Source organism: Ricinus communis, chromosome 4 (assembly GCF_019578655.1).
Source record: "Ricinus communis isolate WT05 ecotype wild-type chromosome 4, ASM1957865v1, whole genome shotgun sequence".
Taxonomy (NCBI): Eukaryota; Viridiplantae; Streptophyta; class Magnoliopsida; order Malpighiales; family Euphorbiaceae; genus Ricinus; species Ricinus communis.
In genome coordinates this window covers 15,014,279-15,086,367 of record NC_063259.1, presented here as the reverse complement: position 1 = coordinate 15,086,367, position 72,089 = coordinate 15,014,279, and the positions used below count along the sequence as shown (strand labels likewise).

At 28.4% G+C, this 72,089-nt stretch overlaps 2 protein-coding genes across 6 annotated transcripts; one reads left to right on the top strand and one right to left on the bottom strand.

The window, feature by feature from the left end:
* Positions 1-22,940: 22,940 nt before the first annotated feature.
* Positions 22,941-30,560, bottom strand: LOC8289509 (copper-transporting ATPase RAN1). The gene is made up of 9 exons (XM_002523616.4): positions 30,045-30,560; positions 28,273-28,887; positions 27,388-27,817; positions 26,403-26,728; positions 25,541-25,599; positions 25,089-25,431; positions 24,540-24,740; positions 24,183-24,440; positions 22,941-23,669 (listed from the first exon to the last, which is right to left on the bottom strand). The coding sequence occupies exons 1-9, from the start codon at positions 30,381-30,383 to the stop codon at positions 23,193-23,195; spliced, it is 3,048 nt and encodes a 1,015-aa protein (XP_002523662.4). The 5' UTR covers positions 30,384-30,560; the 3' UTR covers positions 22,941-23,192.
* A 17,821-nt stretch (positions 30,561-48,381) lies between these two features.
* LOC8259337 (thioredoxin O2, mitochondrial) lies at positions 48,382-54,820 on the top strand. Of its 5 annotated transcripts, XR_007215609.1 has the most exons (8): positions 48,382-48,729; positions 48,845-48,910; positions 49,011-49,061; positions 49,154-49,233; positions 51,896-51,940; positions 52,273-52,625; positions 53,747-53,841; positions 54,602-54,820. XR_007215609.1 is itself a non-coding variant. In XM_015728500.3 (7 exons), exons 1-7 carry the CDS (start codon positions 48,507-48,509, stop codon positions 54,609-54,611), a joined length of 570 nt encoding a protein of 189 aa, XP_015583986.1. In that variant the 5' UTR covers positions 48,388-48,506; the 3' UTR covers positions 54,612-54,820. The 5 variants fall into 5 exon arrangements, 1 of the variants encoding a protein (XP_015583986.1); XR_007215610.1 differs by lacking the exon at positions 54,602-54,820 and having other exon boundaries at positions 53,747-53,842; XR_007215611.1 differs by lacking the exon at positions 54,602-54,820 and having other exon boundaries at positions 52,976-53,842.
* Positions 54,821-72,089: the final 17,269 nt, after the last annotated feature.

The window sequence follows — 72,089 nt, the reverse complement described above, 5'->3', positions numbered from 1 at the left end:
AAATTAATCATATTTTTGTCTTTTGTGCATTGTTAAATTGACTTTTGAGCAAGCAGAATTGAGGAAAAATGCAAAATTGATTGTGATCAAGCCCTAGAGTCAATCGGCTCTGTGCAGTGCCAATTCAGCTCTGTGCAATGCCGATTCAGCTCTATGTAGTGCCGGTTCGGCTTTGTTCTAAGCTGATTCGGCTTTATGCTAAGCCGACCAGCTCTACATCAATTTTGCCCTACTTTGAGATTTTATACATTTTTTAAAAAAATTTTGTGCACTGTAACTTTATTTTATGTATTTTTCTTTTGGGTTTTAGTTGTATGAGAGTTGTAATAGCTAGTCTCTGTGATTAGTTAGTGCGTTCTTATTTTGTTGAAAAGTCTTGTAATGTCGTAATCGCTAGAGACACTTGGGTGCATTCCCAAAACTGCCGCCTACAATATTGTTAGTTGTTTTCTTTAACTTATTTATTTTTATGGTGGTTGACTATTTGTTATTTTTTTTAGTTTATATTTTTAAACTGTTTCGGTTGATTTCTTATATATATTATTGATTTTTTTATTCAGTTGTGAGCGTTCAAAGTTAAAGAAGAAGATTGTTTCACTGCAAAAATTAATTTTCATTTATTTGATGATATTATTGAAAATATAAAAGAGAAGTTGGATGAGAAACAATTATTGTGATTTCGAAATAGTTGTTGTTTATCATTTTCTTGATATGCCTTCTTTTAAGTTGCAATCTCAACTTATATATTATGTTCTTCTTAGGGAGGCTGAGCAAACAAGTATATTTAAAATGTGGTTTGATATTTGTGGTTATAGGTTGAGACTTAGTCTTAAGGAGTTTACTTTGGTGACAAGTCTGAAATGTCAAAGTGGAATAAGCTTGGGTTTGGTAGAGATTTTGATAGTTTGGTTTAATAAGTATTTGAAAGATGTTAAAAGGATTAACAAGAAAACGATTAGAGAAGCTATTTTGTCTAAGAGATGGTTGTGTGATGATGATGATGCTTTGAAGCTCGCTTGTCTGTATTTTCTACATCTTTTTCTTTTATCATCATCGAAAGCTAATTTGATTCCTTTAATTGATTCTGATGAGTTTGATTCTGAAAAATTTAATAATTTTTCTTGGAGTTTAGAGGTTTTTAATGTTACTTTTGATTCATTGAGGGGTGAATTTTATAGGAAAAGTGCAAAGATTGAGTAGAAAATAAAACAACGGTATTATTATAGACTAAGTGGTTTTATGTATGCCTTTCAATGTTGGTTTTATAAGTACTACCCTTCGGTTGTTAACTCCATTATTCTTTTGTCTAGTAATGATAGCATTCCTCGAATTTTGAAGTCGAATGTAACTGATGTTCCAAGTTATAAATCTTTGAAAGATGACTTGTTTTGTGGTAGAAAAAAGAAGGTTATTATTGTTCTTTTATTTTTTTATTAAGTTGGAACTTATTTATGTTTTAGTTCTTTTTTTTTATTTTAGTTGAAGTTGAAAAATATTCTTCCGAATGCTAAAGAGTAATGTTGTGTAACCCATAAGAGCACGGATGGTCAATTGTAGTGTAAAGAGTTATCGTTCCCTCAAGGATACTTCTTTTCGCACTATTATGGATACGAAAATAATAAAATCGGATTTAATTGTTAACTACTCCTATCGGAAATAGGATTGACTATGGATTCGAGCTATAACACATGGTTTCATAAAAGCGTATGATTTTTCCGATCTAAATAAAGTAGGTTTTACATGAAGAAAACTTGGCTCAACATGTTCTCTTCGATGCAGATAGGAGAAGACCCCGACTCGATATTCTTAAAAAATAGAGAAATCAGAACCAAGTCAAGATGATACGAATTAACTCTTTTTTCTTGCGTTAAAGATCTTACCATTTCCAAAGGAACTCGAGTTATATCTCTTTTCCATTTCCATTCAAGAGTTTTTATGTGTTTTTGTATATTGAGTACTAATATTTCTACTTATAATCTTAGCTAACAAATCAAATAAAAGTGATTAAGCAAATAAAATATAAATCTAAACAATTCTAACTATAAGAAAATCGAATAATTAAAACTTAGAGCTTAGGCTTAGTTTCATTATTCCAATCTAATCATGAATACCTAGATTATTAAATACCATGACTTTAGTTAAGGGTAATTGTTCTAAAATACTTAAAGACTCTCTCAAGCTCAATTAAGCATTTTAAGATTAAAGTTTAACCTACTCTCATATTAAGAAGTTAGTCAAAACTCATTAAGCTTCTTAATAATTATTTTACCACCGAATAGCTCGCCTACTCTCGTGGTCAAGTGATTTAAGTCCTATGAGTCAAAAACTAGTAAATTTTCCTAACTCTCGTTGGTTAATGTACCCATAAACATACAATCAAGCTGGCCAAGAATGAAAATATAAAACAAGCACAACTCATACAATTAATTGAAAATCAAATTAATAAAAGAAACATGTTCAATCACATTATGGAATAGTTAACCACGCATAGTTCTGGCAATAAACATAAACATAATTAAAAAATTAAAGATAAAAAAGATGAAACTCTTGAATCTTGCACAATCTCTCCTACAATCTTCGTTTAGAATTTATTTTCTCGTTCAGCCAGCCTCTTTAGAATGATTCTTTATGTCCCTTTACATAGGAAATGCTTGAGTAAAATCTATTTGCTTTTGAATTCCAAAGTCCATTTTGAATAGGAAATTTTTCATCTTTCAATACGGTCATGTCATGCTCGTGTCACGTAACTTATTTTCTGGCATATAACCTTAACATGGCCTTAGCATAGTCGTGCTTATGAAATCTCTTCTTCCAACGGATGATACAGACACCAGCACGCTCATGTCACGGCCATGCCGCTTTAATCCATGATGCTTTAGAATTCTTAAACAATAATACTTATGAAAAGGGAAGCACTAATTAGTACTTAAATAAAACACCTAGTTAGACTAAAATTGAACCACAAACAATCAAATCTTAATTGAAACACTAAATTAAAATATTCCTAATTAAACTAAAATTCTAACCAACTAATAATATTTATTTAGTCAAAATTCATTAAAAGTCAACTCAAATACACATAATAATTACATACATCATGTAAATCTTGTAACACCTTGAATTTTTATTTTATTTAAATAATATTTTCTATGGGTACTTTAGTAATCGAATATTATTTTCGAACTACTATATAATTGTGGTCATTATATTTTCTTAAGCTCAATTAATTTATTATATTGCATTTGTTTATATCTCTATTTAAATTTTTACTTCGATTTAAATTGATTTAATCAATAAATGTATATTATTATTTTAGAGCAATTTTAAAAATTATAGATATATTTTAGAATCCAAGTATTGAAAATTAAAGGGCTATTTTCCTCAATTATGCAATTAAAGATATGAAATTACCTTTATTAACCCTTACGAGATTTAATTGTTAAATTATATATATAAACATATACAATAAAATTATTAATTTATCGATCTACAAGACGATGCCCTTGCATCACATTTTTAGCACTATTGAAAATTTTCCGGCGAAGAATCTTGTTACCTCGAGACACATGCCGACAGACGATTCTCGAACGTCTGCGAGGCTGCACTGTGTTATTTCTTAGCTCGATATAGTAATTCTTGAACCCAAACTTATTTAGTTAACTATTTATTATTATTTCAAGTATTTAATTAGTAACTAGAAAATTATTAATTAATTAAAGAATTTGAATTCATGGGTCAGTTTATTTTAATTAAAGAATTTTATTAGTCGATTTATCAATTTCAGGTGTAATTATTATTTAGTTGCTAATTGTGGTTAATTCTGGTTTGATAATTTAGCTATCAAGTTGATGTGTTATTTTTAGAGACTTTAGTTGGATCGACTAAATAATATTGAGGATTACATTAATATTTATTTATCCTGGCGATGCTCATGTAATTGATATTTTAATTAAAGCTTAAGGTCAATAATGAATTATACTTGTATAATAATTAAGATTGGTGATTCAATAGAAGATAATTCAAAATTTCTTAGAGATGATATAGGGTTAGATGGATTATTTTATATAAATAAATATTAATTAATGTTTATAGATTCCTGGATTCTCTTTCCCATCTTGCAACTGTACTAGATGCATGAGCAACGCATAAGAGGACATCATATCTATGAGTTAAAATCATATAGTCAATTAGTTTTTCATCATGTATTTATTTACTTTATTATAATTATGGTTATTTATTTTATTTTTTCCATTTACTCCCACTTTTTTATTATTATCATTATTATGATTACAGGTATTATTATTATTATTATTATTATTATTATTATTATTATTAATTATTGTTGATGTTGTTGTTATTATTATTATTATTATTATTATTATTATTATTATTATTATTATTATTATTATTATTATTATTATTATTTTATTGATATTTTTCTACTATACCCTTACAATTTATGATGTTAAATTTAGAAATATTATTTAGTGATAATTATTATGGTTGTTGTTCTTCCATAAATGTTATGGAATGAGGACAACTGTAGAACATGCCACCTGATGGGATACATTAGGTCCGCATGCGCACCGGTGAAAACTAGAGACAGATATAAAAGCTTATATATATGATGTGCCCTAGTCAAACATATATGGGATTCAGAAATAGCCGAAGAAAAAGTCCATGGTCGAGCTTAGATCTTTAAGCGCAGGCTGAGTTAGAATTAAGTGACCAAACTGGATTTAAGGACTATGGTCGACCTTCGCTCTCTAGGTGAAAGTATTATTTGAAATAAGAGAGTCTAGAGGCTAGTAGATTTGGAGTTTAGAGTTCTATTATTGTTCTCATTCTATTTTTCTAATTAATTGAATTTTTATAGTAATGACATTACGTGTGTATACAGTGTGTATTCTTATATATGCATGTATAAATAAATATTTATATTATCGTGTATGAATGTTTGTTAGTTCATTTTTTATTATATGATTTTAACTCACTCTCGAGCAGTCTCAAATTATATTTTTTTCAAGTGACATATAGGATTTCTAGCTACTCTTTGTTGTCAGCACTTCTTCCTTCATCACAGGACTTTAATGTAAAAAGAATCTTGTTTTATACTTTTTTCATATTTGAAATCTCGATATTTTGCAGCTAGCAAAAAATATTCAGCTGTCACGACCCCACCCGTGGGCCCGTGACCGGCACTAGGGAATGGGTAGGCGTAAGGCCACCGAAACCCGTAGTAAGCCTGACACTCACTGACTTAAACAAATTTCATCTCAATTAATGTTATTAAAGCCACAAATTATCTTAACAGCTACATTCTACATAAATACTTCGGTCTGCCAGAAAAACTAGGCGAGACCTGAAACTCAGAAAATTTACAACTGATACATCTACTATTACTACTGCGGAGAATCTAAGATTTACCAATTTACATACCAAGTCAAATACATCACCCGATGATGAAGGAGTCGGGTTACTGAATAAGAGTCGCGAGAGGACTAAGGTCGAATCTGAAAAATAAAAATGAGATCCGGTCCTAGAATGAGTTAAAATCAAATAATCTAAGGACTATTGCAACCTTCACATGATATATTAATTATTCAAAACAATATACCAATTTCTGAATATAATTGCAATCATAATATAAAATCATACACCATAATAATAAAATGATAAAAGGAGAGAGTGTAAATAAATAAAGATATTTTTACTTTCACGGGACGTGTGGCTAAGTAGAACCCTAACCCCAAATTCTAACAGCCATTTTGGCTCTCTTAATCCAATAAGACTGGCGCCCCGAGAGCAATGCTCGACCAGGGACCTTACCTCCAGTCTGGTCACTTAAGTATCCAAATAAGAAATCTAGTAGCCATTCGGCTCTCTTAATCCAATAAGACTGGCGCCCCGAGAGCAATACTCGACCAGGGACCTTACCTCCGGCAATTTACACAAATCAGCCCAGAGAGCCATGCTCGACCAGGGCAAACCCATAAAAAAAATCTGATTACATGTCCATGATCATTACCGGTGCGCACGCGGTCCTGATGTAACCCATCAGGCGGCATGTTCTACAAGCCACATTTCCCAAATCGCAATCACCACATTTAATAAATATCATTGTCTAATGAAATCATTCAACACATATCGAAATAAAGATTAAAAATTTAGGATAAGTCAACGTGCAATTCGTGTCGACAGAATAATAATATCTGTATTATTATAACGTTACTAATAATAATATTTATATTATTTTCAATAATTAATAATCAAGTAAAATTATTTATGTTGTGATACTAATAACCATATTATGCATAAACTTCCAAACTATCATATTAAAATCAGACTTAGCAATAGTGCAATGATTAAATGACTTTAACTCACAGAATTAGGCGACCTCCTAGCTCTGCTCCGGTGCCTCGATTGGAGCGAGCCGAACAGACAGATCATCTAGTCACGGAAAACAATTTATCAAAACGATGGAACAATTACAATAGACCCTAGGTCTAGACTCCTAGGACTGACTGTCTAAGAATCTCGACTCAGGAACTACCGAAAATTCGGCAGAATCTCCCCTACAACACGAACATTACCCCCCGTAAAAACGGGTCCAGGACCTGCTAGAAAAACACTCCAAATATCCAACAATTTAAACAACGGGAGTCGGGTCCCCAAACTTCACTATTTCCCGACTTCGCCACACAGCACAAAACACAAGGCAGGCGACTGACAGACAATTATTTTTGACTCACAATATCATCAAATACTCAATATAATCCAATAGACACAATTAAACCAAGAATTCCAAAATTAATGGGCCAAAGATAATTACCGAGACGCTTGATCGCTCGGTCGACTCGCCTCCGGCCGCCGGAGTCCGATCGACGATCCAAACACACCATCGGACTCATAACGACGCGCTGATGACGATCCCTGCTTTCGATTTTCCAATATGACACCCGATCATCCGGAGAGATTTACGGACGATCTCGGCCATCAATTTGCAAACGAAGCCCGATCGCCACAAAACTGGTGCCAATGCGAAGTTTGAGATAAGGAGAGTCGGGATATGTCCTCCGATCATCCATCCTCCGCCGGAGCACGCCGGAAAAGCCCAAAAATGCGGTTGCCACTCTAAGTTTCACTTTGCCGGATCTTGCAACTCCGGCCACCCCAGGCGTCGCCACTGCTGCCAGAAGAGAGCCTTCGCCGAGAGGAGCCGATCGCCACCCAACTCGGCCGCCAACAGCCTTGGCTCTTCTGCTCCCGCCATTGGCCATTGCCGCCGCCCGCTCCGCGGCTCCGCGCCACGCGCCTGCCCCCTCTTTCTCTCTCTTCCTCTCTTCTTCCCCAATTTTCTTTCCTTTCAATATCGACATTAGGCCCCCGAACTTTTCCTTATTACAATTTGGTCCCTCAACTTTCTTAATTACTTACAATTTCATCCTGCAGAATTTCAATTTAACCCCCAAACTTTCCTTTAGCCTTTCAATTAAGCCCTTAACTAATTAATTTGGGCCAAATCCAAATTATTGAAAATACACAATTAAATTAAATAATCAATTTCCAACTCAAAATTTAATACTACTAATCAATTATAATACCAATTTTCTCAAAATTCTTTTATAAAAACATCCCTTACAATTTCTATCATAATTTTCCAATATATAATTTTACTTATATAAATATGCATTTGGAAAAATTTTGAATAACCAAAATATAATCATTTCTCAAATAATTTACTTGAATAATTTCTTAAAATTTCAAACTAATTGGATATAGAAAATAATTCATTTATTAAATATATAAAAATTCGGGGTATTACATCAGCAAATAACATTAATTATGTATGTGGTAAGATAATTTGAGACGTTAATATTTTGGCATGACTGAATATTCGGCATTTAATATTTATTTATATATCTGTGATGGGTAAGTATTATGAATTTTATTATTGATAGTATGCAAGTCTAAGGTTTCAATTGAGATTAGACTTACTACGGATTTCAATGGTTTTATGTCTATCCATTCTCTAGCGTTAGTTACGGGCCCACAGGTTGGGTCGTGACAAAGTTGGTATTAGAGCCTAGATTTAGATTGTATTCGACCTATATTAGTTTCTTAATGATGCAGAGTTAGAAATTGAATCCGTCTTTGCTTGTTGTCATTGACTCTAGTAATAGTATCTTTCGTTAGAGAGGTTATTATATATTGTTCCTTAACTATTTGTGTGTTTATTTTAGTATTGAAAAAATAATTGGAGTAGTTGCGATAGCATAACCAAAGATCCGAGATGAGTTCTCTACTCAGTGGTAGTGCACTTTTTCACACAATGTTAGGAGGCAGGATAGACCATTTGTCACTCCTCCATGCGATTGGTGCATGCCCTTAGAAGGCGCTGGGAGAGTTTCCTTAGATGCTTTAATTATTGTTTGATGGTACATATTATATTTTAGGATTATTGAAAAGTGTAGTTGAGGTCATGCAATAATTGATCTTTTTACTGTAGCATGTACTGTTTTAATGAGTGAAGCCAAACCTAGTACTTAGAATGTCGAGCAGATGTCAGAGTATGTAAGGTCGAGTTTTGTGGTCATAAGAAGAATAAGAGTAATGGTTAGTATGTATCTTCCGAGCACTTGAAACCTAGAGAAGCTTAAGCAAACACTTCTATTTATATAAGTAAAAGTGTTTTAAAATATAATATTGTGCCCAGCCCCACAAAGAAACTCATGAAGGCATTTTACTATTAGACTTGCACATCAAATGTCTAATCTAGTATACTGTAGGCAACATAAGGCATTTTTAGGACATGCATCATATATCATACATTTTATGTTAGTATGTTTTATATTAGAATCAAGCATTGAAACTCTTTGGCGATGAGTTGTATCATCACTCTAGTGTACAATATTGTAGAATTTTATAACAAGAAAATGATTAACGATTTTATGATATTATAAAAATATTTCAAGATAATAACAATTATTATTAATAATTATTATAAATAAATAATTCTTTTAAGCAAATGATTAACAATTTTATGATATATAAAAGTGTCTCAAGATAATAACAATTATTATTAATAATTATTATAAATAAATAAATAATTCTTTTAAGCAAATTGTGTTAGCTTAAGGTTCTCTTGATGACATGGTCAGTTATGGAAATAGATTTGTTATTTAATATGCGCCACTTTGGACTGTAGAGAAAAGAAGGTGACTTTCAAGATTTCAGGCGATGTGAAGTCCTGTTTTAGGGTGACATGATTTCCAGCACCATCTAACCTTGTGTCAACTATGGTAGCTAGACGGATGATACATGAAAGTCATGAATATTTAGTACATGTAAGGGGCATGTTAATGGAGAAAGACAATATGGGTTCTAATTTAAATTCAACTCTTTCTATTGAGAAGAAATTAGTTTCTCTTTTGATTGGTCAGAAGAAATTGAATACCGATTACTGGTCTTAGACTTTATGTTGATCTAAAATTTGTTAATGTAATGTATTATTTAAGAGCTTTAAAAGAGAAGGTTTGTATTGATGACAAAGCTAGTGATGTAAGTTTATTTATTTTGTTGTTGATTTATAATAGAGTTTCAGTAAATTATTTTTTCTTAATGTTTGTTATTATTTATTTTATTTAGCAGCATAGTGATGATAGTCTTGGTGGCCTTGCTTTTAGTATTGATAAGGAAAGTTTTAAGGATGATGATATAGATTTTATTATTAAGGAGGTTTAATTTTTTTTTAACTTTTATTTGTATTTTATATATTTGTTATTTAATGAAAGTCTATTTTTTTTATTTGGATTGTTTCAAAAAATAAGAAGTCTGAGGTATTTAAAGATATTAAAGAAGAGGTGCAAGAGAAAGGGATTGTAGGTGAGAAAGATGATGAAGAAGAGGAAGCAAAAGAGGATAATTGTGATTTTATAATTGAAATTTTTATTAAGAAAGATGATAATGAGAATGACAATACTGCTAGTAATGTTGCTGAGAATTATAGTAATATTGGTGATGTTGAAGGTGGTTTTGGTGGTAGTATCATTGGTATTAGTAATAGTGATGCTAGTATAGGTAGTAATAGTGGTGTTTGTGATTCTACAACTGATGTTGAAAAGAATGTAAAAATTTTAGAAGATATTATTATTGATAAAATTTTTGATATAATTATTTTATTTTCTTATATATTATTTTTTTTATTTTGAATGTGCTTCTTATTTTATTTTTGTTCTTTTATTTTTTATAAGGTTGACATGAGTTGTGAAGTGAGCTCTGGATCTAGGATCTTTAGTGGAATTAGGATTCTTTGTTGAAGTAGGACTCCTTGTGCTACATGGGTTCTCATCATCTTCTTTTGATGAAATTGATCGTGCTGTTTTGGAAGAAATAATTGCTAATCCTATGAAGTTTATTGCGATATGGTGACTGTTTATTTATATTTCATTTTTATGTTTATCTTTAGTTGATTTTTTGGTTAATTTGGGGTATACTTTTTATTACTTCTTTGTTTTTACAAGTTGTTGAATATGGTCCTATTGTTGATACTATAAGGGAAGAGAAGGATAAGTATTTAATCTTTATTTTTTATACTTTTCTATTTCATGCTTTTTGTGATTGTATTATCTTGTATTCTTTTAGTAAAAAGATATGTGATGCTAAAGATTATGTAACTACATCTCTTTTGAGACATAATGTTGGAGGTGTTAAAGTTGATGTTCTTAGTAATGTTGTTGGCTCTAGTAGTGGTGATGCTAGTATTTGTAGTAGTAGCAATATTCGTAATGGATATATATATATATTATCTTTTATTTTGAATGTGTTTTTAATTTATATTTTTTATTTTTTTATTTTTATAAGGATGATATGAATTGAGAAGTCTGTTATGGATCTTCTTTTGATGAAATTAATCCTGCAGTTTTAGAAGAATCAATTGTTAATGTTATGAAGTCTGTTGGGATATGTTGATTTGTTATTTTTTTTCTTTAGTTTATTTTTTGTTAATCTGTTGTATAATGTTTGATTACTTGTTTATTTTTGCAAGTTGTTATTTTTGGTACTGTATATTTACATTCTAGTGTCGATACACCGGTTGATTCTAGGAGGGTGATTAAACCTAGTTTTATATTCAATTTACCATTTTTTACTGAGTTTGGTTCTTCTAAAGGTAGAGCTGAAAAAACAGAAAATCTAAGAGATTGATGTGTGGTCTATGTCCTTTTACCGATGATTTTAGTATTTCTCATGATTTTAAGAAGCAAGTTGCTTTTGATTTATTGTTGGATGCTAGAATGAAAAAGAAGAATAAGTAATTAATTTTTTATTTTTTAGTATATTATTTTAATACTTTTTGTGATTGTATTTTCTTTTTCTTAGATAAAAGATATATAATGATAAAGATGATGGGACTAAATCTCTTTTTATACTTGGTGTTGAAATTATTGGTCGTAAAACTGGTTTCACAGACTTCAATATTGTGGTCATACTCCTTCATCATTTGTGAGTTTTTATTTTGTCTTCTTCTTTTTTTAATTTGAAATAAATTTTAAAATCGGTTATTACATTTTTTATTTTTAAAAATATATTTATAATATAGTAGATATATACTTGATTTTTATTGCATATTAAATTAATGTTAGTATTAACTTATCTTTTTTTATTTTGTTATTTTTCTTGTTTATTTGTAGTATTTGGATGTGATATTTTATTATTGGCAGAAAAAATATAAAATACTTCATGGTCATTTTCCAAGATGTACAACATCAGATGATTTTTTTTATAAGGGCATAGAGAATTTTTATTTTAATTATATGAAAAGAAAGAAAGATTTATCTGTTGTTTCAGTTTTTCATCATGTTGCGAATTATATTTTTGGACTTTCTATGTTATATTCTACTCATTGGGTAGATATTGATTTTGTCATATTTCCTATCCATGTTTGTAAGGTGAGGCATAGAATTTTGAGTCATTTGAGTTTTATAGATCACTGCAGCCATGTTTGTAACTCTTTAAGGACTAGATTTTCTGTCAAATATGCATTGAGTGTGTTGGAATCATATAGTGTTTTGTTATCTCATTTTCTTATTGTTGTTGGTGTTTATGATGAGCATAAGAATATTGATTTTAATTCCAGTTCTTATGCCAACAAGAATTTGACTGATCCATTTCTGTGTTGAAATTTTTGATGGATTGCCTACTCAGGATAATAGGTGAGTTGTTGTGAAACATTGTTAAGATTATTTTATATTATTGATTTTTGTTTGATATATTTCTTTTGAAGCAATTACGGTTTGTTTTGTTGCTTGTTTTGTTGAATACTTTATCCGTAGTAAGGATTTGGCTCTTGATTTTCATATGAAATTGTATAGGATAATGTTATTTCATTATTTAGCTATGCTAAGTTGAAGGAAGAATTTGATATTGCAAGTGAAGATGAAGCTCCTCCAAAATTAAAGATAATGAAAAAGTAAAAAAAATTAATAATTTGGATATTTAGGACGTTGTTTTTTCTTGTTTTATATTTTTGAACATTAATGTAGAAAGTTATTATTTTTTGTAGGTACAATTTTATTTCAAATTTATTTTTATTAGTATTTTTGTTTGTTGTTGTTTTACTCTTTTAAATATACTTAATATATACAAAATATATATTTTAAATATGCCTAATGATCAATTATTTTGTAATACATTTTAGATATTGATCAGAATATATATTTGTAATATTGTGAGCATTTTATTATTTAAATTTATTTTTGATTATAAACTTAATTTGTTTTTTATGAGTTTTTTGTATTATATATAAGGAAATGTTAGTAGAATTGAATTTAAATTCATATTGCACTTTTTAGATTTATTTTTAAATAAGTTCAAGTAGTATTTTTGTTTGAAATTGATAATCATGCAATATATTAAATATAATTTATTAAAATTGAATTTTATATTAAATTACTAGATATTTTGTTGTGTCCATAAGGCACAATATTCGATAATACATAGTTATTTAATTTCTAATATCATATACCTAAAATATACCATATATCAATGAAAAAGCTATTGAAATTATAGTAAAACTAATATACAAAATTATTAGTATTTTAAGTTTTGCTTTGGCAAAATTTCTAATATTTTTTTGTTATATTATTGTTGTCCACATCGATCATAATTATTTTGATTTCTACTTTTTCATTATGCCTTGATTCTTTCTTTTTTGATCTTTTGAACTTCAATCTTTCTCTATGGTGGTAGCACTATTAGTTCTTTCACTTTTGTTGGTATTGTTCCACATCATTTGATTGTCAAATGGATATACTGTCCATATCAACCACATTTAATTTGATTTCTACTTTCCCATTTTACCTTGGTTCTTTCTTTTTTGGGTCTTTCAGACTTTAATCTTCCTTGTGGTGGTAGCATTTAGGGCTAAGCACGGATCGGTTCAATTCGGTTATTTATAAATCACCAGTACCATACCAAACCTCGGTTATTTTAAAATTGAAGGTACCAGTACCGTACCAAACATAAAAAGATCCAATACCGTATTGTACCAATTTTACGGTTCAATACAGTTCGGTTCGGTGTTATTTTCGGTTCTAAAAAATTTAAAAAATATACCTTTAATCTCATCCTTAATCAAATACATTTAGAGAAAATATGACTACCAACCTAAAAAAAGTAGCATGAAAATCTGAATTAAAATTGCAATCACATTCTTGAACAACCTGTTTCACAATTCAGTCACTTGCAAATACAATAATTCATTCAATATTCAAATATAAACCATTAAAATATATATTACTGCTAGCATAAAAATATTTTACAGATGACAATCATTAAAATAAATAAATTTATAATGTAGCACTAAAATAAATGTCCAAAATTAGCAAAAGAATGTTATTACCTCCTCTCAAAATTAGCACTCCACATTTAATCTTAGCATAAGGGACTCACCAATCTCAAGATCTTGAATAATTTCTACAATAAAAGTAAAAGATTACGTCAATAAGACTTAACAGCATCAACAATAAACAAATATATGTAAGAAGTAAAGAAATGTTACCTGACTCTATGCTTTCAATATCCTCTATTAATTCTTCTAGTTTGATAGGTTTATTTGAACTTCTAAGCCAATCATGAAAACAAATGAGCACCTCCGCTGTTATAGGAAGTAAAAAACTTCTATATTGTTAAAAGATGTTTTGACAATTTTTTTCTCAAGTTTTGTTTGATCCTTTTCAAAAAAAAATTAAATTTATAAATATAATTTAATATATTTTTTATATTTTAATATTAATTTATAATATTTTAAAAGTTAATAAATTAATTATTTCTAAATATTTAATTTTTTAAGTTTTATTAGTATAATAATATAAAAATTATTTTTATAATATTTATTTCTTAATTTTAATATTTATATAAATTAATAATTTTAGTATAATTAATATTATTATTCTTAAAATAAAAATATTATATAATTAAAAATTAATTTATTAATAAATATAGTGTAAATAATATTATATTTATATAATAATATCTTTTATAAATCTTACTAATTTATATAACTTTTTATTAAATTAAGTAATTTTTTAATTAACTTGTCAAAATTTCTAGATAGTAAATAAATTTTAAATCTAGTATTATAGTATGTATACTAGATTACTAGTATCAATATACTATGTGACATATTAATATATAACTTATATTTTTTATAGAGTATAAAGTATATTATAATATTATAGTTATTTTTAATATGTATTATTTTTGTATTTCGATAGCAATTGCTTGAATTATATAAATGATAAATATAAAATAATTTTTTATAGAGTATATGTATTACTTTTTTAATATATGTATTATTTATATAATATAAATAATTATTTATAAATATATGTAAAAAATTTAGTTCTACGGTTTGATCCGGATCAGTACAAGATGGATCGGTTATGGTACGGTTACGGTACGGTTTTTACTAAAGAACAAATATCATACCATAATAGTAAAAAAACTCGGATCGGTTCAATTCGGTTATAAAAACTTTCGGTTTTTTTCGGTTCTGGTACTTTTCGGTACGGTTATTCGATTCAGGCGGGAATCACCGAGATCTATGCTCAGCCCTAGTAGCATTGTTAGTTCTTTCACTTCTGTTGGTATTATTTCACATCATTTGATTGTCAACTGGATATATTATTGCATCATATACTTTTATTAATGTCTTTTTTATAAGTATTCTAAACAAAAACATATGGCTCTTGATGCATTTCTTTGAATATTGGCATAGCAAGTGAGCATGGTATTTAGTCAATCTGAAATCTCTTACATATGCATGTTTTTCCTTTTATGTCTATTGTATATCTTTTCTCATATTCATACATTGTATACAATTTATCAGTTGATTTTGATACCTGTAAGCATATTGCATATCTTGTAAAATGTATTGTTATTTTATTATTTGATTTGATTTAATTGTAAGATATACATAAAAGATACCTAAAATATACTAAACATATACTATAGATTTATTTAAATTTTTGAATTTATTTTTGAATTTATAATTCTCACCTTCATTTTCAATGACTCAATGTAGGTTTAATTGAGTATTTCTACTGCTTTGTTTGCCAGCCTTATGAAAGTACATTTTACAAAATTTCTATGTCTAGCTTTATTTTTGTATTAAAGCACATAGGTACTCCAACAAAGTGGTTACTATAATTGTGTGCCTATTGTTCATGATACTCTTGTCCATTTATGGTAGCCTACCTTTTTGAGGTATGGTCTAATGCGTTTGTCTACTTTATCGATCTCAGACATGGGATATTCAAAGTTATCCATTGTGTAGTCTTTGATGTTGCAATGAAAGATTTCTTAATATTCTTTGTACTTTTCTTGAAGTTTATCTTAAGATTGTTGTAAAAATGGAATATGCATATAGCATGGCTAACTTCTGGATAAATCTTTTGATTGTTGTTTGGATGTTATTGTGTCTATCCGAAACAAAATACATTTCATTTCTTAACCTAAATGTCACGACCCCACCCGTGGGCCCGTGACCGGCACTAGGGAATGGGTAGGCTTAAGGCCACCGAAACCCGTAGTAAGCCTGACACTCACTGATTTAAACAAATCTCATCTCAAATTAATATTATTAAAGCCACAATTTAGCTTAATGTGACTACATTTTACATAAATACTTGATGCCGGGAAAAACTAGGGCGAGACATGAAACTCGGAAAATTTACAACCGATACATCTACTATTACTACCGCGAGAATCTAAGATTTACCAATTTACATACCAAATCAAATACATCACCCGATGATGAAGGAGTCGGGATACGCCCTCCGATCGTCCATCCTCTGCCGGATCTCGGAAAAACTCAAAAACTGGCCGCCACCATTTTCTCTCTCCATCGGATCTTCCGTCTCCCGGCCACCACAAAGGCCGCCATCACGCTAAAAGAAAGCTCTCACCGAGAGGAGCCGATCGCCACCCGACTCGGCCGCCAACAACGCCGAAAACGGCCAAACACGCCTGAAGCCGCCGCCTTCCGCCGCCGCCAGCCGCTGCTTGCCCGCCACCGCGCCGGCCCGCCACCGACGCCCCTCCTTTCTCTCTCTTCCGACGCGACACTCTCTTCCTCTCTCTCTTCCTCTCTTCTTCCCAGATTTTCTATATCGACATTTGACCCCTGAACTTTTCCTTATTACAATTTAGTCCCTCAACTTCTTAATTACTTACAATTCCATCTATCAAAATTCCAATTTAACCTCCAAACTTCTTTTTAGCCTTTCAATTAAGCCCTTAACTATCTAATTTGGGCCAAATCCGAATTATTGAAAATACACAATTATAAAAATACCCCTGACCGACATATTTATTTATAAAAATACCAAACTTAGAAATTTCCATTAAACCCCATATTAATGAAATTATACTTTTAATCCTCATCCAAAAATAAATTTTTAATTTAGTCCTAACACACAATTAAATTAAGTAATCAATTTCCAACTTAAAATTTAATACTACTAATCAATTATAATACCAATTTTCCCAAAATTCTTTTATAAAAACATCCTTTATAATTTCTTCCAAAATTTTTCAATATATAATTTTACTTATATAAATATGCATTTGGAAAAATTTTGAATAACCAAAATATAATCATTTCTCAAATAATTTACTTAATTAACTCCTTAAAAATCAAACTAATTGGGTATAGAAAATAACTCATTTATTAAATATATAAAAATTCGGGGTATTACAATCTCCCCCCCTTAAAAAAAATTCGTCCTCGAATTTTAAAAGAAAAGGGGCTTCACTTACGACTGAAACTAATTAGGAACCTCTCATCTCCACTCGGCTTCTCGGGAACTTTCCTCAGCAGAAACTAAACTAAACCACAAGACTCATCGATAAAAGCTTTTAGCAAAACTAGCAATCCTGATTTACGGCTCGTCGGAAACCAAATCTTTACTTACATCCACACACTGAGGATCCAACACGAGCAAAAGATCGAAAATATACTTCCTCAACTCAGACCTACGAACAACTGGATTTAACCTCAGAGAACATTACTAATACTTGGCGACAAGTCCAACTTACATTCCACCTCACCAACCTGCCGACAAAACCAAGGGTTTCCACACAAGAAGGGCCAATTCTGATCCTGCCAAAAATCCACTCACCAAGTTTCCTTCCTAATGACGTGCCCCTTGCACGTACAGAAAAATCCTTAACATCTACATCACATCATCCTCGATATAACATCCATCTGATCGCATCAACCGACACAACCCATGACATCCTGACACAAGATTCCTCCTTGACTGAAATCCAAAAGCCTCCCTTATAATCTAACATGGGGCCTACAGCTCCACATACTCACTCTCTCAACAACTCAACTCGTCATCCAGAGAATTCTCAAGCTAACACTATTTACTTTGAAAAATTTACTTATTTATTTACTTTATAATCATCACTGATAAAAGCTTTATTATCTTGGAAAAATACTTTTATAAAATCGTAAAACCTTTAGCCATTTCTTTATATAAAATTTTACAATATCGCGCGCCAGGGTGATGATGCCCCTATCACCAAGGGTTGCAATGCACGATGTATGATGCATGTCCTAAAATGAATTTATGCATGCCTAACAGTGAAATGCCATAATGCATTCTTACAAGACTGGGCGCAACATTGTATTTTAAAACACTTGTTCTACTTAGAAAAATAGATAATGTTCGCTTAAGTTTCTCTGGATTCTGAGCGTCCGAAAATACTCCTGCCACCTTTCTTAAGCTTCTTACAATCACCAACTCAACCATAACAGCCGACATCCGCTCGACTTCTCAGACACTACCTTAGGCGCTACTCAATAAGACGATGCCTGATGCGATGACGAGGCAGTCCATGACACGACTGCAACCACGCTCTACACTAAAACTGACTGCGGTGCCCACCATCGAAACAACAATCAAAGCTTCTAAAGGCGGACTGCACTAATCACTTAAAGAAACAGCACGAGTCTATCGCGCTTCAGATCTTCCCATCGCTACAAAGCACATTCTCAGCACGGCACCAAAGACAAGCTTACAAGAAAGGAAAGACTGACTCTCTAACAGTGAAGGCTGAGACACTAGAGTCAATGAAAACAACAAGACAAACATGATCCTAACTCCGCAGTACCAAGAAAAAAAAATCTTAACTTAGGTCGAAGGAAATCTAAACCTAAGCTCTGATACCAACTTTGTCACGACCCCACCCATGGGCCCGTGACCGGCACTAGGGAATGGGTAGGCTTAAGGCCACCGAAACCCGTAGTAAGCCTGACACTCACTGATTTAAACAAATCTCATCTCAAATTAATATTATTAAAGCCACAATTTATCTTAACAGCTACATTTTACATAAATACTTCGGTCTGCCAGAAAAACTAGGCGAGACCTGAAACTCAGAAAATTTACAACTGATACATCTACTATTACTACTGCGGAGAATCTAAGATTTACCAATTTACATACCAAATCAAATACATCACCCGATGATGAAGGAGTCGGGTTACTGAATAAGAGTCGCGAGAGGACTAACAGTCACGAATCTGAAAAACAGTAAAAATGAGACTGTCAGTCTCGAGAGTGAGTTAAAATCAAATAATCTGGGGACTATTGCATTCTTCTCATAAAACATAGATTATTCAAATCAGTATATCAAACCATGCACGTAAATATCAATCATACTATAATCATACCCTATTACTTTCTTCACAGAAACTATTAATCATTCGAATCAATATATCAACCATGCACGTAAATACAATCCATATTATAATCATACCATAATAAATAAATAAATGAATAAATAAAAATATATTTTTACTTTTACGGGACGAGTGGCTCAGTAGAACCCTAACCCCAAATTCTAACAGTCATTTGGCTCTCTTAATCCAATAAGACTGGCGCCCCGAGAGCAATGCTCGACCAGGGACCTTACCTCCGGCAATTTACACAAATCAACCCAGAGAGCCATGCTCGACCAGGGCAAACCCATAAAAATCTGATTACATGTCCATGATCATTACCGGTGCGCACGCGGTCCTGATGTAACCCATCAGGCGGCATGTTCTACGAAAGCCACATTTCCTAATTCTCAATCATCACAAATAATAAATATCATTATCTAATGAACTCACCCAACACATATCGAAATAAAGATTAACGATTTAGGGTAAAACAACGTGCAATTCGTGAGGGGGAAAAATAATAACGCTTGTATTATTATAACATTACTAATAATAATATTTATCTTATTTCAAATATTATTAATCAAGTGAAATCATTTATTTTGTGATACTAATAATCATGTTAAGCATGAATTCTAAAATAGCGTATTAAAATCAGACCTAGCAATAGTGCAAAGATTAAATGACTTTAACTCACAGAATTGGGCGACCTCCTAGCTCTGCTCTGGTGCCTCGGTTGGAGCGAGCCGAACAAACAGACAATCTAGTCACGGAAAACAATTTATCAAAACGCTGAAACAATCGATCATTAATCCTAGGTCTAGACTCCTAGGACTGACTGTCTAAGAATCTCGACTCGGGAGAATTCTATCGAAAATCCGGCAGAACCTCCCCTACAACACGAACATTACCCCCCGTAAAAACGGGTCCATGACCTGCCAGAAGAACACTTCAAATATCCAACAATTTAAACAACGGGAGTCGGGTCCCCAAACTTCACTATTTCCCGACTCCGCCACACAGCACAAAATACGAGGCAAGCAAACTGACAGACAATTATTTCTGACTCACAAATATCATCAAATACTCAATATAACCCAATAGACACAAATTTAAAATCAAAGGATTTCCAAGATCAACGGCCAGAGAAAATTACCGAGACGCTCGGTCGACTTCGGTCCGATCGACGATCTGGACACACCATCGGACTCACAACGACGCGCTGATGACGATCCCCGCTTCCGATTTTCCGATTTGACACCCGATCATCCGGAGAGATTTGCAGACGATCACGGCCGTCGATTTGCAAACGAAGCCCGATCGCCACGAAACCAGTGCCATTTCGAAGCTTGAGCTGAGGAGAGTCGGGATACGTCCTCCGATCGTCCATCCTCTGCCGGATCTCGCCGGAAAAACTCAAAACTGGCTGCCACCTTTTCTCTCTCCATCGGATCTTCCGTCTCCCGGCCACCACAAAGGCCGGCCGCTAAAAGAAAGCTCGCCGTAGAGAGCCGATCGCCACCGACTCCGCCAACAAGCCAAACGGGGCCGCCCGCTCTTCCGCCATTGCTGGCTGCTGTCGGCCGGCTCCCCGGCCGCCATCGACGCCTCTCTCTCTCCGACGCCACTCTCTCTCTCTCTCTCTTCCTCTCTTCTTCCCAGATTTTCTATATCGACATTTGACCCCTGAACTTTTCCTTATTACAATTTAGTCCCTTAACTTCTTAATTACTTACAATTCCATCCATCAAAATTCCAATTTAACCCCCAAACTTCTTTTTAGCCTTTCAATTAAGCCCTTAACTATCTAATTTGGGCCAAATCCGAATTATTGAAAATACACAATTATAAAAATATCCCTGACCGACATATTTATTTACAAAAATACCAAACTCAGAAATTTCCATTAAAACCCCATATTAATGAAATTATACTTTTAATCCTCATCCAAAAATAAATTTTCAATTTAGTCTTAACACACAATTAAATTAAGTAATCAATTTCCAACTTAAAATTTAATACTACTAATCAATTATAATACCAATTTTTCCAAAATTCTTTTATAAAAACATCCTTTATAATTTCTTCCAAAATTTTTCAATATATAATTTTACTTATATAAATATGCATTTGGGAAAATTTTGAATAACCAAAATATAATCATTTCTCAAATAATTTACTTAATTAACTCCTTAAAAATCAAACTAATTGGGTATAGAAAATAACTCATTTATTAAATATATAAAAATTCGGGGTATTACACTAAATATCTCCCTTATTTTTTAAAAATCCACTCTCAAAATGCATTATTTTCAGAATCTGCTAAGTCAGAATAGGAGAGCACTCATCTTGGGGTGCGCTTACTACTTAGATGCTTTCAGCAGTTATCCGCTCTGCACTTGGCTACCAGCATTTACCGTGGGCACAATAACTCGTACACCAGAGGTGCGTAGGCTGGACGGATGCGAGGCTACTCAATCAGCCAATGGTTGCGCCTTTTCTCTTTCTACGTCCCCGAGACCAGCCTAGAATTCTTGAAGGATGCAGGATTACTTCCTTCCTTGCTGGGGTGGATTTGAGTTTAAAGATTTTTCTTTTTGGGGATTGAAGGCAGAAAGGAAAGTTAGATCTCTTGAAAGGATAGCCCGACCGACCCCCATTAGACTGACCTAGAACTGGAGGAGCAGCAAGAGAAACGAAGCAGCTATTCCCGAAAGAGTGCTTCTCTCAATTGTGCAAAATGCTAAAGGAAATATTTTACCATTAGCATCTTGTATGCTTGCCAAGAGAAGTATTTCTCTATATGCAGAATTGAGAAATGTTTCATATACTATTATTACTGATATATAGCAACTCCATTTCTTTAATTGAGCTTCAAATGACATGTAAACATATAGGAATATCACAATTTCTTTCGTTTGTAGCTCTATAATTGAACCTGAATTTGATTTTTTTATAAGATACAAGTAGTTCAGCAACATCCCATAAGATTTTTCTGATTTTCTCCTTATCATTTTCCAATACTTTTTCTTTTAATTTTCAAACTTTTAAGTAGTTTACATATAAACTGTAATCATCTTTCATGTCCCTTATTATATGTGCAGATGTATACATTATTTGGATGCCAAGATATTTTGTTCATATACAATCTCCGATTATTGTAAAAGTTGCTTGTCTTTGATCATTAAGTACAAATGTTATTCAATTTTTAGATAATAGAAATATTTATTTTGACTTTTCTTAAAGCTCTAAATATCCATTTGCAATTGCCATCTAAGCATTATAGATAATACTATTTTTCACAAAATTTATTCACATTGTATAGAAAATGATTGTTTAGAATATTAAAAGCTAATTACCGTTTTCATAATTTATTTATCTATGTATATCTGACTTTATCCTGTAATTGATAGCACATCCTCTTATTGACTTTTTGTTTTGCTCATTAAATTTGCATATACAATTGCATTTGAAATGCTTTTTGTTTATTCTACAAAAAGAAAAAAAGAATTCTCACATGTGTATTATACAAAAAAAGAAAAAAAAAAAGTCTCACACTTCGGACATGAAGAATCAAGGACTCGGGTCGATAATATAACAATCCCACTTTTTGAGTTTGAAACTCCCAAAATTGTAATCAACGACTTAACTTCAAATAGCAGCACTCCAAGGATATTAAAATTCTGAATCCAGGGTTACAATCCAATTCAGAGAAAGAAGCAAATGCCCTTTTTAATTAACGTGGAAAAGCACAACACTGAGAATATTATACAGAAAGTGCCATTTACAATGAATGGAGTGAGACAATTACACACATCCCCATTCATATAAGCCGCAAGAGAAACAAATCAAAATATACAAAACTGGGATTTTCCCCATTCCCATTTCCTACAGAACTCTGAACCCAAGAGTTCTTATTTCTTTGCTTTTTCTTTTCCAATTTTTACCTTTTCTCTTTCTACTCTACAGTTATTTCTAATATAGTGGTAAGTCTAGGTTTTCTATATGTTCTAAGAAGCAAAGATGAACATACAACACTCACAGATGAAAGAGCCATGCAAGCCCCGGCTGCCCATGGTGGTAGCTTGATCCCTAGTGAAGGATAGAAAACCCCAGCAGCAATAGGTATTGCTACCACATTGTACGCCATCGCAAAGATGTAATTCCACCGAATACGAGAGAGAGTTTTCCTCGAGAGATCAATGGCTGTGATTACATCCTCTAGGTTATTTCTCATCAGCACGTAGTCGGCAGCTTCTATAGCGATGTCTGTCCCCGCCCCAATCGCCATACCAACATCAGCAGCTGCTAGTGCAGGGGAGTCATTGATACCATCACCTACCATTGCAACTACACTTCCATCCTTTTGGAAAGTGCCGACCACATCAGCTTTCCCTGCTGGCATTACTTCAGCCCTCACATCTTGTATCCCAACCTGCACAGCAAGAAGCATATTAAGTTTTTCTTCGCTGAATCCTTCTGAACAATAAATTTGATGACATTATAAGCAAGAAACAAAGCTTGGTCACCCAAGTCTAAATAATTAAGTATACATATGGAGCCATACTGCATTACAGTTGCAAAACAAAGCTAGTAATAAATATTTTCGATGCTAAAAGAGGCCCATTAAAATGAGCCAAAAAAACAAGTAATAAATCCATCAATAAACAGTTAATTAGAACAAGATTCCAGCAAAAAGGACTAAAAAGAGAAACCAACCATAATATCATGTGGATTACTCCTGTTACAAGACATAACTCCAAAATTTTATTTCATACCAGGGACATTGAAATAAAAGTCGATGGTAAAAATCAATACTGATGCAATAATTTCATACTCGAAAGAATTGCTATCAATACAAAAGGTAAGGAGTTTTGAGTTAAAATTCTTTTCTGTGTGGAGTGAAAGTTTGTTAATAGCAAACAAATTCTGAGACACATGTACAAACCTCTTTAGCAACAGCATGAGCTGTTCTCCAATTGTCTCCTGTTACCATGACTGGTTTGACACCCATTTTTTGAAGGCCTTCTACAACTACGGCAGCTTCTCTCTTCAAAGGATCTGCAACCCCCAGGACACCAATCAAGCTGTCATCAAATGCAACAAGTATACCTGTTTTTGCACTTTCTTCAATTTCCACAACAAAACTTTCTACAACCGTGGGAATGGCAATTCCACTTTCATTCATCAGCTTCCGGTTACCAACCTGTATAGGAAAGCTTCTCCTATAAGTAATTTCAGCAGTAAATAAACAAATCTCTTAGCATTCAAACCTATCAAAGGTAAAGGTTACAGAAAAGCTCACCAAAACTTGCTTTCCATTTATAAAGCATCTAACACCTCTTCCTGGAAGAGCAGAGAACTCGAAGACATCAAGAAGCCACCCAGAGTTTATTGACTCCATGCTGTTGTCTTGGCCATGCTCGGTTGCAGAAGGTTCATCAAAGAAATGAAAATGGCGAGCATATTCCACTATAGCTTTTGCCAATGGATGTTCACTGCTAGCCTAAAAAATGAGGGGAGGATCATACATTAAAATTCTATTATGAAATAAAATTTGAAAAGGAGAAATAGTAAATGATGCAAGCCCTCAAGCAACCAATTATTCACATAGAGCCATGAGACTGTATCATGGCTTTTTCTTCTTGGTTTCTTGTCATTTCAGTTTTCAAAGTAGCAACTTTCCTCATAGCATCTCATGCGTTTTTGTATTGGTGCGGCATAAAAATGGATGTACAAGAATCTAGGCAATCACCAACAAACCAAGCCCTCATCTGGTTGGGTGAACATGCTCAGCCATCATGCAATTGAAAATTTTACTGTGTACAGAAACAGATAATATAAAAGGAATCACCTCTGCAGAAGCAACCCATCTGAGAAATTCTCCACGCTCCATTCCAGTGAAAACTTTTGCAGTAGTAACCGTGGCTTTTCCCTGGGTTAGAGTTCCTGTCTTATCAAATATAACATACTTTATATTGTGAGCCTTTTCCAAAGCATCTCCTCCTTTTATCAGTACACCATTGTTAGCCCCAACCCCAGTTGCAACCATGACAGCAGTTGGAGTTGCTAAGCCAAGAGCACATGGACATGCAATTACCACCACAGAAATTGAAAACATGAGAGCAAAAACAAAGTGATTGCCATTTTTTGGAAGCCATTCATCTGGGTAAGCTCCCATAGTTCCACCAATATACCTATAACAAATTATGAAAAAACATTTACCAAAAGAAAGAAATATAAACATTAAAAACTCAAATGCATTGCACATGTTAATTTGACTAAAACAAGCAATTGTAAACTCACCAACCCAATAATGTTAACAAAGCCATAGCAACAACTGTAGGAACAAAAATACTTGCAACCTGTAAGTCAAAGATAAGAAGAAATCACGGGTATAAGTTTGTGTACATAACCTCAGCCAACGGTTATTCAAATCTGAGGAAAATGGGGGAAAATAGTGAATGCACAAGTGGGCATTTATGCAGAACAAAGCATAGTCACGATGACTTCAGTTATTTGTATGTTTCAACAATGGAAGTCAAAATGCCCTGCTGATTTTTCTCATCCCAGACAAAAGGGTACTTAAAGATCCACAACAGCACAGCCAAATAAAAGCTAGCATGCAAATCAGAAGACCCTCGAGCATAGGGCTCTGCTCCCTCTTATTGATGATGCATCAAGTAATATGTCATCCTGCTGAAAGTTATTGCCAAAACAAAAAAGAGAGATAATGGCAGCATAACTTTAAGAGTAGTAACATGTGAGCCAATAGAGTATGACAGACTTTAGCAGTTTCTATTCCTCAGCCCAACTAATCCCAGAAGGGGTGATATAATAGTAAAGGAATAAGATCGAGAGAACTTAGATACGAGCTTTGCAGACAAAGCTAAGAAAGATTGATCATGCACTGTAAATTTCAGATGAAAATACGATTGATAAATCAACAAGCATAAGCAATTACAGCAGATATATTTGCCGCAGTCAGGTAATTTTTTTTATTGGCATAGTTTACTTTGTTATAAGAAAACTCATTTAGATTGCTTAGAATTTCTACGCAACAGAAATCCATTCTTACAACACGCAAACAATAAGAGAAACAAATTGCAACAATCACTGGACCAAACCACAGCACAATATAACACAAGCCCACATAAAAAGCACTTACAAAATCCGCAAATTTCTGGATAGGGGCTTTGGACATTTGTGCTGTCTCAACCAAACTAATTATCTGGCTCAAAACTGCGTCAGATCCTACTTTGGTAGCTTGTATTTGAAGAGCACCATGCAAATTCACTGTACCTCCAATAACCAATGAATTAGCCTCCTTTAAAACAGGTGCAGATTCACCAGTAACCATACTTTCATTAACATAACTTGAACCCCATACAACCACACCATCAGCAGGAACTTTGGCACCAGGAAGGACTTTTAATGTGTCACCAGGCTGAATTAGTAAGGCATCTATTTCTCTTTCTGCAGTGCACTTTCCACCTGGAAAACCAGTATTAAAAATTACTTAAGAAAAACAAAGATAAAGATTTCAATAGTTTAGAGGTAGGATATAGTATTTTACAATTTTAATATTTACAGGTACATTTATAACTTTCAGCTTTGCTGGAATACTGGTTTGCATTTCATGTCTTTAGTTGAGCCTTATTCTTTATTATTTTTGGTTTAGAATAAGTATTTTTGCTTATTTTATTTAGAGTTCAGACCTTTAAGGATTAGAATTAGTATTACAAGTCTAAAGTCTTTAGGTTTAAGGATTAGTTACTCCTATAAATACCTAAGTTTGTAATAGTTTATTTTGGAGTATTCAGATTTCAGTCTAATAAACAGATTCACTATTTAGAATTGTGTGATTCATATCTGCCTCAGGTGTGATGCTGAAGGAATCCTTGGGTGTGATTCTAAGTACTTTAAGCATGAATCTTAAGAGATTATCTTTTCTTTTTCTTTTTCTTTTTTTTTTAATTCAAATCTGAAATCTTAAACATTTTCAGATTTTAGCCAATCAAAACCTTTATCTTCCACAAATTACACCATAGGATACGTTACTTAATCTGTTTTGGATCAAAATGCCCTTCATAGGATAATGTAAATTTAGAGAACCAGTCAAAATTATATCAGAGTGGGAAGAGGGAAAATACCCTTATCTTTGACAACCAGCAGTGCCGTAGCTGGTGCAAGTTCTACTAACTTCTTTATGGCATCAGATGTTTTCCCTTTTGCAAGACACTCCAAATACTTCCCTAACAGTACAAATGTTATCAGCATGGAACTTGTTTCAAAGTATGTTGGAGACCAGAATCCAGTTGCTGCACCATATAATAGTGCACAAACCGAGTAAAAATATGAGGCTGAAGTCCCAAGTGCAACTAAAACATCCATGTTGGTTGAACCATTTCGAAGAGCTCTGCCCGCTGCTACATAGAAACGCTTTCCAATTACAAATTGAACCACACTCACTAATGCCCACTTCAACCAATCACCCATAAGGAAGGGACCACATCGCCAAAGAAGTAAGGAATACAGAAGAGGAATGCGAGGGCATATAACTCGTATGAAAAAGACAGGAATCTGGATCCAATTTAACAAACGCCAATAAAGAAAAAGAATAATAAAGAAACAAATGGAGAGGTACATATCGTATGCTAAAAATGAACAGCACAGTTTCATAAAAAGAATCTCATATTATGATTTGATATGCAATGCCTTCTCAGATTTCCATAGGCACAAGCCAATAACTTTCTATGAATTTTCAGAATGAGTATCAGTTGAGATATAATTTAAAATAGATCAGCAACGGTAAAGAAACATATACACGTGAATCAGCACAAGAGAAAAAGTTTCACATACATAAGAAAGATTTTATTAAATCATTCTAAGATATTATTATTTAAAGGAAAAAAGGCAGAGATAAAAATGCAATAAGGTAAATATAAGTAAGAAAATAAAGGTATAGGAAAATTATTAGAAAAGAAAGGAAGGAGAGATGGATTTTTTTTGAAATCATTTATCAGTAAATTACTCACACTGAGAAACAGACTGGAAATGAAAAGCCGAAACATAGTTGAGGATTCTTCAACATCCTTAGAAGTCATTCTTGCATAAGGGTTCATAACACGTAGTTTAAACTTCCCATTGCTTGCTCCCTCAATCCCATCAACCAACAACCTAGAACCAATCACTTCAGTATCAAATTCAACTTCTAGCTCACTGGACATCCTGTTGTATCGAAATTGGCGGACCCCCTTTAACGTGCTAAGTATTCCTTCTAAAAGCTGTGCATCCATCTCGCTGAATATCCCAACAACTCTTAGTATGATTTTATCCTGCTGATTGCTTTGTACAAGTGAACCTTCAAAGCCAGCATCTTCAATTGCATTTACTATATCATCTTTACTGATTACAGTAGGGTCATATTCAACTTCTCCTAAAGAAGTAGCCAAGGCCACTACTGCCCTTTTTACACCAGGAAGATCTCTCAAAATACCTTCAACTGAGTTTACACAAGCAGCACATGTCATCCCACCTATTGTGAACTGCCCTAAAAGAGTTTTACTAGGCTTTGCTTCTAATGTACTCGGTTCAGCCAGAATCTCTGCTTCAAAGCCGGCGTCTTCAATTGCATTCTTGATGTCATCGTCCTGCAATAACACACGTATCAAATACATCGATTCATGTCACTAAAAGCAGTAGACCATGCAAAGTATCAGCCCCATGCAGGTAATAGATGCTAAACAGAGAAGAAAAACATGCAAAAGATCTCTTCATATCCATACAAATCTTTTAGAAAACCATATACCTAGCGAACTTTCATACACATTTCTCAAACAATGCCAAAAACCCTGAAATACACTTATACAGAGAACAAAAAATCAAACTTAGTTGACAAATGAAACTTCATTTAACCAAACCACAAATACATTCAAGAAGCCCAGCCCATGTGGACGGTGAAAATATAATTGGAAATGACAACCTAAAGCAACTTACAGAGGAACACCATATACAGAAATATTTAATCAAATAGAATCTAGAGCAGGTAGCTGATGCAGCTGTACCATCTCCAATGCTGATGTTAATGCCAGTCTTTTACATAGTGTGTGTGTGTGTGTGCACACTTTACTGTCACCATTGAGGTAAATAAATTCTCCAGTATATCACATGATCAATGATCCATTAATAGATGTGACAAACAAAAACAAATGAACTGGATATACTAAGCAACAGAACTCTGTTTCCAATGTTAGTACTAGTAAATAAGTTGGTTAGATAAAAGGAAACTAAAACAACTAATCAACAAAGAACAGACCAGAGTTAAGAAGTGCACTGCATGATGAAAAGAATAACTGCCCTAAGTTCACAAGAATACATAATTAACGAGTCTTTTATTTTTCTGCACTTAGATAAGGTCCCATTTACCTAAAATTAGTGACTAACAAAAAACTAAGCTTCAGTAATGATCACCAGACAACTCAATAGAACTCACAACAATTTTCATAAGAATAACTGCCCTAAGTTCACAAGAAATACATAATTAATGAGTCTTTTATTATTCTGCACTTGGGTAAGGTCCCATTTACCTAAAATTAGTGACTAACAAAAAACTAAGCTTCAGTAATGATTACCAGACAACTCAATAGTACTCTCAACAATTTTCATAAATCAACACCAATCTGCGAACCAAATTCCTAATAAACACACCAAGAATTTAATGCATTAAAACAATATTAACCCAAGTGTACAAATGATCACTAGATAACCCCAGAAGGAAAAACAAAACAAAAAAGATTAAAAATTTTACCTTGACCAAAGAAGGATCAAAGACAACATCTGCCTTATTTTGCAACAAAGCAACAGAAGCTCGTAAAACACCATTAACGCAACCGAGAGCAGATTCAACAGAATTGGAACAAGCAGCACAGGTCATTCCACCCACTCTCACCTGAATTCTCCTCATACCTTGTTCAACTTGTCCTTCTTCTTCTTCTTCACCAATAACAATTCTATGATCATCATAATGATCATAAGAATCAAGAAGCCTGACATCCTCCAAGTACCCATCATCATTGTCATCATCGATCGAGGGCCGTGATTGCCGGGCGACCTGGGTCAGCTGTAAGTCTCTTATGCTCGGTGACATTTCCTAGATGTGCAACCGAGCAGGAATAAGAAGAAGAAGAAGGCAAAATCTGAGAAGTCTGTAAAGGGTAAAAACTATAATGAAATATAATTTATGAAATACATGAATTATTAATAGGTACAGAGATTTCAGGGAGAGAGACAGAGAGAGAGAGAGAAGCTATAATCTAAGGGTGAGAGAGAGAGAGAGAACAAATATGGATTTATTTTTTAAAAATTAGAAATTAAAAATGGCTGTGGAAATTACGAAAAGGACCTGATGTACTTGCATAGTTGGTGATTTTGTACTACTCTTTACGATCGGATCTATAAACTATTGGGTCGGTTAAGTCTGTGGGCGGACTCTTTTGATTTTAAAAAAAAAACATTTATTTTATTTAGACATGTAATTGATTATGTCATTATGGGGAAAAGAAGGCATGTTTGTTCCAACTTCTTTTTCTCCTTTTTTTTTTTTAGTTAGTTATAATGGTTTTCTTTTCCTTTTTGGAAATGGCTGCTTTTTCTTTTTCATTTGAAGGTTTTTTTTTGTTTTTTTTATTAACAGTATGTAGTTATAATTTGTAGCAATTCTTTTATGTTTAATTATAAAATATATTATTTTTAAAATAATTTTTTAATTTAGTTATATCTTTTCATTATATAATGTCATGCACAATATGCTATTCTTTTTATAATTTGATAAATGTGACTAGTATTCGGAATATTAATCTTATATGGCAATTTAAATTTAAATGACCAATAAATGAACCGGTAAGGACATCGTTCGTTACTTTAACTAGTTAGATCACCGATCTAATCGGTTAAATGAAACTTAATTATATTTTATATATTTAAAATGATATTATAATAGAGTAAATATCAAATTTTAATAAAATTTTAATATTAAAATCTGAATAATTAAATAACAAATTTTAAGTACATAATATCAATAGGATAATGACATTGTTTTTAGCTATCAATGCTGCAAGTAAAATAATTTTAAAAATTAAAATATATAAGCTATAAAAAAATAAATTATAAATATAATACGTTTTTCTTTTAAATGTAAGTTATAATGGACAAACATAACATCGTTCAATTTCTTAATTTATTTTTTTATTTTTTTATAAATAGATACGAACCGAACAATTATATTGATTTTTTTCGATTCAATCTAGTTTAAATGCAAAACCTTATTATTCTACGCAATTATATATAACCATTAGTTTCTGATTGAATCGACAAGTCTAATTCAATTTTAATAATATTCACTTAAACACGTAGAATTATACACGTTAAAAACGCATTGTTGTAGCTCAAATGTTGTGTTTTGTTAATTAAAGGAAATTAACTTAAAAAACTCATTGTCTTCTTTATTTCTTAACCCTAATTCCCAATTTGAGGATTTGACAGTCAAAATAAACAAAATCTTAAAATAAACTCATTTATTGTTATCACTACCATAAACCCAACTCTCACTTATCTTCTTAATTTCTTAACCTATTTGTTTGATCAGCAACTAAAGAAAAACAAAATTATTGTATGTAAAGTAAAATTGCATTCAACTTCTTAAAATCAAAGAAAATATATATATTTAAAGTTTATTAAATTAGTTATGATATATCATTATATGTATAGTTCTATGTTAGCATTTTCTTGGATTTCCTCCACTACATATTAAATAGTAGATCTAAGGCACTAAGATAAGCCTATTTATTAAATGTATTTTCAGAACTATCTTATATAAAAGCATGGATAGAATCCTCTATTACAGGTTAGAAGAAAGCAATCACAGAATGAGGTTTAAGAAAAAGAATAAGATATCAACTGAAATTAAATAAAAATAATTTTTTTAATTGAATTGATGCTTTTGGATTTTGCTTAAAATTTGTACTCTTGATTTGCTTTTTGGTTTTTATATTAAAAAACAGTTTTAACTGAACCTTTTTTTGAAAATTTTTTATTTATTCTTTCACATTTTTAAAAAAAAATTATTTTAAAATTTTCATTTTTTTATATTTTTATTTAATTTTTGTTCTTATTGTTTTTGTTTTACTGAGAAACTAGTGGTTAATTGACTGACATTTGATTTAATCACTGTTTTTGGGTTAATTAAATTTTTCAGTTTTCAATTACTCGATTTGTTGGTGAAGATGTTTTGAACAAAATCCGACTATTGAGTTTTTTAGAAACCGATTATCATTCATTAAAATAGAAAAATGCCATTAAGTATATATAGAACTCTCAACTATGAAGGTCAACTAGCTAAATAAAGCAAAATTCTAACTAAATGGGAACACTAATAACAGAATTGAGTAAAAGTAACTAATTCTATCCTGGTTGGCATTTTTTACCAACAACTTTAACTACAAATAACTAACTATATAACTATTATAGCTCCCCTCGAGAATGCACCTTATGACTTAATAAGTTTCTAACCATAATTTATTGGAGTAGAGATAGGTTTAAAATTAGTAAAAACAATCTCTTTAACAAATCCGTAGCATATTTCCTCTGGTAAAGAGTAATATATCTTTCTAGATCTAGCAATTTCAAGACCAAGAAAAATTTAAAGGATTTTAAATCTTTAATCTTAAAATTGTAGTACAAAACTTGTTTAACACGTGTAATAAGCTCCAAACTATGACTCGACATAATCACATCATCCACATAGATGAGGAAGGCAATAAGAGAATCACCTTGTTGCTTAATAAATAAAGAAGGATATGAAAATCTTGATTGAAACCTTGAGAGATCAATGCCTCAACTAACTTTGCGTTCTACTATCAAAGAATACTAGAAAAACATAGTCAATAGCTCTTTTATCAAATTTAGTTCTAAGAGGAACAAGAACAGAAGTATAGTACAAACATCCAAAGGCCTTAAGATCAAAGTATTTGGGGTGAGTACCAAAAAGAATATAGTACCAGAGCATCTAGAATTTTCTCTTTTATTTTTTTAGCTTAGAATAAGAAATATAAATAATTTATAAGTGCTAAGTACCTACCAACTAAGTGGTTAGTTCTAGTCATTTTGGTATTTTTTGGACCGAAACTCACTTATATTAATGGACTCTACATTTCACTCATTTACTTAACTCTCACCTTAATCAATTAATTCAAATTCTTAAATATGGTACCAGAGCAGGTCTAGCCCGATTTTTAATTACTCGACTTCTCATTTAGATGTCCACTCCTAATGGCTCGTTCCAGTTTGCTGCTGGGTTTCAATTTAATTTTAAATTTCAATAGGAGATTTCAATTTCAAGTGACAACTAGACGTCAAAGTCAAATCTTAGTTATATTTGAAGTGAAGTGTTGGAGATCTCATACCACTAAAGATATAAATATAAATATAAATAATTTATACGTGCTAAAGTTCAACCAATCAGGTGACTAGTTCTAGTTATTTTGGTATTCATTGTACCAAAGCTTACTTATATTAATGGACTCTACACTTTATCCATTTACTTAACTCTCACATTAATCAATTAATTCGAATTTTTAACTCACTCTACACTTCACTCATCCATCCAATCTATTTTCTTTTGTGGTTACATTTTGGTTGACTCAATTATATTACGCATTCTTAATATTTTATTATAAGTTTTATTATAAGATAATTTAGAAAGTCATTATAATTTAACATAGTCTATTTATGCTTTGTTTATGAAGAGGGATACTAAGAAAGAACAGAGTTCTTTTAAAGCAAAATAAGGTACTAAAGTTAGAATGAAATGTTCTCTTATTTGGAAAGAAGATAAGGTAAAGTCTATATTTGATCTTGCTTGATTGGAAGGTAAACTAAAAGAATATTAATATTTAAATTATAAAATTATCTTTCAAATAAAGAATATGTATAAAAAAAATATAAAAAAAGATATCATAATTGAAATAGAAAACCTTATCTTTCCAAGGGTTGAGAAATGAGGAGTCTTGAGGGTTTTACAAACTCTCTCAAAATCATATTTCTTTTAGTTGAAATCTTTTTCCAAATATAGTTTGTAAATTTTATAAGAATTGACCATACCCTAATAACCATCATCCCCTTATTAGGTTTGAGGTTTATTTTATAATTAATTTTAATTTTTAGCTTTTCTTTAAGAAGAATACATAATTTGGAAAAACTTATAATCTTAGAAATTATTCAAAAACTTTTTTTTTATCAAACTTCATGCAATGAAGCTAGTTATATCAAGATCATGAATGTGATAAAATAAAATTTTAAATAAACTTTTATTTGTATAAGATTTATAAAATTTAAATTTAAATATGCAAATTATATTCTATAATATTTATGAAACTTATATAATACCAAACAAGCCCCATTATTAAAAATCAGAGTCTATTATCAAAAAAACAATTATAATTTTAAGGGTAGGTTTTAACTGAAATATTTTAAGAAAAAAAAGTTTTAACAACAAATATTAATATCGAAAATTCTTATTTAAATTTAGTATATATATATATATATATATATATATATATATATATATATATATATATATATATATATATATATATATATATATATATATTATTTAAAATTAATAAATATATATAAATTATCTATCGATTTCATCGTTATCAAATATATAAATAAATGTAATTTGCTATATTGATATGTCCCTATTATGATCTCAGAAATTGATTCCATGTAATAAAAAAATTCCATGTTTGAAAGAAAAAGATACTATCTTCTCAAGAGTTTTTTTAATTTTTTTGTAGCATCAACCATACATATCTAAATGCTAAACGACAGTGCAATGAGAATATTTTCAACTTCATTTAATATATAATAAATGTCACTATCATACTCTAAATCACATAAAACTCATGATTCTCCTTTTACTTATGTACAAAAATTATTAGAAAAATTATTTATTTTTATTTTTTTATAAATCAAAAGAGATTATATTCAATTGAATTTAATTTAAACTAAAATATACATGTATATCGTATTAAAAATAAAAATTATTTTTATAAAAATAATTATTAAATTCCACTTAGTTAATTAAATATAATCAAATTTTTTTATATTAGTTGATATTTTAATTTTACGAAAATATAGAGAAATAATTTATTAGATTTTTTATGAATCTAAGTAAATATAATTATATTTTCTGATAAAAAATAAATGATTTAACTATATCTATATTTTAAATTTGAGTTTTTTTCTCATTTATGGTAAATAAAATTAATTGATTAAATTATAAGATATTTAACTAAGAAGTTAAAATATATATATATATATATATATATATATATATATATATATATATATATATATATATATATATATATATATATATGATCAGGCACGTGGCTCTCGTGCTATTAAGATATTCAGAATGGCTGTGGCCACCGGATGGTCAGGTCAGAGCGAACAAAGGGTGTTAGATGTTAGAAACTTGAAAGTTGGATAAGTTTGGTCACCTATCTGAAATATATCTAAGGGTATTTTTGGAATTACAGCATAAATAAATAAAATAAAATAAGGATTTTGTTTGATTTTCTTGTTAGGTTGACGTGTTTATTAGTCATTCTCCGTAGTTGACACGCTAGCCGTCGCCAGCGGCTCTCCTCTGTTATGACCAACTTATATATTTTGGCCTACAAAATAAACTTTTTCTTTTTCTTTAAATTGGCAGGCTTTACTATTGCAAAAGGATTTCCTTCCTAATTTTACACATTTATATATAAATTTTAGGGGCTTATAATTATATAATCTCTTAATTCTTTTTGAATTTTTAACCCAAAAATTATTTTATTGGGTAGTTTTTCTATATATCTAGGTGCATACAGTTACAACATGATGAGTGTTATATATAAATATAAGTATTTTATATTTTTTTTATTATTTTAATTGATAAAATATGTCACAAATTAATGAAATTAACGCATAAATAAAAATATATATTAAAAATAAAGATAGATAAAAGTAAATAGTATTAACTTTTATAATATATTGCACAATTTTACGTACTAAACAAAAACATAAGTACTAAATAGTATTTTGCATCTAAATTTATTAAAATGGTTAATTTAATAATTGTAGCGCATTCATTTCGTGTCCACTGTTTCTAATCCAATCACTATTTTACTCATTATTAATCTAGTCTCCTTCAAAACTAATTATGTTAATTCTTAGAGTTCAAAGAGAATAGTTAGAGAAAATATATATTCATAATTCAATATATATATATATATATATATATATATATATTAATTTTTAAGGTTTAAATTTTTTTATATGTGTATTTAATTTTTGACACATAGAATTATTATCTTTACATGTATATTTATTTTTGACACATATATAATTTTATAATTTTTTTATTAATTTAGATTAATAAGTTACATTTCCGACTAAACACTCATTCAAATTCTAAAAAATAACATATTAATAATAACTTAGTTTCTAACTAGATAATAATTAATTTTCTAATTATATAATAATAATTATTAAAAAATACTATATTAATTATATTTTAATATATTAATTAATAAATTATTTTTAATTAGATAATAATTATAATTACAAAAATAATATTTTTAGATATTATATTCACTAATAAAATAATTTTAATTATATAATAATTTCTAATTCTAAAAATTGCAATATCAATTATATTGATAGTATTAATTTATACAATATTAGACTTAATAAATAAATATTTTAAAATTATTTTTATATTATTATACTAATAAAAATTTTAAAAATTAAAAATATTTAAAAATAATTAATTTGCTATTATTTTTAAAATATTATAAGTTAATATTAAAACTAAAAAAATTATTAAATTATATCTATGAACTTAATTTTATAATTAAAATAATAGTAATAACCGTGCCGACTAATTTTTTTCTAATTCTAATCAACTGCAATGAGTTTTGGATGATCTGACAAATTTAGAGAACTCTATACTTTGTCATTTATAGGATAAGATTTTATAATAAATGATCTCTATTTAAAATTTAATAGCCAAGACTATTAATCACGTTAATAAATTTAAATGCATATTATACACAATTCAACTCCCAAAATACTAAAGCATCACGATAAAACAACATAATTTTTTCGTGTCAAAAATTAAATTACATGGTTAATTTTTATAGTTTTTCTTAGTATTTAATCAAGTTTACTTATCATGTTCAACAGAAATTCTAATAAAAATATCTTTAGTATAAAATTATAAAATAAAAAAAATAAAAAATACTACATTTGAATGTCAAGATAATTAATAAAAATTTAAAATATAGAAGATAAAAAACAATTGCCTCATTAATTAATTATCTGATGTATATATAAATCAGCCGCGCAGTAAAAGAATTGAGCTTTTTTACAATCTTGAGAAACTAGATGCACCACATACTAATATATAGGACCAATATAGCATATTATATTATCCATTATTGGCTAACTAATTAGTAGTTTGAGGCGTGGACCAAAAAGGATATAGCCCAATCGAGAAAGACTTCTACTCAATATTTTAGATTGAGTGCTTTCATGAAAAATTATATAAAATCCATGAATTTAAATAAAATATATAGACTTAAATTAAATTCATTATTTAGATGAAAATAATATAGATAAAATTTATACAATTTTAGATTTTTTATTAAATTTTTTTATTTTAACATATATAGACATATACAATTCAAATTTATTTATATTTTTATATTTTTTATTAATTTATTAAATTAATAAATTAAATTTTAATTAAATATTAATTTTAATTTTTAAAAAATAGCATATTGATAATAAATTAGTTTTCTAATTAGATATGATTATTTTTCTAATTAGATAATAATTATTTTAAAAGATAATATAGTAATATATTTTAATATTATATTAACTAATAAATTAGTTTTCTAATTAGATAATAATTCTAATTGTTGAAAATATAAAATATTATATTCACTAATAAATTAATTTTTTAATTATATAATAATTTCTAACTCAATAAAATAGTAATTTTAATTATATTAATAGTACTAATCTATATAATATTTTAATTAACAAATAATTTTAATTTATATTAATACACGATTAAAATTTTAAAACATTAAAAAGTTTAAGGAGAATAATAAAAATATCTAATTTGCTGTTATTTTTTAAAATATAATAAATAAAATATTAAATTTTAAAATCTTTGTTAAATTTTATTTATAATCTTAATTTTATAATCATATAATAATAACGACTATGTAATGAATGGGTAAACAACTAGTTTTCTTCTAGAAGAAATATGTGGATTTTATTAATGTGAATTGACAAGTATATCTTAATATAAAAAATAAAATTAAACTTTAAGCATCAAGAAATACATGTAAAGAAATCTATTTCTTACAATCGTCAATCGTCAATCGTGTTGATAGAATAATAAATTGCAATTATACCAAAAGAACGCTTCACTTGGTGGCATTAAGTTACATATCAACTTTATAAATATATTTTAATGAGTCCGATTGTTTGAATATCAGATTCAATTTTTTTCTTTTCTTTACTATTTCTATAGAGAGATAAATCAACACTCCCGTAATAAAAAACTATAAAACTTCTATAAAAAAAGAACTCAAAAACCCTATGATGGAGAACCATAAACTTTATAAAAATATATTAATACTTATTTATAAAACTAATTAATAACAAAAGATAGGTCATCGTCGATATAAAATTGATCGGCGATTAAATTAAAAAATAAAATTTTAATAAAAAGTAAGAAAATAAAAAAAAAACCACTAATTGCTTTTAATTTTATAGATTGTATATGTATAAACCAACAACATACAATTTTAATATTTATAAAAATCAAAGGCAGTTTAAAATTTTAAAACTTCTTAATTTAAAACCTAAAAATATTAAAATCTCGATACATCCAAACAGATCCATAAAAGACCGTTGCATCAATAGATGGGACGGATAAATTCATATGCCCCTGAAAACAAGCCTTATGCACGAATTAAAACGTTGCCATTCTTGCAAAGTAAACCATATTATGGAGACAATCTAGTCATTTTGTGGGGACATTCTTCTTGCTTAATTGATCACACATCTCCATTAGAAAACAAACCTTTCATCTTTTTCATATTGGAAATATGACTTCGTTTCCACTTACCATGAAAAAAGAAACCCACCCTACCATGGAAACACAAATTCGTAAAAGGAAGCAATATTTCATGAACCATGACAAGACAACCCATTTAAGAAATGGATTTTCACACCCCTCACCTCCACAAAAAATGAACATCACTAAAAAGTTAAAATGGATTGATGTGACTCCCATTTACATGTATGCTTCCAAATAACTTTGGCTAACACTATTTTTTTTTTTATTCTTTAGGCAGATTTGATTTATATATCAGAATTAATATAGAAGAGTGACATGTATAAATAAGTATTTTATATTTTGGTATCGGATAATTGACACATACTTTATTATTTAAAATAATAAATATGTGTCAATCATCAATCTGTTTGGTATATAAATGGGACATACGCTAAGTCTAGACAATAATTTTCTGAGTTCTATATTTTTATGGAATAAGCCACTATTGCTCAAACTTTTAATTTATTTTACCATTATGCCCATATTAGACAACAAGGATTAAATTATATTAAACCATTATTAGCATCAAAACAAATAAAATCTTGCAAAACAAGAAAAATGAATAAATGAATGCACTTTTTAGTACATCCTTGAGATTTCTACAAAAGCATCCGAAACAACCATAATACCAAACAGAATTCCATGATTTTGGCAAATTCTAATTGAAGAATTTCAACAAACACCTTCTATTCAAAATTAAGATTCTGTACTTGAATGGAAAAATGAGCTGGTTATTCTAATGTATGATAGGTCATAAATAGTTATACTTATTTTGTTTAATTCTCTTACAATTTTGATTGAATAATGTACTTAATTATGAAAATTCTGTTTATTCTAACTTAGGTGATGAAATATCAAGGATTGAGCAAAATTCAGCCTAAAGACATGTTTTAAGTTATCACTTGTTAAAAACCAAGTCTTTTGGAGGAAATGCAGAAATCTGCACAGAAGATCATTGTCGATAAGGCGTGACCACGCCTTATAACCCATGAGCTCCGCAGAAATCTGTACAGAAGACCATTGTCGATAAGGCGTCACCACACCTTGTAACCCATGAGCTCTGCAGAAATCTGTACAAAAGACCATTGTCGATAAGATGTGACCACGCCTTGCAACCCATGAGCTGCTGAAATTTGCAAAAGAGAGCTTTGAATTTTTCTGAGATAAATTTGTGGTGGACCCATCTTTAGTTAATTTCCTTTATTTTTGGAAGTGTTGGATAAAGAGAACTTTCTCCCATGTATTTAGGATTTTAATTTGTTTAGATTACTCTTTATCTTATCTTTCCTTATAGGGATAAGATCATATAGGAAGCTCATTTCTTTTTTATAAGGATTCTCTTATTAGGGTTTAGGGGTTTTACTTCCTATATAAGGACGGCTGGAAGTACTTTTAATTATTCTTATTCTTCTTCTATTCCCTATAATTCTTTTCTTGTGAATTCTTACTCCACCATGTGTGGTTAAGTTTTTAGTTTCTAATTGAAGAGTGAATAAATTTCAATTGTAATTTTGTGAGGTTTTGTGCTTAACAGAATTCTTCTTTAATTCAAGTATTCTTTATTTCTTGTTTTTATTATTTATGAATTTTTTATATTGATTGAACTGACGACTCAACTTTGATATTGATTTTTCTATTGCTAAACTTTGAGTTTGTGATCCATAATTGTCATGAACGATTGACATAAGTAGCAAGGAGCTGGCTCATGTGTGTGTGATTGCGGCTTATTCGAATAAATAGATTAAGCACTTGAATAGAAAAATAGATATTTTAGCTTATGATCATGATTACAATTGGATAGAATTAGCACTTTTGAACTGGAAATTTGTTAAGATTGACTTTTATTTACTTTAATATCCAGCCTTCATTATTTTCTGTTTATTTATAATTTTGATTCAAATATTCAAAATCCCCCCATTTTTATTTTACTTTGAGAAGCTATCCACATTGGTTCCCTTGGGATTCGACCTGGTTTCACTATTTCTACAAGTTAATTTAGGAAAATCAACAATTTATTTTGAAGGACTTCGACAATCCGTTCAATGTATCATGAGTGTAAGACATCATGTAAATTTATAAAAATCAAAAATATTATTTTAATTTTAATAATTTAGTAACATAATTGGTACTTAACCAATTATATATAGTACTTAGTTATCAATTAACTAAATACATTAAAATTAATTGTTAAGAATTTCTATCTATTTTTAAAATTTAATCAATGGTATTTGACAAATATGAGATTCACCTATATAATTTTAATTTGTATAAATAGTTAAAAGTTATATATAAATTTTTACCAACAATCTAAATTAGTAAAAAAATATATAAAACTATTAGATTATTTAAAAGATTAATGATTGGTTGTCTATAGTTAAAAAAATAATTTTATAATGATACAATACCACAATAGTATTCTAATAAAAACTTGAAAAAATATAAAACAATAATAAAATAAGAGAAAAAAATGAATGAAATCCTTGAACATTTCTAACTTAGAACTCAAAAATTGGAGAAGATGATTCCATGGTTGGCGAAGAGAGTAGCTAAAAAATGCTAAAAGAATAAGACATGTAATACTTCTTTTAATAAAAAAAAAATCTATATTCCTCTGTGAATGCGTTAAACTATAAAATAATTTTTGAATTTTACCTTTTTTTGAAAAAAAAAATTAGATCATTCACTAAAATACAAATAGTTACAAATACTAAGCTTTTCATACAACAAATTTCCAAGTACTACAAATTTTAATAATATAGCCATCCAAATACTACACTTTTCATTTAGTTATAAATATGTAAGTTTTAGCAAGAAGCTAGAAGAGATGCTACTAACACCTTTAAGTGATAACACCGACAAGAAGAACAATCCATAAAGACAACAGAATTTGAACATATATTTATAACAGATAATAAGAGATTTGATTTAACATTTGTTGGGAAGCCGAGTAAAATTTTTCTATTTAATTATGGAATTGGAAATTTAGATAGAGATGGCAAAATCGAATATGTTTTGATATTAAATCCGTTTTCGCTTCAAATTCAATAGCAATGAAGTTAGAACGAGATTGAGATTTTCCGCTCTATCTCGCCGTAATCCATGTCTTAATTTTTTCATAACTAGTACAAATATTTTTTTTATTATAACTTTATATTATATTATATAATATTATTTTCCTTAAAAATATATATTATTGAATACTTAATTTTATTCTTTTTAAATTATTAGGTAATAATATCTTGAATTATGTCTAGTATTTCGTTAAAATATTAAGAATATAAGTTTTTAACATTAATAAAATTATAAAAGATAAATGGAGATCTTCATCCTCTCTTCGTGCTTGCCTCAAAAATTATTTACACCTTTCTTTTTGCCCCGATTTTTTATCGGACTCTGACGAGAATTTCAAATCTCGTCCTCCTTGCGCTATTGTCATTTTTAAAAAATTAGAAACCTCTTATTTACACAGTAAATCGATGTAAAAAGCTCTAAATGGATAAAAATTATCGTTGATTTTCATGATGAAGCCCTCAAATCTTAAGTAAAAATACTAAAAATGAGAGGTCAATAACAGCAAAATCACCATATAGAATACCTAAGAAAATTTTGAAAAAAAAAGGCAAGAAATAGAAAAGAAAAGATTAAGAAAGGAAAAAGAGAGAGAGAGAGAGAGAGAGAGAGAGAGAGAGAGAGAGAGAGAGAGAGAGGGATAGTTGCTGCCCTCAAATCTTAATTTTTTCTTCATATGTTTGTCAAATCTTTATAAATTGTAATCTATATATGTGTATAGATGTTCTTTCATGCATAGGCAGTTATGAAGGATGGAAACAAAAATAATCTCATAATATATACTACAAAATATGACCCATTTTATAATGATAGGTTTAAAATATAATGAAAATTTGTAATTTTATAGTCATTAATCAAACACCAAACCTTGTCGAGCTAAAGTATATATATATAATCAATAATATCCATATAATTATATAATATATATATATAAGTTGAGACATAAAAGATTTTTAAAATGTGCATTTCATTTTTATATATAAAATAATACATCTGACACATGTATTAGATGCAGATAGATAGGAGAATTGATAAACACCCCCTGAAGTTTGAGATAACCTGCACTTATATTCTTTATTTTTTAATAATATGCATTTTTATCTCTCGTGTTAACTGTCATTTATTTAAGTGTTAGTATTGTGTGAAACTACTGAAAAGATTATAAAGTTTGCTCAATTATACATTTTTATTATTTTTTAAATGTGAAATTTTTTTTTAGATAGAAGAAAATAAAGTGTTGTATCTTTTTCCTAATTTAAGTAAAAAAAGATATATATTTTACTCTAAAATAAATTTCAGTTTACTATAGATTCACATAAAGATAAAAATATCTTTTAATTTAGTAAAATATAACACCTCAGTACTTTGACCAATTTAAAATTCATTACACTAACAGACTACTAATGAAAGGACTATTACGTTGAACGACATATAAAAAAGAGGAATAAAAGTGCATATTTTTAAAACTAGAGGACGTAAGTGTAGATTATGTCGAACCTCATAAGGCATTTGTAATTACTCCATAGATATGATACTAATGTGTACTTTTTATTTTTATTTAAATTACTATATTATTAACATTTACAATATTATTAATATATTAAATTTTAATTGAATTTAATGTTCTAATTCTAAAAACCATTATATTAGTCATAATTTTACTAACAGTTTAGATAAATATTATATATTAATTAATAAAATTTTCTTATCTTATATTACATATTATCAATTATATCTATTATTGAATTGTTATTATATATTGACTTTAGGGCTACTCAAATTTTATATATGAATCTTTTATTAAATAGAAAGGCTTATAAATTGAAAATAATTTATAAAATAAAAATAATAAAAATAACACTTATCACATTGGTAAGTAAAATGACACAATTCAATATGCACTATCAAATTGCTTGAAAACATCCAAATTTAGGAGGATAATTTGGTAACTTATGGATGGCAAGTTTCTTTAAAATACAATTCTTTCTTGCTAAGACATACCTAATCAATCTTTATTGTTAATGTCTGGTGACAAGAGGATGATAAGTAAAGAAAGATTTAAAGAAGGACTCCAAGTCAAGGGAGTTTTGGATTTAGTTGGGATAGGTATTGCAGTTGGTAACAGTTGGTGCAATGTCAATGACCAAAAGTTAGTTATCACCAACTTTTACTTTGGGATATGTTAACATCACCCCAACATATTATTATGGTTATCATTTTCATCTAATCCCATTCATGCCAACAAATTTTCATGTCATGAAACTCTTCTTCTTTTTATTTTTTATTTTTATTTTTTATTTTAATAGTTGGTAGTGGTCAGTCCACTAACTCAATAATTTGCATCCCTTTTGCATCTTTAACTATTAATAAAAAATTATAAAGATGATAGGAATATGATGCCCAAATCTCTAATCTATGAAATACAATAGCATATTGCATGCTAAATTAAAAATAATTTTAGATAAATGATACAACTTTTTTCAGCCATTCTCGGTGTACAGGTCTTTTGATGTTAGATCATTTATATATATGTATTATTTATTTATTTAATATTTAGAATTAGTTTAATAATTTAGAATATATCGTATAAAATTCTTTATAAGTGATAAAGTATGATCTCAAAAATTTTAACATAACTGTATATTCAAGGCCGAGCTCGAAATCTTTATTAAACTAGAAGAGAGTTTTATCATTTGATCTACGTACTTTTAAATAACTATATATTACTCTCTTATTGTTTAAGTATACGATATTTAGTATATACAATCATTCAATAATTTGAGTAAAGTATATTTTCATAATCAAAATATAAAATTTTTCATTTATGTAAATATAAGTGTGTTCATGGATTTAGTCTCGAGATTCTTTCCATGAACAGGAGAAAGTAAATGCTTTTTTAAATGAATAAAAAAAGTAGAGGGATGTAATGTGGAAAAGAAAAGTTCCGGGGGACTTAGCATGATAATTGATAATGGAGCAAAGATTGGATACATAATCATAAAGAAAACTAAATTTAATTATTGTCTACGTTGGTGGACAATAAGAATATTGTTTTTTCTATAATTTAATAATAGTTAAAAAATGTTGATATTTAACTATAATAAAACTCCAATAAATTAATATTTGTGAAAAAAATAATATCTCTTAAAATTATATATTCTTTTTTAAATAATAAATTTCTTTTCTTGTTACCACGACAACAGATGTAGGAATTAAAGTGTTAATGGAATCAAATCTTGCAGACTGACTAATTCAATTTTAAAATTGTAAGAATTAAACAATTTAAACCTCAATTGAAAGATTAAATACTAATTAATTGTATTTTAATGAAGAAATTGAGGCATTTTACTTGATATTTAATTTACTTCTCCAGTTTTCTCGCCATCAAATTGTCCCCATCTCTTTTGGTGCGTGCAAAATCATTGTGCAGTCTCTTCAAATTTCTTTTGTTAGTGGGTAATGCTGGTAGCTTTGTTTCTTAGTTTGATAAGAATGTTCTTGGTAGGGCTGTAAATGAACTAACATGTGATGAGCTACTTAGAATTGGTTCGATAAAAAAATTATTTGTTAACCAATCGGGTCGAATCTAAATTTTGGTTCGAGCGGGATTTATTGAAAATTAAATTTATTATTTTGTAAGTCTGCTAATTTATTGACTTAATTTTGAATTCAAATTAATTTTATCTTTTAGATTTAACATTATATATATATATATATATATATTATAGTATTTGTAAACTTATATAATATTTATATTAATAATAAAAATTATGATATTTATTATATAATAATACTTAATAGGGATAAATACGTGGACGGGGTTTCGAGTATGCATCCAAGTGTCTCTAGTGACTATGACACTATAAGACTTTTCAATTTAATCGGGAGCACGCTAACTAGTCATAGAAACTAGCGCAGAAAAAATGAGTCGCCATCCGAGTAATTTTTCGGACACTTTCACTAATTGAGTGGTTTTTCTAGATTCCATAAGAAAGCTTCGTCACGTACAGAGATAGATCCAAAAACTAACTTTCTTATTTATGTATCCCTATTTTTTATTTTTTATTTAACGGCTATTTCCTATAAATACAGTCTTTATAATTCTACAATCAATCACTACAACATGTTGGTCCACTTAATTCTAGTACATTTTAGTTAGACCCAATTTCTAAATTTTCATTATTTTGTTTCTCTAATTTAACTATTTAATTATGTTCAAGAGGCCCATCTAGTCTAAGCCCAATTACTAATTATACTTTGTTTACCAAGTTTTTATCTTAATTGGACTACGAAATGCATGCTAAGGCCTAGTTCAGTTTTCCTATTCTAAGTAAGTTCGTTGATTAACTTTAAACATGGCAACGCCCACTAAATCTAAACGTTTAGCTCAATTGACCAATATTTGACCTAATGAACCACTTTTACATGCAAAGCCCAATTTTAAGCATATGTCTAGATGTCCAATTTTAATTCACAATTAAATATCAATTGTTTGTCATTCATCCATCAAAACAAAGCAAAAATAAAGCAGAAAATAAAGAATACAGTAAACATAAATTATTACAACCCTTCCTACAACTAATAAACTTAAAAAATAACTAATCTAGAACAAAAATGGCAAAAATTGACAATAAGGCTAAAAAATCATGAAACATGACAAATTTGAAAAAATTGTCGACAGGTGACATCACAGAGTCGGTGGGCTTAATGCACAATTGATCGGCTGTGCACTGAGCCGATCGACTGTGCACTTTTGTAGTGGCCGATTTTTATTTAATTTGATGTTCCACCGTTCGAAACTCGATATACATACACAGTACTCATTAAACAAGATTAATATATATACAAGGCATGAAAATAACATATAAAGTAACTAAATTTAAGGCAAAGAATAAAAACATCAAAACAGATAAAAAGAAGTCTCTATATACTTAATTTAAAAATCAATATACTTTCAACAAATGATAATAAATTATTTATTAAAACTGATATAATAGGAGGTCTTCATATACTTAAAAAAATTATATTACTGGTAAATGAAACTACTTTTTTACACATTTGGCAATTTAAGAATTTCATCAATATATAATTGATAATTTCATATCAAAAGTGTTATATTTTTATAATAGATATCAATATTCATCATTCATATGCACATTATTCATTATCTATTATAAATATGTCTATTTTTTATTACATCAACTTCTAAACATTGAATATTTTAGTAAAGGTTCTTCATTATTTATATTCTGGATGTTCATTAATTTATTCTTGTTAAACTAGTAGTTATAACTTTACACATGTTTTCTCGTATCACTATGAAATATTATTTCAGATGAAAAAGATATTGATTGTTTTTGAAAGTTCGATTTACTGTTTTTGTGATGCATATTAAAATATTTTTGTGATTGACATAAGCATTCATTATTCATAGGCATAATAGTCATTACTTTATTAATGAATATCTACCATTAATGAACATTATATTCATTAATCAAATCATACAGACATATATAATATGAACATAACATAAATTATTCTTATCGTTAATAAACATACAAAGGTCAAACTAAAGTTATATTACAATTGCTATTACGGTACAAATATTTTTTAATAAAATAAAATAATAATGAGTATTATGTATATATTGAATAAACATTTATTACATGTTTAATGAATATAATTTTTTTTTAAAGTCATGCACGTCAAAATTTTAATGCAGTCTCAGAATTCTGACTCACGTATAAGGCCCATTAAAAGAACAAAAACAAGAAAACCATGTAATATAGAGTTGGGGTCTGGCCCATGGATTTGATTGGTTTATCAAAACTTGTGTTTCGGGTCTGGTTTGCAAACCCACCTATTCCACACAACACACCGAAAAACCCTCTGTGTTAACCCCCAAAAGACAACGAAAAGAAAGAAAAGGAAACATCAATCAGGTTTACTCAGAGCAGGAAAATGAGGGGAATTTATATGGTTCGACGGTTCGTTGAACGCCGTAATTTCTTGAATTTCGGTTCAGTTATCCGAATTTCAAGTGCAATCCATGTCTCATCACTGCCCGATTTTTCCATTCCTTCGAAACCATTGTTTTGTACTGATTTCTCAACTTACACTACCACAAAGAGTCAATCTTTAAGCCCTTCTCTTCAATTCCAAAGAACCCTTTGCTCGTCCCCAGGTACTGCCTCTAGTTTCTTTTCTTTTCTTGTTTTTTTTTTTTTAAATTTTCATTATCATTATAGAGTTCTTATCCTTTTTTTTTTTGCGATTGAAATTTGATTACACGAGTTCAGATAATTCGAAGGTTGTACTCATTAAGTCAGAAGAACAGTTCAATACCTCAATGAATAATGTTCAAGGTATTCTCTTTTTCTTTTTCTTTTTGATTCTTTATGCATTTATTGTTATTAGTTAACTCTGTTGGTTACAACGTTACATTTTTACTATGCATTGTAACAGACAAGTCTTTGCCAGCAATCTTCTATTTCACTGCTGCGTGGTGTGGGCCATGTAAGTTCTTATCATTCTTATTATCTTCTTCTTTTTTAGAAAAATGGGATGTTGCTGGTTAATTGACGATATGGGATATGACTCTTGTGCAGGCAAGTTCATATCTCCTATCCTTACGGAGGAGAGTAAGAAATACCCTGATGTTACAACATATAAGATTGACATTGACCAGGTATTGCAAATTTATAGTTAGTTTTGTGATTTTTGTTTGGTTGATTTGTAAGACAATATTTGCTCCATATAATTCCATGTAATCATTGTGATACTATGGATAATTGTTGGGAGATAAAAGTGTCAACGCTCAACAACACTGATAGTTTTTCTTTCGCCATAGTTTACTTAATTTGTTTGCTTGAAACTATTTAGAAAATGTTAACTATGGTCTAGAGATAAAAATTGGTTTCCTCAGTACAATCTTTGCCATTCTATTTGGATTATCTGCCTTATCCTTAGCGGAATAACTTTTAAGCCAAGGAAGCAACATTATTCAGTCAGGAGCATGAAAACAGTAGTTACAGTAGCATAAGTAATAGTGCTATAATAAACTGCATAATACTGGTGTATGAAGATTACTCTGGAACTTTTTATGACAGGATGAGGACATGTCTACATTATAATATTTGGTATTGCTTTTTGATCGAGGTGAAGAAGAATTGTGTATCTGAAAGATATGAAGAAATGAGTATTCTTAGTTCTCATGTACCTGTTAACGGGCTTTTCCCAATTTAATATACGTTTCCAATTTAAGGTGGGGTGGAATATTTTTCCCATTTTAGGGTGAATTTGACCTGCACTTGGTTAAAAAAGAAAACACTATTTGTCAGTCAGACTGGTGGATAGTGTCCAGTGAGGGTTAATATGCCACTTGAAGTTGTGGACAGACTAAATGCATTTTTGCTGAAATGGTGGACAAAAACAATATTTTGAACTCCAAAGATAACATTATAACTCTTTTAAAAAACAAATCTTGCTTGATACTCTTCGGTGCACCATGCTATGCTAATTTTATTTTATTAATTTAATAATTTATTTACATGTTGGTCTCAGTTTTCTTTTTCCAATCCGTAACATTTTATTTAAGTGATATATGTTTATTGATGAAGTTAATTAATTGTAGTTAGTTTCTATACAACTATAATAACTACAGTTATTTATTTATTAACTTCATCCAATTAGTTATTATCATCAACTTATTTTCGTATAATCTTATTAAAATTAGGCAAGTACAAAACAGTTTCTTTATTCTTAAAAAGAGTTTGAACTCCAACAACATTGTTATCATTGGAATTCAAGTTCTTTTGTTTGTCTACCACTTCAAGTGACGGAAAGACACCAATTGAAGTTGCAAACAACTTCTATCTGCTAGTTCAAGTGGCAGGTAGAAATCACACTGCCACTTCAGCAAAAAAAAACCCAAAATTGTAAATACTTTTTAAACTATCCTAATTTGGTAATTGCTTTTGCAAATACCCTAGAATTGTAATTTTCTTTTCTTTAGTTGCATTAAATTGGGAAAAAGTCCCCTATTAATAGGGCTGAAGCAGGCTTAGATTTAGCATGGGCCCTCCAATGCTTCCAAGAAAATCTTTTTAGATTACAATCTAAGACAAATTTTGTAGTTGATTATATGTGTTTTTCCCCATGTTTGAATTTTAGGTTTTACCCCACACTCAAATTTTTTTCTCAATAATTTAAGTTTATTTTCACACTTTATTACATAGGTCCTTTATGAATTATATTTGATTGGGACTAACTTAAAACTGATTAATGATAAAGCAAACTAAATTATCTATTTACTGTAACCAATTTATATGATTTTGCTTAAATTTAAATTTTCTATCATAAATTTTTAAATTTCAAAAACACATTGTAATATGTTCCTTGTTATTGTTTCTATGTGTAAGAAGTTGTATTTGTCCCACATTGAGTTACTGGCCTTTTATGATTTACATGCGGACTGGGCGCCCTTTTCCTTTTAGCTTTTAGGAATGAGTTGACCAAGTCTATTTATCATAGTATCAAACTCAGACTTTAGTCTGCAATGATGGTTTTGGACTCCCGCCTATTTGCATGTCATGCTAAGCGTGAGGGAGGGTATTAAGAATTATATTTGTCCCACATTGCTAAATTATTGGGCTGCTATGGTATACATATAGACTAGACACTCTCTTCATTTGAGCTAGCTTTTGGGAATGAGTTCTACCCAAGTCTATTTATCACTATGGAAAATTTTATTGAATAATAGTGATACTTTGATGGTATTACTTTTTTAAATATTATTAGCAATTTTAGTATATAAATAAATTGCTATGAAAATTAGATATAATTTCAAATATTGTTTTAGTTAGATTTCTATAAACGGAAATTAGCGTCAACTTGTTGTTGTGTGATGACTACATTTTTGAGCTACATGCAGTCCTAAGATGAGAGAAAGATCATGAATGGTTTAGATGTGCCTTGAAGACGATGCAAGTTTATGAAGCCCTTGATTAGGTTAGAAATGTGGAATAAGCTGAAGTGGCTCATGGAAAAGGACTAATTAGATAATAGAAGAAGGAATTCAGAAATCCAGGCTTATCATTGAGTATCTTGAGTTTAAAAGGAAAATTTTACTTTTGTTTAATTTTCACCTTATCTTCCAGTAACTCTTTTGGACATGTGGAGTTTTCATTCATGATACTAAAGAGTCCTTTATTGTCACGGTCATGGGTACAATGCTACCTTGTCAAAGAGCTAAAGAATCTTTTTGTTGTCTTATGATACTATTATGATACTGTAACTCACGCTTATGCATTGAAAAATTGCTTGAACTAATATTATTAATTTATTTGCAGGAAGGCCTTCGGAGCAAATTGAATCAATTATTTATTAGTGCTGTGGTAAGCTTACTGTTTGTTTCTTACTATTGATATGTTGTTATTCTATATGTAGCACTGGAAAGCAGCTGGTCATTTGTTTATATCTCTGATTATTTACTAGTGCGAGGTTTGTTGTTTAGTGCAATTGTAAGTACTTGCAATCAGGCAGTAGAATGTCCAGTACTTAAATCTAGCCAATTCATGCAGCAGCACAATGTTTAGACTGTTTTTATGGTTCCCTTTTAGTTTTGTCTTCTAGGGTTATCACTAAATAGTTAGCTTTTCAGTTGACCCTTGAACTGATTGGTGTCTTTGTCTTTTTGTCATGTTTTTATCTGGCATTTAAACGCTAGTTGACGGCATTTTCTGAAAAATTGGCATTCTCACGTACCACGGGAACTTCTTGTGTCCAGAGAAGCAGAGCTCATTTTCATATCAAGTCAAAGAGCGTAGAAAATTACTGTTCCACCAAATTTACTTCAGTCTTCAGGCCTTTTTCCTCTACTTTCTTGACATACCAACTTGGGAATTTCCCATGGTTGTATATTAAACTGGGGAACATCCTATTCTCTTACTGCCAGTGGAATGAGGATTTCTCTAGAGATGAAAGTACCCTGATATAAAAACGTTTCTCAACATGACTTGATTAAAAATGTTTCTCTATGTATTTGTGGCATGTCTGTAGAGGAAAAAGGGGTTTAAAATGGTAAATCTTTGTTCTCATAATTTTCTCTTCATTTGTCAAGAGTTTCCATGTGGTACGACTGTAGTGATCTCTCTCTCTCTCTCTCTCTCTCTCTCTCTCTCTCTCTCTTCTCTTGATTTTGTTTCTCATATTATACCTCAAGTAAACAAAAACTGAATATAAGGTTTTAGAATGCAGCCAGAATTGCACTCTAAGCAGTTTTTTGAGATAGGTAATGGATTTGTTTTTAATATTTCAGTATTAATATGCTTTAAGAATTGTGATAATCAATCCACTGGTTGTTAGAAATTCTACCTCATAGTTGGTTGTTAGAGATTCTACCTCATGGTCATTTTCTGTTTGTTTTTCAGGCTGTTAATCTATATTCTGCTGGTGCTTTTTGTCTTTTGGTACCATGAAGCAGGCATCTCTAGTTCCCTTCTCTTTTCTCTAGATCAAGTTCTAAATCCACTCTAGTTTTAGATAGAGACTTAAGTTGTATCTTTATGTCTTTATGATATGGAGTGGGATAACAAATGAGCTTAGCCTGAACTGCACCTAAACCTACCTCGTTGCTATTATTGAATTTCTCATCTGTTTTTACTAGTCTTCTATTTGGGTTTTGGCCATTTCTAAACTTTGATATTTTTTTTTCCTTACTTCATAAGAAAGAGAAGGCGACAAGGCCAATGTTTGATTTTTTACCTTCTGTCAATTTGTAAAGGGTCAATCATGGTTTTGAACAACTATATGGGGTATGAAACAAGTACGAAAAAAAATTTATAATAATTGTCAGGAATTCTTTTCATATATCTATATACACGTTTAAACCTAAAGTTGATATTTGGTTACATATCATACTCAATTGCTTTGTAATTGATATTTGAGCTTTAGAGGCTCTTAGTTACTGCTTAAAGTCTTCAGTATAATTTTGTACATTGTGTTTCTTGTTTTATGCTATTTTATTGTGCTTGTTTTGCTCTGTTTTTTTGGAACCTGCAATTGCTAGTTTGTATCCATTGGTTTCTTTTAGCTATTAGTTGGTTGGCTTATTGACTTTTTAATGTTGTCCTGTCAAACATATGCATTATATTGTAAGAGGAACGCTGTTATACTATTATAACTTGCGCCTTATTTTGCAGCCAACACTCCATTTTTTTCAAAATGGGAAAAAGGCAGCTGAAATTGTTGGCGCTGATGTTGAACGAATAAAGGATACAATGGAAGAACTCTATGGGTAATTCTTCACTGGTCTCCATTTTCATTGTGGTTCCTATATTGGTGGTGCATTTCTTGGGGTCCTGATTTCTGGAAATCTGCCTTCCATATGACAGGTCACTGATTAAATAAGCCTCCCCTAATGCTGCTCATGTGCTTTCTTTCTCACTTTTCTTATTTGTTAATAATTCCTTATTCAATTTTTATTGCATGCCCCTTGAGTTTTGACTCATCATACTAACACGTCCTTGTGTTTTTCTGATTACCATTAATTCATTCCTTAGTTTTGTTGTTTTAACCCAGTAGCCCCTCCATCATAAACAACAGATTTTACAATAAAAACAACAAATCTGAGGGATGAATTAGAGTAATAGAAAAAAGACTCAAGGGTGAATTAGAATAATGGGCGGCCAAACTTTCATGGAGTACGTCTATTTAACCCCTTTTTCTCTGACCAAAATATGCATAGGCTTTTTTTTTGGTAATCTTTTGTATGGTTTTGAATTTCTCGTAAAAGATTTCACCTGGGAATCAATTCCTGATACATTTGCATTTTCCATAAAGGATTAGTAGGCAAAATTTGCTCAAATACTCAAAGGAAGTAAGTGGCTGGCATTGTTGGGTGGATGGGGAGTTGTCGTGTAACTATGGATTGTTTTCTTTTGAGCTAAATTTGTTCTTATGTTGTTTCAAATTAGTCCTTGCAGTTTTTTAGACTCTGAGCCCCGAGGCAGTGTACTAGCTTGCTGAATGCTTTTCTTATTATTTTTGTTTTGCAGGAAGGATTAATGAAGATAATTCTGAAGGACTAGCGCATCTGAAGTGTAGTCAGTTTTGTAATGAAACTATAATAAGTTTGCTTTCCATTGGGTTAGCTTTCACTACAAAGGTTAGTTGTCTATGGAATGCTCTGAAAATATTCCATAAGTTGACAAATTTGTGCCCAACAACATGACTGTCACTGCAAATTCTGGAATACATCTTGGAATTGCTCACAAGTGGAGAATTTATGTAGGTATAATCTTATCTTGAACCAAAATTAGCTAAATGATGAATGCTGAAAAGCAGACAGAGAGAAGCATTTAGATTCTGATATTGAGGTTTGAGGGGATAAGGCTGCTGTCATGAAATGAATCTAATAGGCCTGAATCAGATTTCAGAAACCGGCGGCGAAAGCCCTACTATTTAACTAACATAGATTTCTTCTTGTGACAATTATATTTAAAATGCATGCAGCAACCTTTGTTCTTATGCCAAGAGGACCCTATATTGCTTGATCAGAATGAGTGCTAAGATTGAACATTTTGACACCTTAGACATGCCAACTGCTAGCTTGTATTTGTGAATTTGTTCTTGGAGATTGTATCATGAATGTTGAGATGCATTCTCAGATTTGAAAATTCATCTGCACTTAATTTTGAAAACTATAGTTTCCAAAGCTCTCTGAATAGAAAATCCATTTTGACAAGGGCTGTTCTTTTTCCTGCCCCCTATAAAAGCCTGCAACATTTAATAGGTGACAGAGTCACCTATCTTGTGACATCAAAATGAGGTAAAAACATTTTGGTGGAGCCAACTTGCTGTTTGATGGTTTTACTATTTTACCTTTGTAACTTCAGAGTACTGGACTTGACATAATGGACTGATTCTTTCCTTCTCCTAACTCAGAATTTTTTCTTTTTCTTTTTTACTAATACTAGTCAAGTACTCAAGTTGTTGTTGTTGTTCAAGTTCCAAAAAAAAAAAAAAAAAAAAAAAGGTGGGCCAATTTAAAAAGATTAAAAGTTCTATTTGGTTTATAAACTTTTGAAACAATATGAGATCATGACAATATTCATTTATTTTCTTTTTCTTAGTTTAATTTGAAAGTTAAATAAAATAGCAAATTATTTTACTTTAACATATTAAAAGGTTCACATTCATTTTGATAAATATTTTTCCAATTCATGACTAAAATTAAGTGAAAAACTGAGAATCTTAAAGAATTATGAAGCTGAAACTATATTTGCATTAGTTTACTAGAAAAATTAGGAATGATTTGCTTTTATAATAAATGTGATAAACTAATACATAACTATTTTTGTATTTTTATTCAAAAGCATAATTATTGAGCATGAATTATTTTTTGTAGTATCTTATTAAAAATGTGAATAATTTAGGAAACTTTTTAAAAATATTTTAAAATTCATAAACACATCATTTTTTTACTGTGTAATTATTAATCTTTTTTTTCTTTAAATATGGTGGTTATTTTTCAGTTCTTTTTTAGTTATTTTTTTTACTGTTTTACCAAAAAATAACTAAAGATAAAAAAAAAATTAAAACCGTATTTTTGATGGAAAACAAGAAGAATATAGATAATTTTATTAATTTTTTCATTATTTTACATTATTCAAGTGTTGAGATATGCACATATGGTTACTTATTCAAGCCTTGTTTTCCAACGTAATAAAAATTGTTTTAGTTGGGTCGAGCCCAACATTTGTAAGCACAAAATTGTAATGTCCCTTCTCTTTACCTTCTTCTAGTCATAACAGAAACCCCATATTACGTTAATTCATGTGCTTTATTAATAATAATAATAATAATAATGTCTTATTATCTAGACTGTTTTATGGATTTTATTTTTATTAATAAATTGATAATAATGTCTTATGGAATTTATTTATGGAAGTGAGTTAAATGCCTGCTCTTAGAACTCAATTTGGATTCAGTTGACCTCTTTATAGAAGTCTTATATTGATTATCAAATTGGTTTAGTTGGTTCTATTCTAAATATTTAAAATTTTTAATACCACATTTGAGAGAGCTATAGGATTTTCTGCTTCTACGGTTAGAAAAAAGTTTTTTTTTTTTTTTTTATTTGTCAGAGTTTAAATTTAAATATTTAAATTTTAATCATTTAATCACTCTAACATCTTGAATTTCATTTTTTTTTTAATTTTTTTTAAATATTTTAATTTTTGATTTAATCTAATAGAGGCCTGAATTTTATTTTTTATGACATTTAAATAATTATACACAGTACACATAGGCATATTAAATAAAACTACATGTCAAAAAGTATTTAAGTATTATAAAAAGAGAATATGTTAACATATATATTAGATTATATCAAAAATTAAATTGTTAAAATGACTAAATAGACAAGATTCAAGTATGTAAATATGCGTTTCGCTTTTTCTATTTATTAAATTTTCAAGAATTTTATTTTTTTCAGTTGCTCATATCTTAAGTGAAGATATAGCTGCATGCTGCAAAATAATGGCACATGGCTTCCTAATATAAAGCATAATTACATCTCTTTATCGTAAATGAATGATCATACAACTTTGAGCTGAGTTTCAATATCAGTCCCTGAAAAGACCTAATTTCATGACAGAAGAAAAACTTAATAATTTAGTCATTATTGCAGAAATTAACAATTCATATCAGTTCTGTTGTTCTGTTGGGTTGCTGCTGCTGCTCCTCTGCAGCTGTTGCATTTCTTGACAGTTTTTTTTGGGTTCAATGATTTCTTCCTTTTTTCTTTCCTGCCCCCTCCTCAAATTCATGTCCAATTCCTCAAATCAACTACTGCCCATTTGATTCTCCAATCCTCAATTTTAAATTATAATTGTAATAAACTAAGGAAAAAACAAAAGGGAGGAAAAGATGAGAAACAAAAGTTGGAGAGGTGGTGGGTGGGTGGGTGGCAGGTGGAGTAAAAACGAAATGTCGTTTTCCTCTTCGTCATTTTGCTGCAACCCAAATTTCAACGAAGACAGTATGTGGGTTTGGAAAGAGAAGAAAGGAGCAGGGCTATACATACATGGGACTTAGTAGGGTTAGCAGGTAGGATAATTAGGAGGAAGAAGAAGAAGGAGGAGGAGGGAAGGAGGGAGGCTTAGAGGGTCAGAGGAAAATGGTTGGTCAAAGCATTGGGACAATGATAAGAAATGGAATATCTGAATGTTGTCTCTGTTGTTGGGTCCATTTTCACTGGTTTAGCAACACTATGTAAGAATACTAACCAACTGACAAAATACCCAACTCCATTCTTTTCTCTTTTCTTTTTTTTTATTATATATTTTTTATAACTCTTTCTCTTCTCCTAATGGTGGTGGACTACTGGAGGATGTGGGCCTTTTACACCATTTCCTGTCACTTCTCTTTCTTTTCTTTTCCTTTCCTTTTTTTTGTTGTTTCATGTCTCCATGTATTGATTGAGAGAGAGAGAGAGATTAAAGAAGGGAAGGGGTGGTGTGTGTGTGCTATATTAGCCAAACAAAGGGCCTTTTGTGGATGGTAACTTCAATCATACACTTGACACCCATCTTCCAACATCTTTCTCATTTTCCATTGCGTGTCTTACAATCTCTTCTCTTTTCTTTTCTTTAAAAATTAATGTCTAATTTTAGACTCCATATTCAATTAAAATAGGAGTGAGCGAGAGATTTTGAATTCATATCTTTTTTATATGCTTCATTAAGTGAGTTTTAGCTTTTATAGTAGATTTAGAGAAATGATTACTTCACGTATTAATCTTTCATGAATTAAAAAATAATATATTTTAATCTTTAACTTCTAATGCGAGAGCAAAAACAATTTACGGAATTTTCGAAGTCTTATTTTAAGACTGTCAATTTAATTTGTAATACTTTTTAATTACAAACGCCTTTCAATTTATATGTTTAATCATATCTATACGTCCAAATGTATTTTTAGTCATTTTATATAAAACTTTTCATAATAATATTAAATAAAAAAAATTATATATGGACAGAAATAAGTGAATATAAGGAAAATTGAGAGGTGAATTATTATAATTAAAATAATGACTGAAAAGTATTATTTAAAGGAGTAGGAAAGTGAGACTGTTGGTGGTGGCGCGTGATGGGAATGAGAATGATGGTTGTAAAAAGAGGGAGTTAGCTTTTCTTTGTGAAACGTCCAAATGGTTGGAAATAGGCCACACAATAAGCCGCCGAGAGAGAGAATTGTGAGTGCCAGCCAATGCTTATGCTTGAAATTGCTTTGCTGCTACCAAACAACTTGCAAAGCCTGGCAATTGTCTTCTGTTTGTGAGTATGATGATAGAGATGTGTCCCCACCATTTTAGTTTCTCAGTGCTCAAAAGAGATGTCAAATTCTTATATGTGCCGCACTGAATTCTTACAATTTTTATTTAGTTTTCAATTTTTATAAATTTTATCTTTATTTTAATAGAATTTAATTTTATTATATATATAAAATTCTAAGGTAAAGGCAAATAAATAGATAATAATATAGTATCTGCTCCCAGCTCTCAAACAAACCCCCCCAAAACGATGCATTTGGATACGAATGTATGTCATTCTAGTGCAGGCCTTGACCTTAATGCTTCTCTTTTTCTTTTTCTTCTTTTTTTTTTTAAATTTTAATTGCTTCTACCAAACATTTCAATGATTGGCATCTTGAACGTCCCTCTATTCTCTTTTATCTGCTTTTTTTCTTTAAAAAAAAAAAAAAGTATTTATCAGAGTTACATTTGGTTATTTTTAAAATTTGATAAATATGATTATCAATTTTATTTAAGGAATAAATTTGTAAATATAAAAATATGGAGGAAGATAAAAAAATAATAATAAAAGAAACGAAAAGGAAACATATGAAAATATAATTATTTTATATTTTCTTTTTAATTTTATTTAATGCGGCTAACTTATTTTTTAAATATGTCTAAATTTTGCTAATTCAGAATTTCAGTAAATCTAAACACTTAATTGAATATTATAAAATTTAAATGTTAAAATAGTAAAAATTAAAAGATGAGATACTATTGCTGATAGTTTTCTATGTTTTATTTTTCTAAAATGAAAGTAATATAGTTTCATATTTTATTTTGTCGTTGTCTTCGATTGGTCAAAGTTTTATGTATTATCATTGAGAACTTATGTATAAATTGAGATTAAATTATTCTTTGGACTAATTTAAAGTACCTTCTTTTCTTTATAACTAGCCAAGGGAAAAAATGATTTTTTTTTTTTTTCTCTTAGACTGTTTCTACAATATAAAAGAGTAACCAAGTCGAGCCAATTCACAAGTAATTAAAGGATTGATTCAAAGAAAAAATATTCAAAATTGACTTTATTCCAGTAACTTAGCGAGTACTTGACTCGATAAATTCACGATATTAATCAAATTTTTCTTATTTTACTATTTCACTCTTTATATACTAATAGAGGTGAGCTTAATCAAACTTGATTTTAAAAAGAAAAAGGCTCAATTGAGTTTGAGCTTTTACTATTTTATAATTTTATTTGTTTTATTGAGTAATCGAGTCAAATCCAAATCAAATTTGAGTATATTAAATATATCACTGAGTCCACCTTAAATACAAAAATAAAACTTAAATGAAAATAAACAAATTAAATCGATTGGCCGGATTTGGATATTTTTAAATTTCAATTCGTACAGTTTAATAAGAAACTAATCATATAACTTTTAAGTTCAATTTAGTTCTCAAAAAGATTTCGCTCATAATCAAACTGACTGAACTATCGCCAAACATTTGAATATTATTTATTTATATAAAAATAATTTATTTAACTCTAAAAATATATTTATTAATATATTTACATATTTTTATTATCTTGTAGTTTAGAACTTTAACACTTAAAGAATAATGAATTTTCTCGTGACAAAGAAGTACAATGTGATAATTTTCTTTAATTCTTACTACTTTACAATTTAATATTAGTATAATACTTATTTTCAACAACAAATTTACTTATTGTGTGATTTAGTATAAAATTGACTACATTAAACTCATGCAAATAAAATTAATATATATTCTTTTAATTTATTAAGAATAAATGAAATAATTTTAAAATAAAATAATAATATTTTTAAGAATATCTTAATAATTAATTTTGATTATAAAAATCAATTACAAAATGATTTTATCATTGATAGTTAAAATTTTACTAATACTAATTAAAAATAAAAATGATATTAAGTAATAGGGTATTAAAATGCAACAAAAATAAAACATAAAGTATATATATATATATATATATATATATAATTTAAATGATTAAAATAAAAATACAGACCGAACTCATTTGATTTAGTTAGATTTGATTAATAAAATCAAAATTCGATTATTTGATTTCTGATAAAACCAAATTAATTAGAACTCTAATCAAGAAAAGAAGAGGAAAGATTAGTTGGAGAGTAAAGAATGATTATTGTGATACAAATTCTGATGCATTTGGGGTCCATACAAAGTCGGTTATTGTTGTCGCCAACTCAATGATCTTGCCTTTTGAAAATCAAGAATTCCCAGTCAAGGGTCCATTCTTTTCAAATGTGGGTTCCATCCTTCCTACTTCGTACCTTTTATATCTTTTTTGATGAATTTATAATCAATTTCTTTTAATTATCAATGTTAAAACAAAATTTTCCGACATAGGACGTTATATAAAACATCCGGTCGTGTTAGTGTCTAAAATATTAGAGATTATATGACACCTCATCCACTGTCTTCAATTATAAAATTTTAAATTTAATCTATTTGCAAATAACATTGTTAGATTTAATGGTCTTTTTAGGTTTTTGACATGCAAATGAGGTGTTATATAGGCCATATATTTTAATCACTAGCACGAGTAAGTGTTTCACCACATATTGCAAAAAACACATCGGCTAATTTTAACCGGTCTAATTAATTATCAAAATTGTTAATATGATTGTATCTTTTTAATAAATTTATCAAATAAAAGAATTGAAATAAAATGCTACAAAATTTATATTTATTTTTTTATTTCAATAGACTAATATTATTTTTTCATTGGTAGGTTGCATGTAGTTTGCCTTCATCAACAATGCGCAAATGTAGATATTTTGTGCAACATGTTTATGCATAAACACTCATGAGGGAGCATGTATGCACATGATGAGGCCGATGTCAATTCCTCCATATCATGACGATGCATGCATCTTTATATAATTCTTATTTATTCTAAATGTATATATATATAATATTTTATCCTTTAGCATTTGATTCTATAGTTAATTGTTTAAAAGGTAAAAGTCTAACTTTTGATTAACGTGTCACACCTTAAAAGTTAAGAAAATAAAAAAATTATATCTTTGGGCTAACTCTCTTTTAACTAACGATGATGATGTTGGTTTCTCTTTTATGCCCGTGGAGAAAAGATTATCATTTTTTAATTTTACATACTAAAATATAGAGTTAATATTTTTTTATCACATGCAAAAATTGTGAGTTAGAGAAAATTATAGCGATTTCTTTTGGCGTCTAAAATTAACAAAGTTTTATAGTAAAATAGACAATATTGACGTAATTATTTTATTTTTTAAACTTTAAAAATATTATTAATTACATTAAAGTTTAAAAATTTTATTACACTCTAACCGAAAGTTAGAAGCTAATTTATATATTTTTTTTAATTATTTAAAATAGATTAATATATGTCACTTATCTATTATTTTGGTATATAAAATAAGAAATTACATTTAAAATAAACAGATTTTTTCATATATATATATACTCTTAGTGATAAAGTTAGGATAAAATTAGGGTAAAACTGAAATTCTTAAAATATATTTTTTTATCATTTTGTATGAAAATATTGAAATAAAATATATTGGTTTTATTTAGATAATCAAACCTATACAACAACAAAAAAATTGTTTGGAAGAGGATAATTATGAAAAGGAAAAAGAATGAGGAGAAAAAAAAAGGAAAAATCAGTCGATAATATTCAAATATTCCCTTATATTTATTTTTTTAAATAAAAAAGAAAATATAAATAAAAAGTTATATTTATTATTTTGTTTATTTTCTGTTTTTCTTTGAAATTATCTTTTCCTATTTTTCTCCTTTCAAGCAAAAAGTAAATTGAGAATATCGAGGTTCATTGTTTGTCTATTTTTCGTGTTTCAGAACCCTGAGTTCTGTAATTGGGCAATGGTAATAAACCAATAATGGGTTTCATTATTGAAAATCACCGGTGAGGATAACGACATAATTATCATTCAATACAATAACTTTGTAATCAAATCTTTTTTATTCCACCTTGAAAACTGCAAGGGCACACAAATATATATATTAGATTTTATGAAGTTTTATTTTGTTAATTTATCTTGGGATTCTCATTCTCAATGTATATTTTTTTAATTTATTTTACTGAATTTTTATATTTTTTATTTTATTTTGACCAATGATTTAATAGTCTTTAATAAAAATAAAATTTTGCCATTCTCTTTTAAGCTCACAATGACATGCCTCTCCAAATGAGTTTCTTTACATAAATATCTATTTTTATAACAATCATTACATATTTACCTTTAAATTTTATTTTTGCAAAAATACATTTCTTAGGAAATAAATTTATAAAAATACATTTAAGTCAAATATTATAAAAATCAACTAAATATTAACCATATTAAGAATTTTGAAGACAATCAAACATCAACTAAAATCAACATAATTATCCAGTTACAAAAAAATCAAATAAATAAAAACCAATGAATGAAACTAAAATCTAAAAAAAAATATGACGTAAACAAAAAAAAAAGGATAAACCAAATACAAATAGACCATAAATCATACTTATTTTAAAATCAACCAAACATCAATAAAATCATTCAAATTAACTAGTTTTACAGCACAAAAAACACTTAACATAATTTTTTTCCTCTTGTTTCTACAACATTTTTTTGACATTAATTTCTCTTTTTTTCTTTTTCCATAAAAAAAAACTCCAATCAATGCAACTTATTATTCTTTTTTCAATTTCGTTATGTATATATGATAAAAAGAAGGAAACATATTATTTAAGGTTGCTTTTGTGGAGGTATATATATTAAATATGGTTGTGTATTTGTTATTAATTATAATAATATAAATTTTTATTCTATTTCAATATTATTTTTTTAGGGGCATTTTAGTAATTTAATGTTCTCCTAGCATTAAACATTTTGAGGCATATTCACCATGTTGAAGTTTCTCTTACCATTTGGGGATTCACCATCCTCCTCTTTTGCTTTAGTAGTGTGTTCTAAGATATTGGCAAAAAACTAGTTTTTAGGGAATTGGTGTGGGTTCCTAGGAGCCCTTGCATAATTCGTAGCTTCATTTCTTATTGACATATTATTAATTTTGAAACTTGTTTTAGATAGCCATTTTATAGTATGGAAGTAATGCTTCAGACTTGTTGGGTTATTCAAATTGTATAAACTGTTGAGTCCACCTTTGTCATATTTTGATAACAAAAAGATAAAAAAAATAAGATTAAATACTATTTACCTTCCGAGATGTGATCTAATATAAGACTTAAGACTCAATTTCTGTATTTTTTTATTACATTAATATCTCTTTAGTTTTAATAAAACTAATCACTATCATTTTTTTATTAGTCTAAAAACTAAATTGATAATTTAAGATTATAATTTGATCTTTGAACTTATTATCAAGTATCAAACTTTTCTAAAATTAATTTTGTTATTGAATTAGAGTAAAATTTTATTTTTACCATAAGTTAATTTTAGTGTGTAATTAAAATAATAAATTTAATTTTTTTTACTTGTTTATATCTTTTATTTTGTTAGCATAAGTTAATTCTAAAAAAAATAAATGTATTAAAAATATTTATTTTTTGTTTAATATTATTAAATTACTATGTAGTTTAATTTTAAATGTTAAATAAAATAAATAGTTAAAGTTATTATTTTTATTAGACACTAAAATCAAAATATATTAACAATTAAAATTTACTCGTATTAATTTCATTTGAATTATTGATAAAAAAAATTTCATTTTTAACAAATGATCTTCTTCATTGATAGTGAATTTTGTCAAATTGGTATCTAAATTATTTCACTAGATTAAGATATGATTGCTTAACTTAATTTTAATTTTTTATATAATTTAGTATTATTTATATAATAAAAATAACAATAGAATGATATCTTTTAACTAGAAATGTTTATTTTATATTAATAATAAAAATTAGATTATATAGTAATTGATTAATATTATTGTAAATATAAGTTCCCTGTTTGAATTCAATTGTACTAAAAATAAAAAATTGGACCAAAAAAAATAAATTAAATTTATTATTTTAATCAGACACAAAACTAACTTGTACACTCTAATTTGATAATAAGTTAATTTTGAACGAGTTTGATACTTGATAATAAATTTAAGAATTAAATTGTAATATTAAATTATAGTTTAGTCTTTATACTGTCAAAAGGGATAGTAATTAGTTTTATTAAAACTGTAGGAGATTTTATTTCATAAGAAAATACAAGGACCGAATCATAGATTAGACCAAATCATATGAATAAATAGTATATAGTAAATAATATTTAATCCTAGAAAATATAAATAGAAATTAAAAAAAAAATTCAATAATTATCCTAACGCCCTGAGTTATATCCAAGATTTTGTCCTCCTAAAAAGAATTTTCTGTGTAAATTCGTTCCTGCAAATGCATGTATTGAAGTCCCATGCGTTAAGTCCATGGGCTTCTGAATGGGTAATGGGTAGTTCACATTTATTTCTAACTCCAATATAATTCGAGCTTAAGGTTAATATTATTTTTATTAAAATTTGATTAATTAAAATATTTCATATAAATTTCAATATTCTCACAAATATATATGTTAGTAAGAGTTAAATATTTTAATATTATTTTATTTTATAAGTGTATTTTCTTATGGAATATGCCCTTCCTTTTATATATATATATATATATATATATATATATATATATATATATATATATTTATTATTATCTATGACCTGATTTTTTTTATCTGATTTAATATTCGTAAGAAAAAGTGCCGAGATTTTGTGAGTTTTAAGCTTTTTAATTCTTAAGAGTCTAAACTCTATTATTCTTGTTATTTTTAATTTAGTCACTTATTAATCGTTTATATATGCGTTCCACGATTATTATTATTATTTTGAATATAAAATTAAGTGGATAAATATAATTTAATAAAAAATTTAATATTTAATACTAATTTATAATATCTTAAAAAATAATATCAAACTAACTATTTTTAAATGTCTTTAGTTTTTTTAAAATTTTTAAAATCTTATTAGTACAATAATATAAAAATTATTTTAAAAATATTTATTAATTAATTTTAGTAACTTAATACTACAATTGATATTACTATTTTTAAGATTTATTAATATAATTAAAAATTACTTTATTATTAAATATATAATTAAAAATATTATTTTCTATGATTAGAATTATTATCTAATTAAAAAACAGTTTATTAGTTAATATAATATTAATATATAATTAATATACTATTTTTTATGATAGAATTAGTATTATTTGATTAGTAAACTATTTATTAATTAATATAATATTAAAATATAATTAATATATTATTTTTTTAGTATAGAATTAATATCATTATCCTGACTAAAAACTATTTATTAGTTAAGATAATATTAAAATATAATTAATATGTTATTTTTTAGAATTAGAGTCAGTACTATCTGTTTTTGTGTCAAATGAGTACTATCTGTTTTGTTTTCTTAGTATTTTTTAGATACATATTTATGTTTTTATTATTTTTTACATAATTTTACGTGTATTTTATATAAACTATTACTAAATTATGATTTTATAAGCAATGTAATATATAACAATGGATTAAAGAATTTATAAATATACTAAAATTTTATTTAAAAAATTATCTATTAAATTTAATTAAAATTCAAAATATATATATTTTAATAATTTTTTATGATAATAAAATATCTAATTGAATGCTAAATTAATTAAAAATACTTATTTTATTAAGTATTTATATTTTAATTAATTTTTACAATTAAAGAAGGAGAAAAATATTGAATGTACCTAAAAGTACAAAAAAAAAAAATGAAACATGTGTTACTCTTTTGATACGAAAAAAACCTCCGTCCCTCAAGTGTAAAAGCACGAAACCATAGAGTTGTTTCTTGAACTTACCCTATATTAAATTCTGAAACATAGAGTTTTTTTGACATATACGACTATACTTTGACACATAGAATTTTTATTTTGATATGTGTATTTGTTTGTGACATATAGAATTTAAGTTTATGTGTAATTTTATCATTTTTTTATAATTTATTAATTAATAAGTTACATTCCCAATTAAACAATGATTCTAATCTTAAAAAATAATATTTAGTTATATTTCTAATATTATATTAACTAAAAAATTAGTTTCCCAATTTAACAATGATTCTAGTTTTAAAAAATAATATTCTAAATAATATTTTTAATATTTTATTAACTAATTATACAAAAATTTATATTTTAAAAATTAGCAATATTAATTATATTTATAATAATAATTTATTTAACACTAAAGTCAATCAATTACTATTTTTAAAATATCTAAAAGTATATACGTTATTATTACTTTTAAAATATTATAAAATATTAAAAATTCTATTAAATTTTATCTACAAATTTAATTTATATAATTATTATATAATTAACATAATTACAATGAGCGTGCAACTCCGGGTAAATGATTAACAATAAAAAATAATATATATTATTTGTCGATAAATAAGTAGTATATGTATTAAGTTAATTTAATATCTAAATTATATTAATAAGTTAATAAAATTATAATAATATTAATTGATATAAGTCAATAAGATATTATACAACTATGATACATTGTGTATGTTATTCTCCAAAGCCAAAACATTGAGGTAAATACAGAATGTTGGAATAAGAATGTATTCTATAGCAGGAAAACAAAAGGTTTGACAATAAATAGAATGTGACAACCCATGTGACATATGTCTGAAAATTCTGGTTCCATTTAATAATGTGCTCATAATATGAATTTTATCACATGCAATCTTACATTCTCTATTTATCATATGGATTGGTATCACATAGGACCAAAATTTGGTGCCTTTTATTAATTAAGAGTTATATTAAGATATTATTTTTTAATAGAAATTTTAATTTTTTTATTTTTTAAAATATAAAGCACAACTTTATCAATAATAAAAATAAAAAAATATTACAATTAAATAATACAAAAGAATATTTTCATTTGAATAACGAAAGACGCGTTAACAAAGCTCTTTTAATTTAGAATTTAGTAATCTAATGCTCTATTCATTGGCTATTTTAAACCACAAATCAACTATTGAGTCTTTAAATAAGTCCAATTACAATAACATCAACAAAATTTCTTATTATTGACATTACAGCTTTACAAAATTCTATATATATATATATATTCATAAAAGAATATTCAAATCCTACAAAGATAATAAAAACCTCCACAAAAGAAAATCAAAAAACACCATAAAGAAAGAGAAATTAGGAAATTGTAATAGAAAGCAAAGAAAACAAAATAGATCTGAAAGATCTGTATTTGTTGATTGGCATAATTATACTAATGGTCATTTAATTTATACTAAGTTTCATTTTGGTAATAGATTTTTTTTTTTTAATTTTATTATAGTCATTTAACTTTAAGTTAGGTAGGAGATTAATTATTTATCTAAAATCTAGTAGTTTAATTTGCTAGAATAGTGACATATGTCTAAAATATCCAATATTAGACTAATACATTTTTAAAAAAATTAACAAGTCACTATCCTAGTTATCAAACCATTTAACCAAACTATTAATGTTCTCCTTTTCCAGCTTTATTAGTCCAGATTAATTTTTATTTATTTATTTTATCAAGGTATTATTTTTAAGTAAAAAAATATAATAATAATAATAATAACTAAGAAAAGAAAAAGAAAAAGTGTCCAACGACCAAATTAATAATGTTTCTGCACTTGTTTGTATTTAAATTATCATTTCTTTTCTGTTTCTTACATGTTTACATGTCTATTTGAGAATGTGCGACCAATTTCTATTTGGTGCAAAAACTTCAATATCAAACGAGTGCCTAACTACTAAATTATTTAAATCTTAATGCTAATTGCAAAATAACGAGTATGTAGAACTTATAGTATATAAGTGTATTTTTTCCTAGTTGTCTATGACGCTAGTCCATTGAAATTGATTTTTGAGAATTGAAATCCAATATTTTCCTTCAAAAACTTTAAAATTAGAGATGCTATATTATAGATTTAGGAGATTTAGAATTTATTTTTTTCTGATGAATAAACCAACAAATTTTAGAAAAATGATCAATATGTTATCCAATTTAAAGTTAAATAACAGTGATAAAATAAAAAAAAAATTGTATGACTAAAATAAAATTTAGTGTAAGTTAAATGACTATCGATATAATTATTCCTTTGTGGATCAAAATAAAATAATATAAATAAAATAAAAAAGGAATCACTGCCAATTTAAAAGATGATTGGCTGTAGTAAGAAGGAAAACAAATCTTATTTTTCAATAAAGAAAAAGAGAGTGAAGATACGGCTAGGATTTAGCGTTAAGATTTTTTTTGAATTTGCATATTGTAAAATTACAAATGTGACACGTTTAAATTGAAATCTATAAAAGTTAATAAAGATTGACATTGTGTTTGATTCCATTCATTTTTTATGAAATATATTTAAAAATTTAAAATTTATTGAAATAAAAGTTGATTTAGAAGGTTACAGTATAATTAATTATAATTAAAATAAATTTTAATAGATTAGAAAGAGTTTTCAAATGAATTCTATATTAAAAAATCGATATATTTCGTAAGACTAAAATATCCCTTTTAACTTTACATCATTTTACTTTCTCTTATATGTCTTTTCTTTCTATAATTTGTTGTCTTATTATAATTTATTTCTAACATAATATTTATTTTATTTGAAACAAAATTTATAATTATTATTTAACCATTAAAAATGTAGAAATTTATTTATAGATAAATTCTTTTTAAGATTTACTTACAAATTAAATAAATTTCTTAATAAATTTTAACTAGATACAATATAAATTTTAAGTAGTTTTTTCATTTTATAAATTGCATATTCAACTTTATTTGGTAAAGAAACAAAACTCGCAAATACATGAAATTAAAAAATATCATTAATATGATAAATCTCCTAGCTCCTATGGAGTCCACTTTTTCTATTCCCTCTTAGGTTTTGTTAGATTTAGATTAAGGTTTCATTTTTCTTCTATTTGTGAAGGAATTGTTTTTATGTTCTATTTTCCTGTTTAGTAGGAATTGAAGACCCTTTTGATTTAAGGTCAGGAATGAAAATGGAAATGATTACCGTGTGAATAAGAATTGAATTCATTTATCATTGACACTAATAATAATACTTAATTATATTTAAAAAAGATTAATAATATTTAATTTGTAATTATATATGCAATAAATATATAAAAATAATATTTATATAAATGATAAATTATTATTTTACTTGTTTGACCATTCATAATTGATTTGACTTGATTCTCATGGTGATAAGGAAAAAGAAGGGAATGGTAATTCTCATTGTGGGGGTAATTCCATTTCAAATTCAAAATGATATTTGTGACGAATTAAACACTAATAATGGGAATCACTTATTCCCACTCTATTTTTTTCATGATCTAAACGACCCCTAAGCTATTTGTTATAGTATTTAATTTAGAATGTGATGAACTATAGATTTAACAAATGATTCATCATCCTTAATGTTTGACTAACCATCTCTTAGCCTTGAAAAAAAAAAAAAAAACTTTAATGAAAATAATCACTAAAAGATGGTGGCTTTTATTTTTTGATTTGTTATATGAAAATTAATAGGTATAAGGTTTAAATAGGTCCTTAAACTTTGCAGACATAATCAAATAAGTTCTATTGATCTTTTTGGATTTTTTTAAACCTAAAATCTATCCGTTCTAGTTCAACTTAGCCCATTTTTTAGGAGAGTAGATTGCACTCTCTGTATAGAGAGAGTAAATTCAATAAAAAATAATCAATTTTTAAAATTGAATTTAACAAACAAGTAGCTATTAATAATAACATTTAAAAATTATGAGTCTTTAATAAATATTAACTATTTTTTATTTTATTTTAACTTTTTTCTTTATTTTTAAAGATGAATGACTCTCACTCTCTCATCTAGAGGTACATGCAGCTAAAATATTAGAATTTTGGGTTAAAATGGTCCGAAAAGGTCAAAAAGACCTATTTGGCCCCATTAATAAAGTTTAAAAGCCTATTTTAACCTTATTCCAAATTAATTTCTATGATTTTCAAAATATAACACAATGCATTAACTAGTGCTAAAAAGTTGTCAAAAGGATTTAAGATTCAAGAGATGAATTTGAATATGGTTTTATGAGTTGGATCATGTATTTTGATAAATAGTTAATTATCTTTGTCAAAGTTGATGTGATTCTTCTCTAACTAGAGCCTGGTTTAAATTAATCTTTGTAATTTTTGCAGTTAATCAAATCCATCATTTCTTCATTCCCAATTTTCTTGAAATTATATGCATGGTTTAAAAGCTTTTCTTATTAAGAGAAATCTGATGAACCATGAGATAGGTAAGGTTTTCATTAAACTATTTTAGTAGAAGGAAAAATGAGATTATTATTAGGGCATAATGAAGGATGGTAAGATAACACAAACCAACATGGTAAGATAACTAATAGTGTTGGAATTTATTATTGTTCGCTTGTCAGTCTCATTCAGTTGCTCTTCTTTGGTGCCTACCATTCATATTGATCAAGCAACAATAGAATCAACAACGAAAAATTAGTATAATGGGTATTAATTTTTGGGAGTTTTTATTTGTAATTACAAATCTTCTTTTTCTTTTTAATTTAGTTTAGTGGTAAAAATTAATATTGTAGGTTTTGATTTTTAAGAGTTTAAATTTGTGATTATTGATCTTTATTTTTTTTCCTTTTTAATTAGTTTAGTACAATTTGGAAAGTAATAAAATCTTCTTTAATTTTAATGGATGATTATAAGAATTTCGTCAAACTGGTAATTATAATGTGACGATTTTAGAATATAGAGTAAAAGAAGAAGAGAGATGATAATTTGAATAACAGAACATGTGGTGATGATATGTCCCACTTAAATGACATATAATTTTTTTTTTCAAATTATGAATAGGCTGCCATGTCATTTTTTTCTTCTAATATTTAATAGAGAATGGCAGCAGGGAGTTTTATGATATGAAAATAGAAATTCAGGGGTTTAGTGTTACAAATTGAAAATTAAGGACTTTAGTGACACTTGCTCTAAAATTCAAGGACGGTGAAGGTAATTTAGTATTTGATGTGATGATTAGACCCAAAAAAATATAATTTTTGCATTTTA

What these genes read in the sequence shown, in the direction of transcription:
- LOC8289509 (XM_002523616.4), bottom strand. Translation starts at nt 30,383, where the DNA reads ATGTCACCGAGCATAAGAGACTTACAGCTGACCCAGGTCGCCCGGCAA. An exon ending in TTGTTAACATTATTGGGTTG is followed by an intron (nt 25,432 to 25,540) that starts GTGAGTTTACAA and finishes AATTTGTTATAG; the next exon opens with GTATATTGGTGGAACTATGG. An exon ending in CTCATGCTGTTGCTAAAGAG is followed by an intron (nt 23,670 to 24,182) that starts GTTTGTACATGT and finishes CTTGCTGTGCAG; the next exon opens with GTTGGGATACAAGATGTGAG.
- LOC8259337 (XM_015728500.3), top strand. Translation starts at nt 48,507, where the DNA reads ATGAGGGGAATTTATATGGTTCGACGGTTCGTTGAACGCCGTAATTTC. An exon ending in AACCCTTTGCTCGTCCCCAG is followed by an intron (nt 48,730 to 48,844) that starts GTACTGCCTCTA and finishes ACACGAGTTCAG; the next exon opens with ATAATTCGAAGGTTGTACTC. An exon ending in ATAAGATTGACATTGACCAG is followed by an intron (nt 49,234 to 51,895) that starts GTATTGCAAATT and finishes ATTTATTTGCAG; the next exon opens with GAAGGCCTTCGGAGCAAATT.